At 42.3% G+C, this 72,089-nt stretch overlaps 1 protein-coding gene across 1 annotated transcript; it reads left to right on the forward strand.

Annotated features, from left to right (window-relative positions):
• The first annotated feature begins 4,045 nt into the window (after window positions 1-4,045).
• Window positions 4,046-57,501, forward strand: LOC124798535 (sorting nexin-2). Its single transcript, XM_047261984.1, has 11 exons — window positions 4,046-4,239; window positions 4,403-4,474; window positions 5,206-5,274; window positions 5,346-5,592; window positions 8,849-9,004; window positions 10,705-10,826; window positions 16,428-16,634; window positions 33,628-33,720; window positions 35,806-35,949; window positions 47,677-47,829; window positions 56,626-57,501. Exons 1-11 carry the CDS (start codon window positions 4,144-4,146, stop codon window positions 56,674-56,676), a joined length of 1,410 nt encoding a protein of 469 aa, XP_047117940.1. The 5' UTR covers window positions 4,046-4,143; the 3' UTR covers window positions 56,677-57,501.
• Window positions 57,502-72,089: the final 14,588 nt, after the last annotated feature.

A 72,089-nucleotide genomic window follows, 5' to 3' on the forward strand; every position in this document is an offset into this window, starting at 1 on the left:
GGTTGTAATTATAGTGTATCTACTCACTGAGGTTCAGTGTGACCTGTAATTATAGTATGTCAGCGAAACTTGGTAGATATTCTAATGCATTAATGTGGAACCGATTTACACTGGAAAAAAATTAAAATTTGGGCCACCAGGCTCAAATCTGGCTCTGTGATTGCAAGAAGGAGTGTAGAAATGTTTCCATGAGTGATGGATTAGGAACGGGATGTGGGCAGAAAAGGTAAAACAACTGAGAACAACACAATGTTGATTTTATTATTAGTAGCCACTTACACAGTTTGTCCAATATGAGCACTGTAGACTTTAATGACATGCTGTAAGCGGCATATTTGCATCTGGTGGCCAAAATTGAAACTAATTTTTCCCGTTGTAAATCTGTTCCACATTATCACGTTAGCATATCCACTAAGTGTCATATGACAACTACAGCCCACAACGCATCTCTGCGAGTAGTAGCACTTAAATTAGGACTACTGAGTATTTTTAACAGCTGATTTCGTGTTCGTTGTGCCTCAATGACTAAATGAGTAAGTTTTCATTCATCATTTTTCACCGCTACTGCGTCCTTGATACTGGCACATAAAAGTGCTCACAAAATAACCAGGCCTGTACCTGTACCGATAGTGTAGAGGGGAGGGGACAACAGTGGTGGTAGGGCTTCCACTGTAAGCAGCCACCACATGTGCGGCTCAGCATCTGAAGGTCAGTAATAAGAAGAACTTGTAAGCTACAGCTATTGTGTCTGTAAATGACGGTATTAATGCATTACACCAGTATGGCCAGTAATCTGAGAAGTCAACCTCTTATTATTAAAAACACAATGGATTACAGGATTAAGCTGAAGCTGCAACAGAAGTAGCAATGTATTTTCCTCTGACTTAAAAACCTGCTTTCTTTCTCTTGTTTCTGTGTTAAAATTAGCTTGTTCTGCCAAAATGCAACAGGTTTGTATAATTTAACCTCACCATCATGTTAGTGCAGTTCCAGTTGTGAGAGAATCATGACGAAAATATGTTATCAAACAAGCAATCGAAGACATATCAGATCAATAAGTCAAAACATTAAAGGTGTAAATTTTTCACTTGCGTTGTTGTAGATCAATACCAATTCTCATTTTACCAGCTATCGAGAGCTCTTAAAATACTTACATTATTTCATTGAAAAATCTATAGCTACTCGTATATTGTGGTTGATAAGGAAGTTTCTCATGTTAACCATCTGCCAAAATATTCTCCGCTTTTTGTGCCATCATTTGCCAATAACTCGTTTCGATATCTCGATCTGTTTATGAGCCATGAGGGATGTTATGAATATTTCACTTTCATTCTATTGTTTGTGCATGTGAGTGGGAATGAGTGCACTACAGACAATACATTTTCACGAGATTGGAGATAGATATAGATATCGTCTCAAGTTTAAAGAAAAACTAAATATATTAGTTATATGCATTCAAGGATTACTCACAGCGACTCCTATTTTCCATTGCAAACTATTCGTATCTCTTGCAGTTGATAAATTAATGCCAAACTACCACAGTAATGATAACCATTAACGAAATGATGGGCAGTTCATCATGGAACTGACTAATGAGTCTATGTAACGCAAGAGAATCAAATTTTTTACCGAAGCGTTTCCTTAAAAGCCTTGGAACAAGATCGCAGAGCAGCTGTCATGCATACACCTCGTTCATGCACTATAATGAGTGGGTAAACGGCACATCGAAACTGGCTGAGAATGTTTCATTCACAACGAAGGGGTCCCACAACTTCTTGTGAGTACGTCACTAAGGCCCACAGCTAACTGAGGCTGCCACCCCTTCAGAACAGAGGGGTGGACCCTCCCCCCCCCCCCCCAACCAGCAGCAGTGAGAACGAGGATGAGCTTCTGCATGAGGGCCAAGTTATCTTGTGCAAGGTCTAATGGGATCATGTGTATCACGAATGGCATTTTCAATTCAATTTTTATTATCACATAACATGCCTTATACAATCAAAGATTGTGACATAGGTGACTTGTCTATTTTACACTGTATATAATAATACTAAAAATAGACAACAAACTAATAATATATATGTTATAACATCATCAAAGAGGTATTTTAATTACAATTATTATGCATTGTTGCCATTCATGAAATTTTCTACACTATAGTAACATTTATCTTTCAGATATTTTTCCAGGTCTCTTTTGGTACCTTTCACATTTGGGTCATCCATATCTTTCCAGATTTTATTTACAAATTTCATGCCCATATAGCATGGGGTTTTTTCATATGATTTTAAACGATGGGTAGGTAACATGTAGCTCGTTCTATATCTAGTATCATATCGATGAAAGAAGAAGTTGCCCTCAAAAAGTTGTGGGTTTCTTTTCGTGAATGTGAGAGTTTCATAGATGTATATGCTTGGAATGCTCATTAGATCTAGTTTTACAAATAAAGGTTTACAATGTTGCTTTGGTTTTGCTCCCACCATTGCTCGGATGATTCTTTTTTGTAGTCTAAAGGCTCTACGTAAATTTGTTTTTTCAGACCCCCAGAAAATTATACTATAACTAATGACTGAAACAGAATATGCATTATACACATTTTTTCTTACAGCTGAATCAGTAATACTATACAAGATATTCATAATATATACAAGGCTATTCAGTCGACCCAGTATGTTGTCCACATGGTGACTCCATAACAGGTTTTTATTGACTAATACGCCAAGGAATTTGACACAGTCTACAGTCTCTAATTTTTTGTCCATATACCTTATTTCACTTATAGACTGTGCAGATTGTTTTGTGGTGAAATGAACAATTTCTGTTTTTGTAAAATTTAATGTCAAGTTATTGTTTTTGACCCATGCCTCCGCTTCCCCAAGTGTTTGTTCAATATGACGAATTAGGTCTACCTCATTTTTACAACAGACTACAGCTGTTGAGTCACCTGCATAGAGGATAGTATCAGACTGGACCTGACATGGCATATCATTAATATAACACAGAAAAAGCAGTGGCCCTAATATTGAACGTTGTGGGACACCTAATTGAGTGTGTTTCCAGCCAGAGAGAAATTTCTTGCCATTGATGTTAATAAGTACTCTTTGTTTTCTGTTTGCCGAGTATGATGACATCCAGCTAAGAGATTTGCCTTGAAAACCATAGCGTGCCAATTTTTGGAGAAGCAGGTCATGATTTACTGTGTCGAAGGCTTTGGACAGGTCACAAAAGATGCCTGACACACACATTTTATCATCAAGGCATCTGCTGAGTTTTGTGACTAATTCATTCATGTGGCTCAGAAATAATACGTGCACACAGCCGAAATAACGTAATGTGCATTCGTCTTCTCTTATGGTCCCTATTTCTGTCAAAGTTAACAATTTATTTTCACGTAAGAGAAAAGCAGTCAGAACAGCTACATGTTTTTAATTTATGGGATTAAAATATTCGAAAACATTGAAGAAGTTCTAAGAGTGACACCTGTCTTGTTATTTGAGGTCTGCTTTTAGTAAGGCAGATATAAATTTCTCCTCATAAGTACTTCGAGAAGGCAGAATCATCGTCTAACAACATTCGTTTCTCGATGCCTGCCGAATCTTACGACTTTCTGGATCCCCGTATAGCCACAAACATTTGATGCATTCTACTCCCTCTTACAGCTATTGGTAGTAAGGGCAGAAATTGAATCACCTGTCTTTAACTAGGCAGTTACAGAACAATAGTCCGCCGTCATTGACTCAATATGCAACTCGGGGTAGCGAAAAAGCAGAAAATATCTTAACAATTTTTGAAGTGTTAACGATTTACATGATTATCATTTGGAAATTAATATAGCGTATACTTATGACAGAAATAATCGTGACTTAGGCCTAAGGAAAGTTTGAGCTGAAGTAGTTCTTTGCAGTATTGCGCATGTTAAACGAATTTGGATATTTTTATTAATCATGGCTTAAAAAGCATTGAATTTTATTGATATATAATTACTCCGTAAAGAGGAATTTAATACCACTGGAAAGTCGTCGCTAGTGTCCACACCATAGATAATTATGGCGAGTTACAAGCAGATGACGATGATGTCGCTGTAGTGGCGTTGTCGCAGGAGTTGGGAGATAGCAGTATTCTGTCGGTTACTAGTTATTAGGAAGAATGGCGGAAGAAAGGGAACCACCCCCACTTTTTGATACTGTGGACATAACGAAGAAAGAGGAAGACAATGATGACTTATTCACTTCCGCTATTGAAGTAAACTATAACTTTTATTCCACAACTGGACTTTGACGTGTATTTGTTTGTTTGACATGTATCTTGTCTGTGTTGAAGTGTGTTATGCTAACTGAATCCATTTAGTTTGATTGTTAGTTTTATTGAATTCAATAAAAAAACATCTGTTTTCATTTTATCCCAGGATGTAAGTCTCGAAGATGAGAAGCGAGTGCCTTTTAGGGACGTCGATGCACCAACGTTACAGTTGTCAGAGGTGTGTGTGCTATTAAATTTATCCGATAAGCAAGCGTTCAATGTATGTTATTAGTCATTTATTGGAAATTAGTAATATTATTTGCAATACAAACTAAGCAGAGAATAGTGTTACAGATGTTTCATTTTTCTTCTGATATTGAAATAATTTTTTTTTCTACATGGAAATGTAATTTGGTCTCGTTATTAATGTGGCTTAAACCAAAACATGTCAGCATGTTTCCCAGTTTACATAGCGTTAATTGTCAGGTGTTCATTGTGGGTTCGTATTAAAACATGCGAATTCATGCATTGATTTCATATTGTATTCGTTTATTGACAATAAAACCCATGGGGCAGCAGCGTTATGAGAACGTAATTAGGCTTGCTGTTTTACACGCTCCATGAAGGCTTTAACAGTTTCTGTTACGAGCAAGCCGTAATGCATGTCTGCAGTGCTAATATTTTGTAACACTATGAAAATCTCGTGCAAAATCATTAGCTAGAGACAACATAATTGTCTTTTTAAACCTTTTATGAAAAAATGCGTACTACTCAGCAAAAAGAATCCAAGAAAATGTAAAATTAACATCAGAAATCCTGAAAAAATAAGAGCACAATAAATTTGGGAAGCCATCATTTAGGAGCCTAATTGTGGTAGCAAAAAAAAAAAAAAACAAGAACTAATTAAATTATATTCTGCACTAGCGTAAATTTGTAAAAAAATAATTAAAAAGTTAATTTTGTTTTAAGGATAATCCTACCTATGAGACTCCACCAGTTGAGAGACCATCGGTGCTGAAGTCAAACTCCCTAGAAGAGGTAAGACAGTGGGTATTGTTTGTTGTTCATTTGTCGTTATAAATATAATTGGAACAAATGTTTTGTTACAGGTGGAGAAGGAAAATGATGACCAGTTTCTTGAAGTTTCTGTAACTGATCCACAGAAAGTGGGTGACGGAATGGGAGCATATGTAGCGTACAAAGTTGTAACGAGGACAAATATACGGCTATTCAAGAAGACTCATTTTGATGTAATGAGACGTTTCAGTGATTTCCTGGGCCTGCATGACAAACTAGTAGAAAAATATCTCAGATTAGGCCGCATCATACCACCAGCTCCAGAGAAGAGTGTTATAGGTTTGTTATGGAAGTATTTTACAGTTAGTATAAATTCCTCGGTTGCTGGATTTGTCTTCGTATTTAAATAGCAATTGCTACTTTTGTTGAACAAAAATTTTAATGCAGAATGTTAATATCAGTAGAATGAGTGCTATTAAATACATCAAAATTAGCATGTTTCTAAGACTTCTAAATTGAACAATGTTTGCTAGGCAGTTAGACTCTGACATTTTTATTCCAGTAAATAGTAAATGTGTGGCTCAGTAGTTTACCAGCTGTCAGATTACATATTCAAAAGTCCAGTGTACAGTTTGGACTGCGTTTTTTTTTTTTTTTTTTTTTTTTTTTTTTTTTTTTTTTTTTTTTTTTTTTCCCAATGTAGCTTTCAGAGATAATTATTCATTGATTTGAAATAAGGTGCATGTTAAACCATAGGTTCCATGAAACTGGATAAATGAGTTTAAAAATTGGAAGAAGGCAAGGGCATGCCACCGCAGATTTGGTCATGCTTAGTAAAGCCTTATTGGTGTTCATACTAACCTTTGGGTTGATGATAACTTCACCTTTTATAAATAAGTTGCAAATGTTTGTTTTCTCTAAGCAACTCGGGTCCAGTTGCAGCAGGCTGTTAAAAATATAGGATAACAAATGGGCAATACTATATTCTTACTGGGTTTGCTTTCAGAATACATATTAAAACTGTGTTCCTTCTGTCATATTTGTTCTGGGTGTTTCATAACCAATTATTTTATTTGAAATTGTCACATTTGTCATGTAGTTTGAGTGGCGATTTCAAAGTTTCATTTGTGAGTCAATGAAATTCGTGCAGTCAGGAGTTAAACCATCTGTATTTTCAGTTGCTCCTAAACTCTTGCATTAAATCCAGTTTCTATATGAAGATACTTTTGCTGCAGGATTGTAAATAATATTAAATGTTGATACATGTACATGTACATCATTAGCAAAGTTGCTTTTCTTTCCAAAAGCTGGTAGTGTGCTTGTTGCAAGTACTCTTATATTTATTGTTAATGTTTATGAAAATAGGGCTCTGCCCTTGTGATATTGATTAGTTGTACGTGGAAGTTCACACTATGGTCCTCAGTTACAGACAGGGAAAACAGAAGCATCATATTCCACCTGTCTGCTTTGACCCATGGCGACACCAATGTGGCGGATATGACCATTCACTGCGACTCCAATATGGCGCCTATGTCATTACATAAACATGACAGCAAAGACAAAAATAGATCGAAAGACCAACACATGCGTCTTCCTCCAAAAATATAATCAAACTAACGGGACAAGCATGGAAAATTGGGGGTTTTTGGCTGGGGACAAACTAAATATAAACACACACCACCATACACGACGACACAAAACGACGAAATAAATTGACAACACAAAATTCCCAAATTCCACTACACACAGTATCCTCTGTAATCAGTCACTTCCCTTCACCTATATAGCTCAACCACAATTATTGATACGACATTATAAAACTCCAAAAATTACACCACCGTCACAACTATGGGTACCACAAAACCAACACCTTGACAAACAAAATTGTAATTGAACACTTCCCTTAACCTATATAGCACAACAGCAGTTCACAATACAAAAACACCCATAGCTACAACCACACATTGGAATTGGACACTTCGCCTCACCTCTATAGGTTAACAGCAACTAAAGATACCGATAGCACCAACCAAACAACACAGAAGTACCCCTTCAACCATCAAAACACGCAAAAAATACACTGAAAAGAATGACTACTTACCACAAAAAAGTTCCGGTGCTGCACTTAGGTCAGCCACCACAATCTCTCTCTCTCTCTCTCTCTCTCTCTCTCTCTCTCTCTCTCTCTCTCTCTCTCTCTCTCTCTCTCTCTCTCTCTCCTCCCCCCCCCCCCCCCCCCCCCCCCCCAATAACTGACCCGCAAAATCCCTCTTTTGTATTTGTACATGCCCCAGTCTCATAATTTTTGAATTCCAAACTATGGTTAACTACTAAATGATGATACCCCCTCTCACCCAACCCCCTATAAGATGAAAAAGCATTGGAAACTGTTGTGCTGCCCTCTTCAATAAACTCCTCAATTAATCCCACCAATTCCCTTTTCGTCCGCCCCTACAAAACCCTCAAAACACACTCCAGAAAACCATCCCCAGATACAATGCCCCCCTCCCCCACCCATAAACCAACCAGAGACTTACCCCTCCCATACTACTTCTTCCCAAACTGCAACTCGTCAACCTCCACCACCACGCCAGGCCTTTCCAACTTATCCTGTACACTTCCCTATAAAACAAAAACCAGTCTAGAACAGTCGTCTCACTCACACCAGTCTCATGTGCACAAAAATTGTGAGAGAATCTATAACAAAAATAATACGTCATCAACACAATCTCTTGCATGCGCGACCTAGACCTCTCGAACTAGGTACAATACCTTATGGAGCGCCATAGGTTGTCCTTATGGCACTGCTACATGTAGCCGACCCTGGTCCGAGATGCTGTAACTTTTGCCAACTGCACTTCCTGCCAACACACGCTGCACCTAACCACTTCTGCCAGCAGCCCATACAGTTGCAAAAATTTTATAAGGGACAACACATTGAACCCCATTTCCACACGCAAATGAGTGCTGTTAAATTTATCTGACATATCCATACCTAACAAAAGCAGCCATAAATTAAACAAATTAACACACGACATACAGCAGACAGCACTATAGTGACTTGGACACATCAAAAACTAAATTGTTAACTCACTGAAACCAATTCCTGTGACAGCACAGTCGAAACCAATACCTTGCAGGACAAGCAGCAACACCACAATGAACCCAGTACACCACATATTACGCAAACCATAAACACACCACCTGAGGGCACCACCGACCACAACAAAACGACATCTATAAACACAACACATTCGTAAACTAAACTCCGTGCCATCGTGACATCACACACACCACAATTACATGATGGGTCAAAGCCAACAGGTGGGAGCGGACGCCTCCGTTGACCCCAAATTTATTATTATGTATGAAGTCCCTAAAATTTATTTACATTAATATGCAGTAACTTAATTTCTGAAACATTTGGTGTTTTCAATATGGAGAAATTGTTATAAGTAATGCATTTGATTTGTGTTGCTGTACCATTGTGAGAGTGCCTTAATACCTTTCAGAACTGTCATCTGACAAAAAAAATCTTATGTGTGATATTTCCCCAGCTTGACTTACGCACTGTAACCATCCCATTCTCTTCTAGGTATGACAAAAATAAAGATGTCAAATCAAGCAGAACAGGGCTCTTCTGCTGAGTTCATCGAGAAACGAAGAGCTTCTCTGGAAAGATACTTGAACCGTACAGCAGCTCATCCAGTTCTGTGTGTTGATCCTGACTTCAGAGAATTCTTGGAAGCAGGTATAAACTGTGCAGATAGTGTAATGGCATTTTAAAGTAAGAGTACGATTTTTATAAATTGTGCTTGTACAGGGGAAATGTTGTAAAATAATTCATTGACAATAGTTCTTTGTGCGCAAGTACGCGATAAATTTTAAAAAGCTCAGTGCTGAGTTGTACCCCAATTGCTGCTCATTTGTGAAAGGTGACCACTGAAGATATCTTCGTAACATTGCAGTTGTGCTAAAGTGCCTTGCATGTTTTTCAATGATATGTACCTTTCTTTTGGTTTAGGTGTCTACCCTCTTTCGTATTATTAAATTCTGTTGACCACCTCAGTGACAGGATGTTAAACCCTGAGTTTCCCTCCTTCAGTATTTATCACCAGTGCCCTAAACGTTATGAAGAGTTTGCTTGGAAGTAAAGTTGTGGAGGAGGGTACAATTGAATTATATATTTTTGTGACATACAATATGTATCCTATGTGAGTGAAAATTAAATTGTATCAGAAGGAAAATTCACTTGAAGAAACTTTAAAATTCTGTGACAGAGCTGCTGGCAAGTACTTACAAACACAACCAGCCTTTCAGGCTATTATTTCCTTACTTGCGCAGGAAGGTGTAGGTTGTGGAATGTTAAAGAGAGAGGTTACTCAGACCTTCAGATGAGGGAGCCTCCTAAACTATTTCCTTTTCCTCCCCATACTGCACCACGGAGATGCACCAAGCAATGATAAATTAGCTAAGAAAGTCCTCTGCAATGGACCTGCTGCCAATAAGAATCCCAGAAGCTGACATATAGCTACATCTCAATACAGTATCCCATGGATTTCGGAGAAAGTGGATGACCATCATCAGACCCGGCACTCTGAATAAGTGTGTACCAATATCTAGGAATGTCACTTCTCCCCTCTTGATACAGCAAGATAACCCGCTGCAGAGTGACCCTGACAGACCACGACATCTTTCCTGAAGTACGTCAAGACTCGCGTAACCTAAAACATAGGTTGTCATGATGGATTGTTGCCACAGATTTTAGCTGATGATGCAACAAAAGCAGCTTGCATTTCAACCTTATTACTATTTTCCACATCATGTATCATTACTGTCTGTTAGTCATTTCTTGGGACAGCATCACAGTTCTTAACCCAACTCTACCCCTATTATTAAAAAAAGCTATTCTCTTGGCTCATTGATTATGAAGATAAGGGGACTAACTTTGATACTGTTGAGCCCATCTGAAATACCATACACCCTCTTTCGTCCCCAAGGAATACGCTAATAGTCAAAAAGCTACAGAAGTTTCATGTACATCTGTGTCTATTGGCAGAACTAAAAATTTCATGTACTGAAAGCAAATACTGCCCAGAAATTCTGTCTCATAATCATATAGAAACTCGTAACTATATTGAATGAATGAAGGAATGCTTTCTTTATAGAGACAAGACTCTAGATTATTTTCTGCGTCTTCTAATTAATTTGATGCTTTAGTCAAACTTTTGGAGGACTTTTGTCATTGTCCTTATCTACCAGTTGAATTGTTTGATCTTCAAACAACCTAATTTAGTTTGAACATAAATTTACACATTTGAAATTTTTATGAGAATAGTACCTCTGACTGTAGTAGCTTCAACAATGTAAGTAATAAAATGTAACTGTCAGTGTTGTAAAATGAATACATAGTTAATACCTGTTTTTTTTTTTTTTTTTTTATTATTGCAGATATGGACCTACCAAAAGCTACAAACACTTCAGCACTCAGTGGTGCTGGAGTAATGCGGTTGTTTAACAAAGTTGGTGAAACGGTCAATAAAATCACCTACAAAATGGATGAAAATGACCCTGTAAGAGTTCACTGAATTACCTAAAATTTCATTCTGTTCTATACTTTGTGTTACAATAGAGTAAATGTTGGCTGTATAGATTTTCTGCCCCCCCCCCCCCCCCCCCCATGAACCACGGACTTTGAAGTTGATGGGGAGTCTTGCGTGCCTCAGCGATACAGGTAGCCATACCATAGGTGCAACCACAACAGAGGGGTATTTGTTGAAAGGCCAGACAAATGTGTGGTTCCTGGAAGGGCAGCAGACATTTCAGTAGTTGCAGGGGCAGCAGTCTGGATGATGGACTGACCTGGCCTTGTGACACTAACCAAAATGGCTTTGCTGTGCTGGTACTGCGAACAGCTGAAAGCAAGGCGAAACTACAACCGTAATTTTCCCGATAGCATGCAGTTTTACTGTGTGGTTAAATGATGGGGTCCTCATGGGTAAAATATTGCAGAGTTCAAATAGTCCCCCATTCGGATCTCCGGACGGGGAGTACTCAGGAGGACGTCGTTATCAAGAGAAAGAAAACTTGTGTTCTATGCATCGGAGCGGGGAATGTCAGATCCCTTAATCGGGCAGGTAGGTTAGAAAACTTAAAAAGGGAAATGGATAGGTTAAACTTGGAGATAGTGGGAATTAGTGAAGTTCGATGGCAAGAGGAACAAGACTTCTGGTCAGGTGAATATACAGGGTCATAAATACAAAATCAGATGGGGGTAACACAGGAGCAGGTCTAATAATGAAGGAAAAAACAGGAGTGCGGGTAAGCTACTGCAAACAGCATCATGAACACAGTATTGTGGCCAAGATAGACACGAAGCCAACGCCTACCACAGTAGTACAAGTTTATATGCCACCTAGCTCCACAGATAACGAAGAGATTGATGAAATGTATGATGAGATAAATAAAATTATTCAGATAGTGAAGGGAGATGAAAATTTAATAGTCTTGGGTGACTGGAAGTTGATAGTAGGGAAAGGAAGAGAAGGAATACGAAGTGAATATGGAATGGGGGTAAGGAGTGAAAGAGAAAGCCGCCTAGTAGAATTTTGCACAGAGCATAACTTAATCATAGCTAACACATGGTTCGAGAATCATGAAAAAAGGTTGTATACGTGGAAGAGGCCTGGAGATAATGGAAGGTTTCAGATAGATTATATAATGGTAAGACAGAGATTTAGGAACAAGCTTTTAAATTGTAAGACATTTCCAGGGGCAGATGTTGACTCTGACCACAATCTCTTGGTTATGAACTGTAGATTAAAACTGAAGAAACTGCAAAAAGGTAGGAATTTAAAGACATGGGACCTGGATAAACTGACAGAATCAGAGCTTGTAGAGTGTTCCAGAGAGAGCATTAGGGAACGATTGACAGGTATGGGGGAAAGAAATACAGTAGAAGAAGAATGGGTAGTTTTGAGGGATGAAATGGTGAAGGCAGTAGAGGATGAAGTAGGTAAAAAGAGGGCTAGTAGAAATCCTTGGGTAATAGAAGAGATATTGAATATACTTGGTGACAGGAGAAAATATAAAAATGCAGTAAATGAAGCAGGCAAAAAGGAATACAGACATCTCAAAAATGAGATCGACAGTGCAAAATGGCTAAGCAGGGATGGCTAGAGGACAAATGTCAGGATGTAGAGCCATATCTCTCTAGGGGTAAGATATATACTGGCTACAGGAAAATTAAAGAGACCTTTGGGGAAAAGAGAACCACTTTTATGAATATCAAGAGCTCAGCTGGAAACTGTTATAAGCAAAGAAGGGAAAGCAGAAAGGTGGCAGGAGTATATAGAGGGTCTATACAAGGGCGATGTACTTGAGGACAATATTATGGAAATGGAAGAGGATGTAGATGAAAATGAAATAGGAGATATGATACTGCATGAAGAGTTTGACAGCACTGAAAGACCTAAGTCGAAATAAGGCCCCTGGAGTAGACAACATTCCATTAGAACTTTTGACAGCCTTGGGAGAGCCAGCCCTGTCAAAACTCTACCACCTGGTGACCAAGATGAATGAGACCGGCGAAATACTCAGACTTCAAGAAGAATATTATAATTTCAATCCCAAAGAAAGCAGGTGTTGACGGGTGTGAAAATTACCGAACAATCAGTTTAATAAGCCACGGCTGCAAAATACTAATGCGAATTCTTTACAAACAAATGGAAAAACTGGTAGAAATGCGACCTTGGGGAAGATCAGTTTGGATTCCGTAGAAATACTGGAACACACGAGGGAATACTGACCCTGTGACTTATTTTAGAAGCTAGATTAAGGAAAGGCAAACCTACATTTCTAGCATTTGTAGACTTAGAGAAAGCTTTTGACAATGTTGATTGGAATACTGTCTTCCAAATTCTGAAGGTGGCACGTGTAAAATACATGGAGCAAAAGGCTATTTACAGTTTGTACGGAAACCAGATGGCAGTTACTAGAGTCGAGGGACATGAAAGGGAAGCAGTGGTTGGGAAGGGAGTGAGACAGGGTTGTAGCCTATCCCTGATGTTATTCAATCTGTATGTTGAGCAAGCAGTAAAGGAAACGAAAAATTCGGAGTAGGTATTAAAATCCATGGAGAAGAAATAAAAACTTTGAGGTTCGCCGATAACACTGTAATTCTGTCAGAAACAGCAAAGGACTTGGAAGAGCAGTTGAACGGAATGGACAGTGTCTTGAAAGGAGGGTAAAAGATGAACATCAACAAAAGCAAAACAAGGATAATGGAATGTAGTTTAATTAAATCAGGTGATGCTGAGGGAATTAGGTTAGGAAATGACACACTGAAAGTAGTAGATGAGATTTGCTATTCGGGGAGCAAAATAACTGATGATGGTCGAAGTAGAGAGGATATGAAATGTAGACTGGCAATGGCAAGGAAAGAGTTTGTGAAGAAGAGAAATTTGTTAACATCGAGTATAGATTTAAGTGTCAGTAAGTCTTTTTTCAAAGTATTCATATGGAGTGTAGCCATGTATGGAAGTGAAACACGGACAATGAATAGTTTGGACAAGAGAATAGAAGCTTTCGAAATGTGGTGCTACAGAAGATTAGATAATGAGAAGGTATTGAATAGAAGTGGGAAGAAGAGAATTTTGTGGCACAACTTTACTAGAAGAAGGGATTGATTGGTAAGACATGTTCTGAGACATCAAGAAATCACCAATTTAGTATTGGAGGGCAGTGTGGAGGGTAAAAATCGTAGAGGGAGACAAAGAGATGAATACACTAAGCAGATTCAGAAGGATGTAGGTTGCAGTAGGTACTGGGAGATGAAGCAGCTTGCACAGGATAGAGTGGCATGGAGAGCTGAGTCAAGCCAGTTTCTGGACTGAAGACCATAATGTCGACGACAGATTTTCTGAGTGTCTGTTGTTTAGAAGCCCTAAAACTGCAAAATGAGTTGTTTAAATGGAGTTTTGTGGAGACTGGTTTGCTTGCAGACTAGTTTACCTGGTCCTCTAAACTGTTAGATGGCTGCAGAAGGGGTATATGCAGTTGTTGGTCAGTGTAATGTTAGTTACATCCTGCTCTTTCACTACTAGCAGATGTAAAGTTCCTCTGTTTCCTGAGTTGACTTCATTTTCTGGGAATACAGCACCCCGGTATATTCAACCAGTGTAGCTGAAGTGAGAAAACAGATCTAGCCCACGATGATGATCATCGTATGACGTTGCGGTAAACACACACAACCCTAAGTTGTTGATTCTCATAAACCTGTTTATAGTGTGAACTGTCTTGTTTGTCTAAGACATATCCTACGGATGGAATTTATTTTGTCATTATCAGTTGCCTCCATTAATCAAATGGAAATAGATTCAGGGTGAGTGGAGAAGTACTGATCAGCGGTGAACACTGCTATAGTTCAAAACTCTACAGTGCCTTTGTACAGGGTGATCCACAAAGATACGCAAACATATTAATATATGTTATTCTACAAGTAAAACTAAAAAAAAGGTTGATATAATCATAGGTCCTCAAATGTTCAGTTACGGAGTTACGGCTAATAAAAGATTTTGCCCAAAGTTTAGCAACTTCGCTAATACGAAGCCATCACAAAACTGTAAGAGGTTAAAATACAGCACAATTTCCATTTATTTTGTTATTTATCTGGTGAATATAATAAAACATATTCCAGGCGAGTATCTGCAATAGTTTTCCAGAACATCCAGAGCAGCAAAGAAGCAATTTTTTAAAGTTTTTAATTATTAACTACTTGGTCCAATTTGTTTTTTAAGTTCCAGACAACTGCACAAAGTTTTCAACAGAAGTTGTAGAGAATTTAATTTTGGAAAAATGATGGTAGTAACATTAACTGAAACTGCATGTATTTGTCAGATAATAGCTTTCATTAATACCACAGCATACATGAACTCGTGTTAAAACAGAGAATATGGTTTCAGTTAAATACATTGTTTTGTTTTTTCACTGAACAATGCAGAAAACTTAACTCATTTCAAGCTTAGGAAATGACTGAAACAACTAATGCTTGCCAACAATGACATAAACATTACTACATTCTTAATGGAAAGTAAACAGATTTACTTGTATAATAATCTTTGCTTCTCTGGGTGTTTTGGAAAACTACTGCAGATACACGTCTGGGACATGTTTTATTACATTCACCAGACCAATAACAACGAAATAAATGCAAATAGTGCTTTACTTTAATGTCGCACAGCTGTGCGATGGCTTCATATTATCGACGTTGCTAGATTTCAGGCAAAATCTTTTGTTAGCCATCGCTCGGTAACTAAACATTTGTGGACCTTTGATTATATCAACTTTTTTCTTTAGTTTTACTTGTAGAATAACATATTAAAATATTTGCATATCTTCATGAATCACTCTGTAGACTACAGAAACACTTAAAGGCTAGGCATGCAAAGCTGAAGAACAGCGGCAGACTGTATGTAGAACTCAACTAGCCAGCTGCTCTAAACAATGTGACCTGAAAGCTCAGGTTGTGGCCAGTAGGTTTTTGTCTTGTTGCTGCTTTATTGGTTAGGTTGTCATGAAGACACACTGCTGTTATGTTGTAATGATTGAAAGCTTGAGATCATCTGCACCAAATGGCCTGCCTTTCAATTTATAAATGGTTAGTGTTATAGTACTCACAAAGAAAGTGGGGAACAGGAAGATATTAGAAAATTATTTATGGCTTTGGATGCATTATGATTGTATTTTAAAGGTGGACAGCTTATTTCAATAAGAATTTGCATGAAGGGCATCTGTGCTGTCGAACTGCTAGATTCTGTACATTACTAGGTTGTTGAACAGTTCGTTGATGCCTACACAAATGTAGAGACAGTTGACAAAAGGTTAGTTGTTTCTCTTCCTTGATCTTTACACAATAAGAACTTTTGCAAAATATGCAAGGAACATAAGTAGTTCCATCTGCATTGCATTTCTTATGAAAAACTATAATTGCTGCTGTTATGGACCTTTGTTTATTAAGCAATAGAATATATTGTTAAATTAAAGGTGCAATATCATTATTCCCCTTGTCATGTCCAGTTTGACATTTTTTATGTATACCAGGCCAAAATATTAATTACTTCAGTTTATAATGTAGTAATGGGTATGGATTTCAGAAGCTATTTTATCTATTGCAGTGGTTTGAAGAGAAAACACAGCAAGTGGAGAATCTGGATCTACAGTTACGCAAGCTGCATACAAGTGTAGAGCTGCTCGTCTTGCACCGCAAAGATCTTGCGACCCTCACATCGTCATTTGCAAAGAGTGCAGCTATGCTTGGCAACTGTGAGGAACACACCTCCCTGTCAAGAGCACTTGCACAACTTGCAGATGTTGAAGAAAAGGTATAAAGCTTACCCTATCTTCTTGTGTGGTTGTAATCTTCAATTATAACAAATTTATTGTGGAAATCTAATTGACTTTAGTTCATACAGTGGAAATCCCGGGTTGGAATGTCAACATTGTATGGAAGAGATAGATTGCTACTTACCATAAAGACATCAGGTTGTAGATGTTCACAAGTAAAAGATTAGCTTTCAACCACAGCCTTAGTCAGCAAGACACACACACACACACACACACACACACACACACACACACACACACACACACACACACACACACACATTCAAGCACACACACCTGACTGCCACATCCGTCAGCTTGGGCCGGCCCCACCAGTGGGTCCACAACTCTTTTGTAGATATGTGCGTAGCGAGCATGGGCCCCCAAGCTAATGTGGCCCTCCTTCCTTTCGGAGCTGCATACCTTCCTTTTCTGCATCCTTCCCTATCCCCCGTCTTCGCCCCCCTCCCCTCACCTCTGGCTCTTTCCTTCCCTTTCTCCCCCTCTGGGAGTATGGTTTGTGCCTACGTCTGGAGACGGACGCTCGTAAATGTAACACATTCTTCGCCTCCTCTGCTTGTATGTCTTCATCCTTCCTTTGTCCTTCTCTTCTCTTTTCCTTACCTCTTCTCTTTACCCTTTTCTCCGCTGTGGTATTTGAGACCTCTCTTCTTTCCTTTCCCTTTCTTTGTTTTTCCTTTCCCTTTCTTTGTTTTTCCTTTCCCTTTCTTTGTTTTTCCTTTCCCTTTCTTTGTTTTTCCTTTCCCTTTCTTTGTTTTTCCTTTCCCTTTCTTTGTTTTTCCTTTCCCTTTCTTTGTTTTTCCTTTCCCTTTCTTTGTTTTTCCTTTCCCTTTCTTTGTTTTTCCTTTCCCTTTCTTTGTTTTTCCTTTCCCTTTCTTTGTTTTTCCTTTCCCTTTCTTTGTTTTTCCTTTCCCTTTCTTTGTTTTTCCTTTCCCTTTCTTTGTTTTTCCTTTCCCTTTCTTTGTTTTTCCTTTCCCTTTCTTTGTTTTTCCTTTCCCTTTCTTTGTTTTTCCTTTCCCTTTCTTTGTTTTTCCTTTCCCTTTCTTTGTTCCTCCCTGTGCGTGTCTGAAGGCCGACCCACGCATTTTCATGCATAGCCGGTGACGGGGTGACGCGTAATTCCCCGACCCGGGTAGACAGGTAGGACACGTACGTACCCCCTGGTAACGGCCAGGCCCAGGGAAGGGTGATTACCCGAACTGATACCTTCTGAAAGTGCAGATTGGTCCCTCCGTCCATTTGTCGGAAGGTGTGACCTGAGGTGTGAACAATCACCTAAGGCGGGAGTGCCCTCAGAGAGGGCCCCCACAAGGGAGGAGCGCGCCATCGGAGACGCCGGTAATCGTGGGGATTCTTCCGCAATGGTTTCCTCACCTTCCACTATGTCTGCTCACAAGCGTCAGTTCACTGAGTCTCAGCCACAGACAGTTCTTCCATCGTTGCCACAGTTCCTTGTTGTTTCTCGGTCTGACGAAGGTCATGACTTCTCCACGGTCAATCCTTTCATTATTCAGAAAGGTGTCGACGCAATTGCAGGTCCTGTAAAGTCTTGTTCCAGATTACTGAATGGCACCTTGTTGTTAGACACAGTCAGTGCCCTCCAGGCACAAAAATTGCTGCGTACTTCACTTCTCCCCACCTTCTCTGTCCGGGTGGAACCGCACCGTACTTTAAATTCCTCGCGTGGAGTCGTTTGTACACGGTCACTCGATGGATTGTCTGACGATGAAATTCAGCACTGCCTGTCTGACCAGGGCGTAACTGCTGTTCATAGAGTTATGAAAAGGGTTGATACGAACATCATTCCAACCCGCACTGTCTTCTTGACATTTGACAAAGTTCAACCCCCATCGAAAATGAAAGCAGGCTGTGAGAATTTCCGTTCGCCCTTACGTCCCAAACCCTACGCGTTGCTATCGGTGTCAGTGGTTCAATCACACCAGCCAGTCCTGTTCCAAGCCGGCCAAATGTGTTGTGTGGCAAGGATGCCCATGAGGGTGCTTGTCCACCTCCATCCCCACGCTGCATCAACTGTATGGGTGACCACGCTGCTTCCTCTCGAGATTGCCCCCTTTTTAAAGATGAAAAGCTCATTCAGGAAATCAGAGTGAAGGAAAAGGTGTCGACCTTTGCTGCTCGAAAATTATTCGCCAGTCGACAGCCCACCGTGCCTCAGACAGGAAAATACAGCACTGTCCTTGCTTCTCCTCGGCCAACAAAGGAGGCGGCCACGCAGACTTGCGACCTCACCTTCAGTGCCACGGTCGTCAGATCGGCCAGCGCAAAGATCGCCCATTCAACCTCACCACTTTTGCCTGCCCACTCTATGGCTCACCCTTCATCGGGTTCTGCTAAATCTCGAGCCCAAAAATCAGACACCAAGACTTCGAAAAAAGAGCATACTCGTGAAGATTTTTTACGTACCCCAACTTCACAACCATCGGTTCCTCCTCTATCTAAACATCATATTTCCAAGAAGGCTACTAAGAAACCCAGTTCATCTCCTTCTCCGCCAAGGCGTGTCCCATCTACAGCACCAACTGGCGGATTTCGCCCTCGACCGTCTTCTGTGTCGCCGAGGCGCACTGCTGGCGGCCGATCAACCAGCCGATCGCTAGTGGCAGGAGTTGCTCCTGAACAACAATGGATCAGGATCTTCTGCCTTCGGCTGAATGCCATTCCATGCTGTCAGTCGCAAGCTCTGAGCAGTCGTTGATGGCAACCTTGGTCACATTCCTCCATTTTCTGTTCACCCTACGTCCATTATCCACTGGAATATCCGCGGCATTTGAGCCAATCGGGATGAATTGTCGATCCTCTTACGATCCTACTCGCCGGTCATCTTCTGTCTTCAGGAAACAAAGCTGCGTCCCCATGACCGCTTTGTTCTCCCCCATTTTCAGGCCGTCCAATTTGATCTCCCCTCTGTTGAAGGCACTCCAGCCCATTGAGGACTCATGATTCTTCTCCATGATACTCTCCATTATCACCCAATCCACTTAAGCACTTCCTTCCAAGCTGTCGCTGTCTGTCTTTCCCTTTCTGGATTTACCTTTTCTCTTTGTACTGTATACATTCAATCGTCCACACCAATGGCACGAGCTGATCTCCTTCATCTTCTTGGTCAGCTTCCACCCCCCCTATTTGCTGGTTGGGGACTTCAATGCCCACCACCCGCTTTGGGGATCTCCACATCCTTGTCCACGTGGCTCACTATTGCTAGACGTCTTCCACCAAGCGGATCTAGTTTGCCTCAACATTGGAGTCCCTACATTTTTGTCTGCCTTCACGACAAATTTCTCTCATTTGGACGTTTCGGTTGGTACTGTTCTGCTAGCTCGGCGCTCGAATGGTTCGCCCTTGATACACACTAGAGTGATCACTTTCCATGTGTCATTAGACTGCAGCCTCAACTGCCATATATGTGCCCGCGATGCTGGAAGTTTGCCCAAGCCGATTGGACACTTTTTTCGTCTCCAGCGACATTCGATAACCGTCACTTTCCCAGCGTCGACGATGAGGTCACACATATTACTGACGTTATTCTTACAGCTGCGGAACGTTCAATACCACGCACCTCCGAATTGCCCCGGCGCCCCCCAGTTCCTTGGTGGAACGAGGCGTGCCGTGACGCAATACATGAGCGGCGACGTGCTCTTCGCATTTTCCGCCACCATCCTACTTTGGCCAACTGTATCCGCTATAAGCAGTTCCGTGCGCGATGCTGTCATGTCATCCGCGATAGCAAGAAGGTAAGCTGGAAATTCTTTATTAGCTTATTTAACACCTTCACTCCCTCCTCGGAAGTTTGGAGTCGGATTCGACGGTTATCAGGTGCGCCTAGTTTCTCCCCGGTCTCTGGGCTCACTGTCACGCATGATACATTAGTGGACCCTGTCGCAGTTTCTAACTCATTGGGTCAGCACTTTGCTGAGATTTCGAGCTCTTCAAATTACCCGCCAGCGTTTCTCCTGAAGAAACGTGCAGCGGAAGTGCAACCTCTTGCTTTCTTCTCTCAAAATCGCGAAAGCTATAATACTGTTTTCTCCGTGCGGGAACTCCGACATGCACTCTCTTCTTCTCGCTCCTCCGCCCCAGGACCGGATGGTATCCACGTCCAAATGTTGCTGCATTTATCAACCCACAGTCTGCGTTACCTCCTTCGCATTTGTAATCGAATTTGGACCGACAGTACTTTTCCCAGACGATGGCGGGAAGCTATCGTCGTTCCTGTTCCGAAACCTGGAAAGGACAAACATCTCCCCTCTAGCTATCGCCCTATTTCTCTCACGAGTATTGTATGTAAGGTTTTGGAGCGTATGGTGAATTGCCGTTTAGCTTGGTGGCTGGAGTCCCGCAGTCTTTGAACACCTGCCCGATGCAGATTCCGAAAGCATCATTCTGCAGTTGACCATCTTGTTGCTCTCTCCACTTATATCATGAACAATTTTCTCCGGAAACGCCAAACAGTAGCAATATTTTTTGATCTGGAGAGAGCATACGATACCTGTGGGAGGACAGGCATCCTCCGCACACTGTTCTCTTGGGGCTTTCGAGGTCGGCTGCCTCTTTTTCTTTGCGAATTTATGGCACAGCGCACATTTAGAATGCGGGTGAACACTACTCTCTCCCGTACTTTCTCCCAAGAAAACAGGGTACCCCAGGGCTCTGTGCTGAGTGTTGTACTGTTTGCCATTGCCATAAATCCAATTATGGATTGTCTCCTTCCTGATGTCTCGGGCTCCCTCTTTGTGGACGATTTTGCGATCTACTACAGCTCTCAATGGACCAGCCTTCTTGAACGTCGTCTTAAAGGATGTCTCGATCGCCTCCACTCTTGGAGCATCGAATCCGGCTTCCGTTTTTCTCCCAGTAAGACCGTTTGTGTTAATTTTTGGCGACGTAAGGAGTTTCTTCCACCCTCCTTACATCTAGGACCTGTCAACCTTCCGTTTTCAGACGTCGCTAAATTCTTGGGTCTTATGTTTGACAAAAAACTGTGCTGGTCCTCCCACGTTTCCTATCTTTCGGCTCAACACCCTCCGTGTCCTGAATGGTACCTCCTGGGGAGCGGACCGAGTGGTCCTTCTCCGCCTCTATCGCGCCTTAGTGAGCTCGAAATTGGACTATGGAAGCATAGTCTACTCCTCTGCTCGGCCGTCTATTCTTCGGCGTCTCAACTCTATCCAACACCGTGGATTACATTTAGTGTCTGGAGCTTTTTACACCAGCCCTGTGGAAAGCCTTTCTGCTGAGACTGCTGAACCTTTGCTGTCCAATCGGCGAGCAGTCCTTCTGAGACATTATGCTAGCCATCTGTCTTCTATGCCTGCTAATCCAGCCCATGACATTTTTTTCGATGCCTCCTTTGATGTAGGGTATGCAGGCCACCCCTCCTCCCTACTACCACTGGGAGTCCGCTTCCATCAACTGCTCCATTCTCTTTCCTTCTGCTTTCCTAAAACCTTCCTGACAACTTGGGGTACAGCACCACCTTGGCTCCGTCCCCGGATCTGCCTGCTCCGTGACCTTTGTCAATTTCCCAAGGATGGTACCCCTTCATTTGTTTATCGTCAGGCATTTGCTGCTCTATGTGCACAGATGAAGGAAGCCACATTTATTTACACTGATGGCTCGAAAACATCGTTAGGTGTAGGGAGTGCCTATATTGTTGGCGACACCCCAAATCAATTTCGGCTTCCTGACCAGTGTTCGGTTTATACTGCGGAGCTTTACGCTGTTCTCCAGGCTGTCCACTACATCCGCCGCCATCAGCAGATACAGTATGTTATCTGCTCAGATTCTCTCAGCTCTCTCCTCAGTCTCCAAGCTCTTTACCCTGTGCACCCTCTGGTCCACCGGATTCAGGACTGTCTGCGCTTGCTCCACCTGGGGGGCATCTCGGTGGCGTTCCTCTGGCTCCCGGGACACGTTGGTATCTGTGGAAATGAGGCGGCTGATATTGCGGCCAAGGCTGCAGTATCTCTTCTTCGGCCAGCTATTCAATCGATTCCCTTCGCCGATCTACGGAGCGTTTTATGTCGTCGTGTCGTTCTTTCATGGCACGCACATTGGTCGACACTTCCCCATAATAAATTGCGGGACGTGAAAGCTCTTCCTTGTGCTTAGACCTCTTCCTCCTGAACGCGTCGTCGGGAGGAGGTAATTTTAACTAGACTCCGGATAGGGCACTGTCTTTTTAGCCATCGACATCTTTTAAGCGGCGATCGTCCCCCACTCTGCCCTCACTGCTCTCGGCTGTGGACGGTAAGACACCTTTTAATTGAGTGCCCCTATTTTACTCTGTTACGCGCTCGTCTACAGCTGTCGCCTGATATATCGTCAATTTTAGCAGATGACACGCGCTCGGCCGATCGCGTTCTCGAGTTTATTAGTGCCAGGGAAATGACATCAGTTATTTGAAGCTTTTTTTTTTTGGGACAACCACCCCCATTCTGTAGTGGATTTTTAAGCCTTCCTTCTGCTTTTAGTTTCTCCAATTTTGAGTTTCGTTCCCATTGCTGCTGGTTTCCATTTTCAGTTTTTACTGTTTCCTAAGTCACTGACCGGGCGCTAATGACCATAGCAGTTTTGCACAAAAAAAAAAAAAAAAACTTGGCCCAGAATTCAACTATTGGGTAGAATGAAAGCAGCAGTCTGGAGGGGATTGGGGAAAATGAAGGGATAATAGTATATGGTTAAGTGTGGTGTTGGGGGGGGGGGGGGGGGTGCTGCCTGGTAGAGTGGGCAGGGGCTGGACTGCCACCAACAGGTGCAGTGTTGGGAGGCTCACCAGACTGCAGGATTTTACAGCGAGAAAGGAAAGTCGTGGAATACAAGACCCTGGACCGACTGACCTACACGGAGGCAAAGAGGAAATTTGAGCACCTACAGCCTGTGGCTATGACCTACTCTTATGCCACCATTATGAGAACAGTTGTAGCCCCATCAGTTCCGTGACTTCCAGTCGGCTCACAGAGCTGGAAGGCTACACCCTCCTTATTGCTCCCACACCACCTGCCTCTGGAGTACTGTCTCCCCAACCATTGGGAACACCAGTCCCCACTTCTCAGCTAGAGATGTGTAAGTCTTACTCGGCTCCTCTCATTAGGAAGGGGTCCCTTGGGTCACTCCCTTCCCAGGTTTCTGCTAGTGGGGAAGATGACAGCCGCCAGTGGCGGAAGTGCCCAAAAGCAGCTGGTCGTAGGGCTTCACGATCATCCTCAGTCCCGGATACTGAATCAGAGAAGCCCTCCCAGCCAGAGAAACCCAAGGATCAGTGAGAGAAATCCAGAAAGAAGACTCCCAAGACCAAGCGAATTGCAGTGACACCCTCACCACTGTTGCCTACAAGCTCTGTGTCTGAGGATGAGGTGAAGATTCTGGCGTCTGCTGAGGACCTAGATCTCGCCAGACCCTCAGACACAATGCATATAGCCTGTTCAGGAAATAAGTCGGTGGCAGCAGGTGACCCGGAGGCGTAGACTACCTTATTGAGTGTTCCATGCCTTCCCAGTCTCACGATCACATCATCCTCCAGCGAAACTGCGGTGATTTTTTTTTTTTTTTTTTTTTTTTCCCCACCACTTGGCTGAACTATGGCAAATGTTAAGCTTTACAACTGCTTTCTGCATTGCCCTCCAGGAAACCTGGTTTCCAGTAATGCGGACCCCTGCCCTTCACGGCTACAGGGATATTACAAGAACCGTAGCAAATATAAGTGTCAGGTTGAGTTTGCGTTTGCCCTGAACTCAGTATGTAGTGGACCTGTGCCCGTTCAAACTCCTCTTGAAGCTGTGGCTGTCAGGATACGGATGACACAGGAAATAACTGTCTGCAACGTGTATCTCCCTCCAGCTGGTGCGGTACCCCTGAATGTATTGGCTGCATTGATTGATCGACTCCCCAAACCTTGCTTACTTTTCGGAGATTTTAATGCCCGTAACCCCTTGTGGGGTAGCACCATGCTTACTGGCCATGCCAGAGATGTCGAAAGTTTGCTGCCCCAACTCGACCGCTTCCTCTTAAATACTAGGGTCGCCACACATTTCAATGTGGTTCATGGTAGTTACTCTGCCATTGATTTATCAATTTGCAGCCTAGGACGACTCCCATTTATCCACTGGATAGCACATGATGACCTGTGTGGTACTGACCACTTCCCCATCTTCCTGTCACTCCCCCAGTGTCATGCCCACGGACACCTACGGGCTTTAAACAAGGCAGACTGGGCAGCCTTCACCTCTCCTGTCACCAATGAATCTCCCCCATGTGTTGTCATCGATGTTGTGATTGAGCAGGTCACTACGATGATAATTTTTGCAACGGAAAATGCGATCCCTCGTTCTCTAGGGTGTGCCCGGTGAAAGACAGTCCAGTGGTAGTTGCCGGAAGTCGCTGAGGCAATTAAAGTGTGTCGGCGAGCTCTACAGTGACATAAGGGGCTCCCTTCCCTAGAGCACCTAATAGCCTTTAAGCCGCTTCGTGCCTGCATTTGCCTGCTTGTAAAACAGTGCAAACAGGAGTGTTGGGAGAGGTACATGTTGACCATTGGGTGCCATACGTTACCTTCCCAAGCCTGGATGAAGATCAGACGTCTTTTTGGGTACCAGACCGCAACAGGTGTACTTGGCATTAACATCAATGGCATGCTCTCTACTGACACAAACGCGATTGCCGAGCGCACTCTGCCCAAGCGCATGCATCGGAGAAATACCCCCCAGCTTTTTGCACCTTCAAACAGCGGATGGAAAGGAAAGTCCTCTCGTTCACTACATGCCCCAGTGAACCCTATAATGCCCCATTTACAGAGTGGGAGCTCCTTAGCGCCCTTGCACATTGCCCCAATGCAGCTCCTGGGCCGGATCGGATCCACAGTCAAATGATTAACCATCTCTCGTCTGACTACAAGCGATATCTCTTTGTCATCTTCAACCGGATCTGGTGCGATGGTATCTTTCCATATCAATGGTGGGAGAGCACCTTCATTCCGGTGCTAAAATCCGGTAAATATCCGCTTGATGTGGATAGCTATCAGCCCATCAGCCTCACCAACATTCTCTGTAAGTTGCTGGAATGTATGGTGTGTCAGCAGTTCGGTTGAGTCCTGGAGTCACGTGGCCTACTGGCTCCATGTAAGGGCAGCTTCCGCCAAGGTCACTCTACCACTGATAACCTTGTGTCCCTTGAGTGTGTCATCCGAACAGCCTTTCCCAGATGCAAACAGCTGGTTGCCGTCTTTTTTTTATTTACATAAAGCTTACGACATGACCTGGTGACATCGCATCCTTGCCACATTGTATGAGTGGGGTCTCTGGGTTCCACTACCGATTTTTATCCTAAACTTCCTGACGCTCTGTACTTTCAGTGTCCAAGTTGGTGCCTCCTATAGTTCCCCCCGTATTTAGGAGAATGGTGTTCTGCAGGGTTCTGTATTGAGTGTATCTGTATTTTTGGTGGCCATCAACAGCCTAGCAGCAGCTGTAGGGGCGTTGGTCTCCCCTTCTCTGTATGCAGATGACTTTGGCATTTCGTATTGCTCCTTCAGTACTGGCATTGCTGAGCAGCACCTACGGGGAGTCTTGGGCTCTAGCCCAGGGCTTCCAGTTTTCAGTCGCAAAGTCGTGTGTCATGCACTTCTGTCAGTGTTGTACTGTTCATCCGGAACCTGAATTTTATGTTAATGACAATACACTCACTGTAGTGGAGGCGTATAGATTCTTAGGACTGGTTTTCGATGCCCGATTGACTTGGCTAACTCACCTTCGTCAGCTTAAGCGGGAGTGCTGGCAACACCTCAGTGCTCTCCACTGCCTGAGCAACACCAACAGTGGTGCAGATCACTCTATGCTGCTGCAGCTCTACAGAGCCCTTGTTCAATCCCACCTTGACTATGGAAGTCTGGTTTACAGTTGGGTGGCACCCTCAGCGTTGGGTTTCCTCGGCCCAGAGCACCACAGTGGCATTCGCCTAGTGATGGGAGCTTTTAGAATGAGTCCAATGACCAGTGTCCCATTGGAGGCCGGAGTCCCTCCGTTGCAGATTCGGCGTGCACAACTGCTCACCAGTTATGTTACACACATTCGTAGTTCTCCTGAGCATCCGAATTACTGTCTCCTTTTCCCACCCATGGCAGTTCATCTCCTGCATCGGTGGCCCAGGTCAGGGCTCACAATTGTGGTTCGCGTGCGATCCCTTCTCTCTGAACTGGAGTCCTTCCCTTTACCACTTCTACTTGAGGTTCATTCACGTACACCACCATGGTGTACACCTTGGCCAAAGCTTCGTCTGGACCTTTTGCATGGTACTAAGGACTCTGTTAACCCGCTGCTCTCCACTGTCACTTCCTCTTGATTCTTGACGTGTTATGTTGCTCTGAACTTGTTTACAATGATGGCTCAGTGGCTGATGGTAGTGTCGGCTTCACCTATGTCCACAGAGGCCATATTGAACAGCGCTCCTTGGCCACTAGTTGCAGTGTATTCACTGCAGAGTTTGTGGCCATATCTCGTGCACTTCAGTACATCTGTTCCTGTTCTGGTGAGTCGTTTCTTCTCTGTTCTGACTCCCAGAGCAGCTTACAAGCTTTAGACCAGTGCTACCCTCGCCATCCTTTGGTAGCGAACATCGAGGAGTCCATCTCTGCCCTGGAATGGTCCAGTCGTTCAGTGGTGTTTGTGTGGACACCAGGACACGTCGGAATCCCAGGCAACAAACTTGCTGACATGCTGGCTAAATGGGCTACACTGAAACCGCTCCTTGAGATGGGCATCTCTGAAACTGACCTGCATTCTGTCTCACACCACAAGGTTTTTCGGCTTTGGGAGACAGAGTGGCATAACAGTATGCACAACAAACTGCGTGTCATTAAGGAGACTGCGAAGGTGTGGAAGTCTTCCCTGCGGGCTTTTCGTAGGAAATCGATTGTCCTTTGTTGACTCCGCATTGGCCACAAGTGGCTCACAACTGATTACCTTCTTCGTCGCGAGGACCCACCTCAGTGTTGCTGTGGCTCCCAAATGACAGTTGTTCACCTCTTTGCTGGACTGCCCACTTTTAGCTGCTCTGCGGCGGACTTTCAATATCCCCAACACCCTACCTTCAGTGATGAGTGTCAATGCCTCAACAGCAGCTTTAGTTTCACATTTTATTCGTGAGGATGGGTTTTATCATTTGATCTGAGTTTTAGCACATGTCCTTTGTCCCTCTGTGTCCTCCACCCTAGGGCTTTTAGGATGGAGGTTTTAATGTGTTGCAGAATGGCTGGCTTTTATTCTTATGGTCAGCCAGCCATGGTATTCTGCTTTCTTGTTTTCAATCTCCTCTCCCTGTTTCTTGCGTGTGTCTGTGGGTTTCTTGTCCTGTTTTGTTTATTGTAGTGTTTGTTGTCCTTCTTCTTCTTCTTCTTCTTCTTCATTTCTCCTGTTATTGTGCCGTACGTCGTCTTTATTTTCTTCTTTCCTGTGGGTAATTATTCTACTGGGAACATGAGACTGATGACCTCGCAGTTTGGTCCCTTTCCCCCCTTTTAAACCAACCATCCAACCACCCCCTCCATCCACTCTCTCAATGGTCTGATTTGTCGACCTGGCTCTCTGCATGGTTCCATGTGTCCCTTCAGTTTTGTTCCTCTTACCTATTCTTAAATTTTTTTTCTCCTCTTGGATCTTGATCTCCCCTTCTAAATTCTCTGTCTTTAGCATGAGAAGTTTGGGGAAGAACTCTCTCCCTAGCATCTACAGCAGGGATTCCTCTTCCCCCTTCCTCCCCTGCTGTAGACCCCCCCTCCATCCTGCTAAGTCACCAACATGGATAGCCAGTCTGTGTGATGGGGCTCTTAAGTACCCATCTGACTGAATCTCCTGACAATAAAGGGATCATACTACTGATAGCCATGTAAGCCAAGGAGTGGTTTCTCGTCATCCTGGTGCATCAGAACTCCCAGCAACAGCTGCTGTGCCAAGCAGCTGTTGCTGTAGTTAGGTGGCACCCATGGGGAGAGCCCGATTGGAGTGGATGGGCACACATGGGGAAAGCCCGATTGGAGTGGATGGTATCAGGGTGGATGTTTGGTGCATGAAGGGTATCAAGCTGCAAAAAAATTTGCCAGTTTCAAATGTCCGCCTTGAGTGATGGATTATTGAATGCTGTTTCGTATGACCCTGCAGCCTTGCCTCCCTTGGCTACACCCTGGGAAGAGGGCCAGGCTCGTTTTCTTGGAATGAAACAATTACCCCTCTACCTGGTCTGTACTAGGATGGACAGGGGCACAATCGCCACCACAAAGCCTTTGGTTTTTGTGGACAATATAGCAGAAAGTTTGGCGAAGTGGAGTCTCTCAGTAAAATGCAGTTGGGCTCCCTGTTGATAAAAGCTTCTTCTGCAGCCCTTCATGCTTGTTTCGACTGCCTTGGTGACATCTCGGTGTCTGTTACCTCTCACTAGTCTCTTAATATGGTCCAGGGAGTGATTTTTCCCAGAGACCACCTCCTGCAAACTGAAGAAGAAATCCAGGCTAATCTGGAGTGACGCGGCATTAATTTTGTTTGATGTGTGCAGAAGGTTAGGAAATAAAACTGCACCGATACAGATGCCTTTATTCCGGATTTCAAGGAGATGGTCAAGGTTGTGTTATCAATGCCATGTGAAGCCTTATGTCCCACCACCCATCAGGTGCTTTTGGAGCTTGTGTTTTGGGCATATGTCTTCACACTGTATGATGGGCCCTCTGTGTGGTGACTGTGGCCCCACCCACTGCACGAGGAAAGTACCTGCGTTTTGCCACCTGCATCACCTGATCTTTTGGTTCCAGATCTTGCGGAAGGAGGTCATCTCAGGACAAGCCACCCTGGTGCCCCCAGAGGTGCTATTCTCCCCTTTTGCAACCTGAGTCTGACATCTTATTTTGTCACCGCATCCTCATTGGTGATGACCACTGACCCTGTGACATGACCTTCCCTTTGCTTCTTTATATCTAACCTGGAGTCTCCCCACACGATAATCCAGTGGAGTTTCAACGGATGTTACCATCACCTTCTAGATGTACAACAACTTGTTTCTGCTTACTGTGCATTGTGTGTTGCTCTCCAAGAAACTCACTTTCATGATGACCAGTATCTAATCTTATGTGTTTATCAGGTAGTCTGTCAGGACTGGGCCCGCCCTGGGAAAGTGTCTGGAGGGGCCTGTACTTCAGTTTGCAGTGACTGGATTTCCCTCTGTACCAATCTAGAGGCAGTAGCAGTAAGAGTGCGAATGACCACAGGAATCACCATATGCAGTGTCTATCTCTCTCCAGGTAGACCACTTCCTTTTGTTGACCTGCCTATCTTAATACAGTGACTACCACCCCCTTAGCTCATCCTTAGTGCATGCCACCCACTGTGGGAGAGTGCCACATCAACAAGTAGTGCTCTTCTAATTGACCAACTAACTGCAGACTTCGATTTGTCTCCTCAAAGACAGTTTCCATACCCATTTCAGTGCCACTAATGGCACATTTTCTGCTATTCCTCTCATGATCTCCTCCCTTGCTACCTCAGGAAGATCGTCGTGACAGTGACCACTTCCCAATGATTCTATCATTCTCCTGCTGTTGCCAGGCAGACACGCCCCCACATTGTGCATTCCGCAGAGCCAGTTGGCCTTTATATGCATTTGCTGCGTACTTAAACACCTGTCTCTCTGACTGCATTGATGCGCTTATGCAAGACGTCTCTGCCACCGTTCAAGCTGCTGGCACTGCTCTCCCCCTATCCAAAGGTCCCCCTCGTCAACCGGTCCCATGGTGGACCAAGGATGTAACAGTCACTATCCAGGACTGCTGACAGGCACTGCAGCGATTAAAGGACATCCTTCCCAGACCAACCTTATCAGTTTTAAGCATTTCCATGCTATGGCTCACTACCTTATGAAGCAGAGTAAAAAGGAATGCTGAGTGACATTTTCCTCCCTGAGGATGTTTGCCTCTTCAGTGCACGTTTGGTACAAGCTCCATAGCCTTCTGGGCCACCAGCGGCAGTAAATTGTCCAGGGTCTTATCCTACAGGGTGCTCTCTTTAGTGCTCCATCAGTCCTTGCAGGCCACTTTGTGACACACTTTGCAACAGCATCAGCAAACTCTTCCTATCTTGCTACCTTTCTCTGGCAGAAACGTCAAGTTGAGCCTTCCTCTGTTTAAACCCCCATCAAGCTGAATCCTTCACTGAATGGGAATTCTTGCAGGATCCTATCTTTTCACATGACATGACCCCAGGTCCGCATTCCTAATCCAGAGGCAACATCTACTCAGGGTCTTCAACCACATTTGGTTCACAAGTGCATTCCCCTCGCAGTGGTGAGACAGCATAGTTATCCCCGTCCTTAAGCCTGGAAAGAACCAAACAGATGAGGAGGAGGAGATTAGTGTTTAACGTCCCGTCGACAACGAGGTCATTAGAGACGGAGCGTAAGCTCGAGTGAGGGAAGGATGGGGAAGGAAATCAGCCGTGCCCTTTCAAAGAAACCATCCCGGCATTTTCCTGAAGCGTTTTAGGGAAATCACGGAAAACCTAAATCAGGATGGCCGGAGACGGGATTGAACCGTCGTCCTCCCGAATGAGTCCAGTGTGCTAACCACTGCACCACCTCGCTCGGTTAGAACTTCTTATTCTGGCAGCTCTCGACAGCTATCGCCCGATTAGCCTGAACAACATACTTTGTAAATTGCTCAAGGGGATGGTTAACTTCAGATTATAGTGGGGTACTAGATTCTCGAGGCATTTTGTCACCATATCATGGATTCCGATAAGTACGATCTCCATCTGACCATTTACTCCGATTGGAAACAGCAACCCTTTCACTAACTGCCGGCGCCATTACGTGTTCTTCTTTGACCTACATAAGGCATTTAACTCGGGTTAGTGCTGTCACATTTAGCTTTCACAGCCTCCCTTCAGGTTTTTATCCCAAAGTTTTTATCCCACTGGTTCTTCCGGGTTTGAGCTGTTACTTCTAATCACTTCTCAGATTCAGAAGAATGGTATCCCACAGGGTTCTGTGTTGAGTGTCCACCTCTTGTCCATCGCCATCAGTGGGGTTGTAACCTCTGTTGGGCCTCCGGTTACCCCAGCATTGCATGTTCACAATTTTTTAATCTGGTGCAGCTCCCACTCGGTAGCACCTGCTTTAAAGCAGCTCAAAGACACCATCTGACGAGCCTCTTCACGTGCTGTCTCCCAAGGCTTCCAGTCTTCTCTCTCCAAAACACAGGTTATGCATTTTTGTCGTCAACCCACAATATACCCCAATCCAGAACTTCATTTAGGTGACTAATGCCTAGATGTTGTAGCACAGTTCCATTTCTTGAGCCTTATCTTTTAATAAAAAGCTGACTTCGCTGCCCCATATTCGCCACCTGAAGACTACCTGTATGCGGAAGCTTAATGCTTTGCACCTCCTGCCCCACATAGTCTTGGGGTGCTGCTCTTCATCTTCACCTCACTCTGTTTTTGTCCAGACTAGATAATGGTGGTCAGATTTATGGCTCGGTAGCTCCTTCCACATCTTTGCTCAATATGTTTTATGTGTTCGATATTTACCCTGGTATTATTGATTTTGATTTGCCCTTTCCACATTAAATTTACATATTATGGGGTGTGACTGAAATCACTGCCTTTCACACTAGCTGTGTTGACAGTCTCTTCAGACATGGGGATTCCCGTGTTTTCTTACCCAATTGCTGTTTGACGATTCCCTGACCATCCCATGCAGCCTGTCCTCTTTGCGAAAGAGGAATGTCTCTCCTCTGATATCTGCCATTGGGTGGGATTGCCGGTTGGAATGTATCTGTTTTCCTTTTACACTGATGGTTCTAAAATAGTAGGTATGTATCAACTCAATGAGCAGCTTGGAGGCTATTGACTCGTGCTACTCTAGTCACCATTTGGTCACTGCTGTCCATGACCTTCTCTGTGCCCTTGACCGTTCCGCCTGCTCTGTTGATTTTCTGTGGGCCCCAAGCCATGTAGGCCTCCCAGGGAATGAACTGGCTGTCTGTCTGGCTAGAGGAGCAGATACATGCCCACCATTCTCTTTCATGATTCCAGGTGGAGATATGCGGATCCGCATCAAATCTCTTTGGCCCAAACTGGATATAAGGACCAGAAAAATAGGCCCCCAGAAGTAACTTTCAATGCTTGTGCGGGCCACCTCACACCTCACCTTACCGTATACAGGACAATTTGTCAGTGCAGTGTCTTAATTAGGTTGTATTACAAAATGTTGTTAGTGAGGTTAAGATTGTGATAACATTTCTGCCTGTCATAAAGATAGTGGTACTAATTTTAATGAATCTGTTGTATGGCATCCTACTCCAGTCAGTGTTAACTGGTTGTAGTGCTTGTTTCAAATAATTTCTGTATTTGGTGTTTTTAATTGATTATATTTTACACCGTTATAGGACAGAAAAAATGTATTGTCTGCCCTCATTTTAGCTTATGATGTTACGGTGACTGTTATGCTTAATTTTATGTAATTGATGCTTTGTTAGGGTGGCTAAATCATGAGTTGTCAGTAATTGGCTGTCCAGAGTGTACTGAAGTGTTGTTTTAACAGTTGTTTTCTGTAAAATACTGAGATTATTTTGTGTTAAGAATAATTTTCTAGTTACTGGATTACATAATTTTGAATTCCTCAGTCATTGTGATCAGTATCTCGGTCTTTAGTTTAGCCTATTTTCATGGTATCTTTGCTCAATATGTTTTGTGTGTTCGATATTTACCCTGGTATTATTGATTTTGATTTGCCCTTTCCACATTAAATTTACACATTATACTCAAACAAGATTTGTTTCTTCAAATTTTTTCCTATTGCTATTCCTCCCAGAAAGTTCTATTTCATTTCAATTCTTGCTGGGTGATACTGTGTTTCTGAATTTCATTTGTTATTGGTCATATATCTTAGAACTACATAGACTGTCACTCTGTGTTGCAGGTGGAAGCCCTCTACAACGAACAAGCTAATTCTGACTTCTCTATATTTTGTGAGCTTTTGAAGGACTATGTCGCATTGTTTGGCGCAATAAAGGTAAATTGCTCAGTCTCATGTTTGTTGGCACTTACCTAATGGAAGAAAAATATGCTGTAGTCTGACAAGTTGTAAAGGTAATGAGTGGCTAACTTGTGTATGCATGCTCCTAACACTCGAAATAAATCTCCTATAATTGTCACTGCATTACCAAAAAGATCTCACTTTTAAATATATGGTTTTGTGTAGTGTTATTAATGAAATGGGTGTTCCATGGTAAGATTTTTCAAGCTGTTATGCACAGTACCCCCGTAAAATAGTGCTCGACAGCTGCAATAGATTTCTTGAAAGACCTATTATATGGTTACACCAACAGCTGCTGTCAAAATCTTAAGTGTATATTATGAATTGTTTGGCCAGTGTCAGAAAATATAGACTGAAACTGGTAGGCACTTAATAAAGTTTTTGACAGCAGCTGATGGTATATGTCTTTCATGAAATATAAAGTCTTTGTTAGGGGGCAGACTTTTCACTTAAATGTTTGATGTTTTAATTGCCAGTTTCAGAACAATTCTAGAAAAGTCAGTGTCTCCTTACTTGGTCCTTAATAAAGAATTAGCTGAAGCAAAGTGTAGGCACTACATGAAAGTTTATAAATACTTCAGGAAATGGGACAAACAGTAATTTTAATTCTTCATATTTCTGGAGACTAAATACTATTGAATGTGTAGATTTGGGTGAAATATTGATTTAACCATAGCTTTTAAAATACAATATACAATACAATAAGTATTGTTCACTCTGTGGAAATGGTTGCACCATACACTCCCAGTTCAGGAGATTTGGTGATTCAGATTATTCACTTCTAATTTTCATTATTTTATTTGCTGCTCTACAGAATTACATTTAACACTTTTACTTATACTGGTTATCACTGTACCTGTAAATTTCTAGAATCTCTTTCTTTGGTAACTTACCTATATCTAACTTCCTAGTGTGTTTATCTTCCTTCTTTCTCTCTGTTATTAAATACCTGAGTTCAAAGCAGGATCTAAGGACATGTCAGTCAATTGATTCCTGAATCATCTGTAACCATGTTTGTGGCTGCTTTTGTTTAGTGTCTCTTGTGCTTCCCCAATTACTTATTTGTTTTGGAAGAGGGTGTGAACTAAACCCAGTTTAAATCCATCTCAGAACTCTCTTCAATGATACAATATTAAAAATTCTGTTTCCTTGCATTTTAGGAATTTTGAATCTTCTGTGTTCTGTTATCTCATTACCTGGTGACATGATCATACCAATACTGTAGATTGTAAATGGATAAATAAGAAATCTCCTCACAAAGTGGCAGCAGTGGAAAACACACACACACACACACACACACACACACACACACACACACACTAGATTCCTTGTCTTTAATGTTAGCAGATGATTCACAGGTGATTAAACTGGTTCTTAGTTTCCTACGTAAAAGTGATTTTTATTTTCAGACATAAGGTTTTGTTTTACTCCTGGAGCAACCTTTCAGAGCCAGTGGCCCCTTCTTCTGGAGGGAAAGGAAGAGGGGTGAAGGAAAAGGACTGGATAGGTTTAGGGAAAGGGATACAGTTCAGAAAAGTCACAAAGAATGCTGGGTCAGGGGGGAGAATTGCCGGATGGGATGAGAACCTAACCTCTCCAGTCCTTTTCGTACAGCCCTCTTTCTTCCCCTTCAACTTTTCTGCCAGAAGAAGGAACCACTGGCTCCAAAAGCGCATACAGCATGTTCTTATTTTTCCCTTTTTATTATTTTTCCAATGCTGTTGGCAACATAGAGGCTCCTCACACTGTAAACCTTCAGTCAGCATTTTAGTCTAATGCTAGCTTTTAGGCTTTGATACACAATTAATGGATATTTATTTGATCTAGTGAAGCAATGTTTTACGGCAGCAGTTGGTTTGCATAAAAACAAAAATTACCGTGTAGTACAAGGTGCTGTGTTCATCATGCACTGATTGGTTCAAAGACGGATTTCCCATTGTAAATGTCAGTTTTTTGCAGATTTTTCTGTTAATGTGCATGTAATTAATCAGCATCATTACAGAAACTTATTACATTAACATTATACCAAAATATGTGCGTGACAGGTGTATAATTTTTCAGGAAGTGTTCCATGAGAGGGTCAAGGTGTATCAAAATTGGCAGCACTCGCAGCAGATGTTAAATAAAAAGAGAGAACAGAAAGCAAAATTGGAGCTGTCAGGGAAGTCAGATAAAGGAGTGCAAGCTGGGATGGAAGTTGTGGAAGTAAGGAGTAATATTTTCTATATCTAATAGTGTCTTGTTTCTGTTCACACTTTTTGCAGTATCCAACAAAATTTTATTTAAATTCAGTAGCTTTTGCTGTACAAGGAAACGTAAATTTTGAACTTTTAAAGAAATTTCCGCAAATAGGTAAGCTGTGACTGTTGCAGGATAGTTGTTGTTGTTACAAATCCTTAAAATATTCAATGTGAATGTGCTAATGGTAATGCAAGACAGTGTTGAACTGCTCTCCACCAGTATTTCGAACACCAGTGGCACATAAAGTACAGAAATCTAGAAACCTTAGTGTGGTAGACACAATGTTGAGAGTAAGCATACATGTACTCCAGCCTATGTTTCAAATTACTTGGTTAGTTGTTACAGACTTCATGGAAATAAAAATGCATGTTTGTAACGGGCTCCAAACACAGCAGTGCAGAGAAGTGAGCACTGAATACTGAGAGAGTACAGAGCAGTATGTTCTGTAATACATTTTATGGGAAAATGATGCTCAGGGTAATGGAGCATTGATAAAGTTGATAAGCACTTCCCTCATCAGTGCGTTATTGTATTGAAAGGAAAAGCCATTGCCAAAATGTATTGTGTAGGGCCGGACAATAGGTTAGTGGAGCTTGTCCTGATGGCTTTGATACTAGTGAGAGGTGTCAGACATCGGTACATGGTGTTGTTCCAAACTGTCGAATCTGCTTCCATGATAAACCCATGGAATTGCATTGAATTGTCAAACAGCTGCATACAGTTTGGTCAACATTGTACTCCTGGTTGCCTCCAAAAGGGCAGTGCACATTTGCATTGCCTCCTCCTCGGGATACTTACAAACAATAATTTGTAGTCACCAGCTGGCATTGGCAGTGAGCAGCAATCTCGAAGGGAAGGGGAAGGGATAATAGTGTGCAGACAGAGATGAATGCAGTCTGGTGGAGAGTGCAGGGACTAGACTGCGAACAAGCGCAGTGTCATGAGGTTGTGGAGCAGGGAGGTGCAGAAAAAGGAGAAAAAATGGAGAGAAGTGGGGAAGGTGAGTGGATGCGTTGGCAGAGGGCTGCAAATAAACAGGGTGGGAGATGAGAATGGGGAGCAGACGGTAGGACGGAGGGGGTGAAACTGTTGGACGGAAGTTGTGGGAACAGTATGTTACCATAGATTCTGGCTGGGATAATTAAGAGTGGAGAATGTGTTATAAGGATAACTCCTATCTGCACAGTTCAGGAAAGCTGATGACAGAGGAAAGGAGCCAGGTGGTGCAGGTAGTGAAATAGCCTTTGAAATAAAATGTTGTTGTGTTTAGGTGTATAGTGTGCCACAGGATAGCCTATTTTGCCCTTGGCCACATTTTGGCAGTGGCCGTTCATCCTGGTGGACAGCTGGTCGGTAGTTATACCAGTGTAAAAGGCTATGCAATGATTGCAACAGAGCTGGTAAATTACATGGCTGCTTTCAGAGGTGGCCTGGCCCAAGATGGGTTAGGATAAACCTGTGACAGGACTGAAATAGGAAGTGTGGGGTGGGTAGGTTGGGCAAGTTTTGAACCTGAGCCTTCCACAAGGGTATGATCTTTGTTGCAAAGGATTGGGAGTGGTATAGGGTTGGACTAGGATGTTGTGGAGGTTGGGTGGGCAACAGATCACCACTTCAAGAGGGGTGGGAAGTACGTCGGGTAGGATGTCCCTTATTTCAGGGCACTGACACGTAATGAAAGCCCTGGTGAAGAATGTGGTTAATTTGTTCCAGTCTGGGGAGGAACTAGACAGTGAGAAACATTCTCCTTTGTGGCTGCTTCTTAGCGGTAGTGGGAGGATTGGGAGTGTGAGGGGAAATGGCACAGATCTGTTTGTGGACTAGATCTGGGGTATAGTGCCTGTCTGTGAAGGCCTTGGTGAGGCCCTCAGAATACCTAGCAAGGGAGTTTTTGTCACTGCAAATAGACTATCCTCAGGTAGCCAGGTTATATGGGAGAAATGTTTTTGGTTTGAAAGGGATGACAGCTGTCTAAAAGCAGGTACTGTTGATAGATTTAATGTGACAGAGGTGCAGACGGAGCTACCAGAGAGGTGGTGATGAACATAGAGGCACTCTGGGTTGAGGAGGATAATATGAAGTGGATGGGAGAGAAAGTGTTGAGGTTGTCAAGGAACAAAGATAGGATGTTTTGGCCCCGAGTCCAAATCGTGGAGATACCTTCAGTGAACATGAACCAGATTAGGGGTTTGGTGTTTTGGGAGGCTATGAGGGTCTCTTCTAGATGGCTCAACAAAAAAAAGGTTGGTGTAAGAGGTTGCCATGCAGGGGCCCATAGCTGTGCCACAGATTTTTTTATGTACCTTCTCTTCAAGTGAAAGTTCTGGGTTGGGATAAAGTTAGTAATGTGTTTGAGGTAATGGTTTTGGAGTCTGAGAGATGTCAGTAAAGCTAGCTTTCAAAAGCAGTAAGACCATGGGTTTTAGGGATGTTTGTGTGTAGGGAAGTGGTGTCAACAGTGATGAGTAGAGGTCCAGGAGTTAAAAGGGTGGGTATGGTAGAATGTGAGTGAGGGAAGTGGTTAGTATCTTTGACATGGGAGGCTAGATTATGGGCAATTGGTTGGAGGGGTTGGTCAATGAGGGTTGAAGAGGGCTGAAATTCTTCCAGTGGGGGCTCAATAACCAATCACAATGGGGCATCCAGTATTGTTGGGTTTGTGGATTTCGGGAACATGTGGAATGTGAAGGGGTGTGTGTGTGTGTGTGTGTGTGTGTGTGTGTGTGTGTGTGTGTGTGAGATGTAGTAGGGGTGGCGAGGGAAATTGACTCAGATGAGATGTTCTGGGAAGGGCCTAGAGCTTTAAGCAGGGATTAAAGTTTGTGTGGGACTTGTGGGATGGGATCAGTCTGGCAGTCTCCAGGCGGAGTAGTCAGATAATCAGCAGAGGCCTTCTGCCAGTAGCCACTGCGATTCATAACACTGGTGGAACCTGTATCTGCAAGTAGTGTGATTAGGTCAGGATTTGTTTTGAGGTTGTGTATGGCTGTTCTTTCTTCTATTGAAGGGTTGGTGTTCTGAGGGAGGGACCTGGGGAAGGACAGTGAGGCTAAGTTGAAGGTAAGGAATGCCTGGAAGGTGACCAGTGGGTGGTTTGGTGAGAGGGAGGGATGGCCACAGTTGGATGGTGGTATAAACTTGAAGAGGCAGGGTTCAATGTTGGAATTAGGGTAGTTTTGGTTTGAGCGATTGGTGGCAAAGAAGTGCCTCTATTGCAGAGATCAGGAGAAAGAGAGTTGACAAGTCAATGACCTATTCTTCTTCTCCTGGTCCCTGCAATGGAAGCACTAGTTTGCCACCAATCCCTCCAACCAAAACCACACTAATTCCAACATTGAACCCTGCCTCTTCCAGTTTATACCACCATCCAACTGTGCCCTCTCCCCCCCCCCCCCCCCCCCCCCCTCACCTGACCACCTTCTGGTCACCTTCCAGGAATTGTTTACTATCAACTTAGCCCTCACCATCCTTCCCCAGGTCCTTTCCTCAGAACACCAACCTTTCAGCAGAAGAAAGAACAGCTATACACAACCTCAGAACAAATCCTAACCTAATTGTCCTAGTTGCAGGCAAAGGCTCCACCAATGTTGTTACGAATCACATTGACTACCTGCCAGAAGGCCTCAGTCAATTATCTGACTACTCCACCCATAAACTCTGCCAGACTGATCCCACCCCACAAGTCCAACACAAACTCCAATCCCTGCTTAAACTCTTAGGCCCTTCCCAGGACATCTTCCCTGAATCTTTCTCTCCACTACGGCACCCTGCACGCTCATCTCCTACGTGCTCCCCAAAGTCCACAAGCCCAACAGTCCTGGATTCGCCACTGTGGCTGGTTATTGTGGCTCCACTGGAAGAATTTCGGCTCCCATTGGCCAACACCTCCAACCAATTTTTCGTAATCTAGCCTCCCACATCAAAGGCACCAACCACGCCCTTCAGACTCTCCACCATCCCCCACCCCCTTTGCCTCCTGGATCCCCACCTGTCACTGTTGACGCCATTTCCCTATATGCACAAATCCCTCATGCCCCTGGTCTTACTGCTATTGACCACCACCTTTCCCAACATCCTTCAGACTCCAAACCCACTACCTCATTCCTCATACACCTTACTAACTTTATCTTAACCCATAACTACTTTTCATTTGAAGGGAAGGTATACAAACAAATCTGTGGCACAGCTATGGGCACCTGCAAGGTACCCTCCTAAGACAACCTTTCAATAGGCCATCTAAAGGAGAACTTCCTAGTTTCCAAGAACATCAAACCCCTAGTCAGGTTCAGGTTCATTTACGATACCTTCCTGATCTGGACTTAGGGCCAAGACACCTTATCTTCGTTCATTCACAACCTCAACATCTCTCCCATACACTTCACATGGTCCTCCTCAACCCAGTATGCCATCCTCCTAGATGATGACCACTTTCTCTCTCATGGCTCCACCTGCACTTCTGTCCACAGTAAACCAACCAACCACTAACAGTGCCTGCATTTAGACAGCTGTCATTACTTTCATACCAAAAACCCTTTCCCAAATATCCTGGCTGCCCGGGGATGGTGTATCTGTAGTGACAAGAACTCCCTCGGTCAGTATGCTGAGATCCTCACCATGGTCTTTACAGACTGGCACTATCCCCCAGATCTAGCCTGCAAACAGATCTCGTGCCATTTCCCCTCACACTCCCAATCCTCCCACCACCCTTGAGAACTAGCCACAAAGGAGTGTCTTTTTCATTATCTAGTGCCACCTCAGACTGGAACAACTGAACCACATTCTTTGCCAGGACTTTCATTATGTGTCATCGTGCCCTGAAGTAAGGAACATCATACCTGATATACTTCCCACCCCTCCTAAAGTGGTGATCCATCGCGCACTCAACCTCCAGAACATCCTAGTCCATCCCTACACCACTCCCAATCTCAAGCTCTTGCCACAAACATCATATCCCTGTGGAACATGGAGGTGCAAAACCTGCCCAAACCACCCACCCGGTGCTTCCTATTCCAGTCCTGTCACTGGTTTATCCTACCCCATCAGGGGCCAGGTCGCTTGTGAAAACAGCCATGTTGTTTACCAGCTCTGCTGCAATCTTTGTGTTTTACATTGGTATGACTACCAACTGGCTGTCGACATGCAGCTGAATGTAACAAACTTGATTTCAATGGCTGCTTCACTACCTGAGCCATCTGGATCCTTTACTTCACCATCAGCTTTTCTGAATGGCTCATTCTCTGCTCCTGTAATTATCCCGGCCACAACCTATGGTAACGTACTGTGTCCACACTCTCCACCTGACAATTTCACCCCCTCTGTCCTATCGTCTGCTCCCCATTCTCTTCTTCCACCCTGTTTATTTGCAATCCTCTGCCAATGCATCCACACACCTTCCCCACTCTTCTCTATTTCTGCTCCTTTTTTCTGAACCTCCCTGCTCTGCAACCTCATGACGCTGCACTTCTTGGCAGTCTAGTCCTTGCACTTTTCACCAGACAGCATTCATCTCTCCCCATCTGTACACTACCATCCCTTACCCAACCCCTCCAGATAGCTGCTTGCATCCCACATGATGTTAGATTCCGGCCAGAGATGCGGAAGTTGGCAGTCATGTGTGTATAAGGTAGAGGGCTGTTGCCGAAAGCTATATGTGAGTGTCTTTTTTATTGTGCTTGTCTACGAGTTGACATGTCTTCTTTATGGTAAGTAGCAATCTCTTCCTATATTGTTGATATTCCTACCTGGGTTTTCCATTGCTTGAAATGATTTCTTGAGGCATGTTGACTGACTGAAAAGTGTGCACAGGTCACACTGTCCTGTTCACAATTGGAAACTTGGCTCTTCACTGAATTGCACACATTATGCAAATTACATTTAGCTTCATTACACTGGGGCATGTACATAGATTGCTTGTGGTCAGTGGTATTGAAAAAAACGGGAGTTCTGATTTAGAAAAGTAAAATTACAAAAAGTACTCTGTAGAATCTTGTCACATCATAAAAGTTGTACAAAACTTTTTGGACATTTTAATTTTCCTATTTTGTTTCTTAATGAGTAAAACTGGGACTATTCACTTGCATTTGTTAGGTGGTTTCTTCATAATTTTGGGTGCCTTGAAAAGCAAAGAAATTTTTCCTCTTTTGTTTTTCTTGCTTCTTCTTATAGGGTAAAATGCCTTCTGGAACTAAAGCGATTGTCTTTGTTTAGAAACTTCACATTATTTTAGTGTATTTATTTGATTGTATTTTGACCCTGTATGGTTCACCCTTCCTCACCATTTTGAATGGGCTTGAGATTTTTTATTTTTAGCAAATCCTGAAGAAAAACAAGGAACAGAAAGAAATGGTTTACATGCAGTTTTTGCTCACATCTGTTTTGCCAATTAAGGCAATAGCTGTGATACTGCTATTTTTTTTTATTCATTACAAATGCAGATATGATAGTTTGTACACCAACTGCCATTTCTTTCTTCCTGACGCTCCCATATCATGTTACCTCAAGATCCATACATGGCATTAGATACACACCACTTTTTCAATCCTTTGGTTATGGTTTCACTTGAGATTCACCTGCAGGTAGTAATGATCCATTCACCAAGCTTGGGTATTGAGGGCTTTTTTGACTTCCCCCTGGAGTGAAAGTATGGTGTCCTTTTGGGAGGAACTCACTATAAAGCTGTTTCAGGTGAGCTCTGATATATCTGTTCACAGTAACATCCATCATTTGAAGGCCTAATATATGTTGTCAGGAATTATTGTTAGAACTGCTTTGTTCTTAATTATCAGCTCTTTTAGTGTAGTGAAGTGTCTTGTGAAAGAATTCAGCACCAACATTCTCCTCCTCCTCCCCCCCCCCCCCCCCCTCCTAAGAAAATGGCTGAGCATTTTGTTCCAAATGCTTTTCAACCAACAAGCCTGCATTTTTCTTGACATGTTAAGTCCTACAATCACACTCTTTTGGTGAATTTGCTGTGCAGCTTATGGGGCACCTTCCTGCTGTGAGCTAGGAAACTCAGCAGAACTGTTAGTTTGGCCTTTCCATTGTAAGGACTTCTTCTAATATTACTTCTAATGCCCTGGAGTCTTAACATTTGACAACATATCAAAATAAATGGGATTAGCAAATAGCCATGCTTCCTTAGAATGATTATGTTCTGCTGATAAGCAATGTTTCTCATAATGACAATCTTGCTATCAGGTAAGTAAGGAAATTGCTTATACTTGACATATCTTCAAATGTATGGACATTACGACCACATATTTGGAGTGCATTTACTCACTTATGAAGCTTCTTCCAGCAGGCACAATTTGAAAACAGTAATCCCCATAAATATAAGGAGGAAAAAAAAACCTTGCAAAAATCATTGGCCACGTACCCATTGATGTGAATATTCTGATAGACAATATAATTAACTTCAAATGCAACCTGACATAATGCCTGATTGAGCACTCCTACTGTGTTGAAAGATTCACTGGACCATAAATTCAAAGATTCGTTTGATGCCACTCTTATGTCCTATAGTATAGTCGGTGACAGATGATCCCTGCAAAGCACAAAGGCTGCAGATGGAAAAATTAGTCATCTATAAAGCTGTGATAACAGTGGGTGTTCCCATAGAAACTTTGATTTTTGAGCTTGACAGGTGAAGCAGCTGCACCAAGCCCACTGTAACTGTCATGGATCATAACTCACAGACTGCTAGGGGCTGTCATTTGCAAGCCTTCTCATCTGTATGTATCTTCTGAAAGCCGCTTACTGTAGCTAAGCTGTGATCACCATCTAAAATTTTTCCCCCTTCAATTATCCCAGTTACCAAACTGGTACTCCTCGATGCCTCAGGATGCTGATTCTGTCAACCTAATCTAACCACAACAGAGGGGTATCTGTTGAGAGACCAGATATGTTGTTCCTGAAGAGGGCAGCAGCCTTTTTCAGTAGTTGCAGGGGCAACAGTCTGGATGATTGACTGATCTGGCCTTGTAACACTAACCAAAACAGCCTTGCCATGCTGGTACTGTGAACAGCTGAAAGCAAGGGGAAACTACAGCTGTAATTTTTCCTGAGGGCATGCACCTTTACTGTATGGTTAAATAATGATGGTGTCCTCGTGGGTAAAATATTCCGGAGGTAAGGTAGTCCCCCATACAGATCTCCGGGCAGGGACTACTCAGGACGGCGTTGTTACCAGGCGAAAGAAAACTGGCATTCTAAGGATCGGAGTGTGGAATGTCAGAACTCTTAATCGAGCAGCTAGGTTAGAAAACTTAAAAATGGAAATGGATAGGTTTAAGTTGGAGATAGTGGGAATTAGTGAAGTTCGGTGGCAGGAGGAACAAGACTTCTGGTCAGGTGAATACAAGGTTATAAATACAAAATCAAATAGGGCTAATGCGGGAGGTGGTTTACTAATGAATAAAATAAAAGGATCAGCTATTACGAACAGCATAGTGAATGCATAAGTAGTTTATATGCCAACTAGCTCCGGAGATGATGAAGTGATTGAAGAAATGTATGATGAGGTAAAAGAAATTATTCAGATAATGAAAATTTAATAGGTATGGGGGACTTGAATTTGATAGTAGGAAAAGGAAGAGAAGGAAAAGTAAGTGAATATAGAATGGGGGTAAGGAGTGAAAGAGGAAGCTGCATGGTAGAATTTTGCACAGAGTATACCTTAATCATAGCTAACGCTTGGTTTAAGAATCGTGAAAGAAGGTTGTATACGTGGAAGAGGCCTGGAGGCACTGGAAGGTTTCAGGTAGATTATATAATGGTAAGACAGAGATTTCGGGATCAGGTTTTAAATTGTAAGACATTTCCAGGTGCAGATATGGACTCTGACCACAATCTCTTTGTTATGAACTGTAGATTAAAACTGAAGAAACTGCAAAAAGGTAGGAGTTTAAGGAGATTGTACCTGGATAAACTGAAAGAACAGAGATTGTAGTGTGTTTCAGGGAGAGCATTAGGGAATGAGTGACAGGAACAGGGAAAAGAAATACAGCAGAAGAAGAATGGGTAACTTCGAGAGATGAAATAGTGAAGGTAGCAGAGGATCAAGTAGATAAAGATGAGGGCTAGTAGAACTCCTTGGGTAACAGAAGAAATATTGAATTTACTTGATGAAAGGAGAAAATATAAAAATGCAGTAAATGAAGCAGGCAAAAAGGAATAAAAATGTCTCAAAAATGAGATCAACAGGAAGTGCAAAATGGCTAAGCAGGGATGACTAGAGAACAAATGTAAGGATGTAGAGCCATATATCACTAGGGGTAAGATATAGTGCCTACAGGAAAATTAGAGAGATCTTTGGAGAAAAGAGAACCACTTGTATGAATATCAAGAGCTCAGATCGAAAACCAGCTCAAAGCAAAGAAGGGAAAGCAGGAAGGCAGGAGTATATAGAGGGTCTATACTATAACGATGTATTTGAGGGCAATAGCAAGGAAATGGAAGAGGATGTAGATGAAGATGAAATGGTAGGTAAGATATTGTGTGAAGGGTTTGACACAGCACTGAAAGAACTTAGCCGGAACAAGGCACCGGGAGTAGACAACATTCCATTAGAACTACTAATAGCCTAAAACTCTACCATCTGGTGAACAAGATGTATGAGACAGACAAAATACCCTCAGACTTAAAGAACAATATAATAATTCCAATCCCAGAGAAAGCAGGTGTTGACAGATATCAAAATTGCCGAACTATTAGTTTAATAAGCCACGGCTGCAAAATACTAACGCAAATTCTTTACAGATGAATGGAAAAACTGGTAGAAGCTGACCTTGAAGATCAGTTCGGATTCCGTAGAATAGTTGAAACACATGAGACAATACTGACCCTACGACTTATCTTATAAAATAGATTAAGGAAAGGCAAACCTACATTTCTGGCATTTGTAGACTTATAAAAGTCTCGTGACAATGTTGCCTGGAATATCTCTTTAAAATTCTGAAGGAGGCAGGTGTCAAATACGGGGAGCGAAAGGCTATTTTCAATTTGTACAGAAACCAGATGGCAGTTATAGGAGTCAAGGGGGCATGAAAGGGAAGCAGTGGTTGGGAAGGGAGTGAGACAGGGTTTTAGCCTATCCCTGATGATGTTATTCAATCTGTATGTTGAGCAAGCGGTGAAGGAAACAAGAAAAATTCGGAGTAGGAGTTAAAATCCATGGAGAAGAAATAAAAAATTTGTGGTTTGCCGATGACATCGTAATTCTGTCAGAAGCAGCAAAGGACCTGGTAGAGCAGTTGAATGGAACGGACAGTGTCTTGAGAGGAGGATATAAGATAAACATCAACAAAAACAAAACGAGGATAATGGAATGTAGTCTAATTAAATCAGATGAAACTGAGGGAATTAGATTAGTAAATAAGACACTGAAAGTAGAAGAGTTTTACTATTTGGGGAGCAAAATAGCTGAGAAGATATAAAATGTAGACTGGCAGTGGCAAGAAAAGCATATCTGAAGAAGAGAAACTTGTTAACATTGATTATAGATTTCAGTGTCAGGAAGTCTTTTGTAAAAGTATGTGTATGGAATGTAGCCATGTATGGATGTGGATCATGGATGATTAATAGTTTAGACAAGAGGAGAATAGAAGCTTTTGAAATATGGTGCTACAGAAAAATGCTGAAGATCAGATGGGTAGATCACTTAACTAATGAGGAGGTACTGAATAGAATTGGTGAGAAGAGGAATTTGTGGTACAACTTGACCACAAGAAGGGATCGGTTGTTAGGACATCTTCTGAGGTGTCAAGGGATCATCAATTTAGTATTGGAGGGCAGTGTGAAGGGTAAAAATCATAGAGGGAGACCAAGAGATGAATACACTAAGCTGATTCAGAAGGATATAGGTTGCAGTTTGTACTGGGAGGTGAAGCTTGCACGGGATAGAGTAGCATGGAGAGCTGCATCAAGCCACTCTCTGGACTGAAGACCACAACAACAACCAGTCAAGTTTTGCGATAAATTTCATTTTTTATGCAATTGTATTTAGTGTTTCCTCATTTGTTAGCTAATCTGCACATCCATCTTCTGCAGTATATTGCATCACCACTTTTCAAAATCTTCTATTCTCTTCTTGTTTGAACTATTTATATTCATTTTTCGATTCTGCACAGGACTACACTCCAAATACCTTTGGAAAAGACTTTTATTCTATGTTAGGAAATTGCTCTTCCGTTGGCTTGTATATGCAAAAACTATTTGGCCAGTAGTATAAGTATGTAATATATTTCCCTGTGTATGAAAGCAACTGTTACTAATATGGATGAATAGTAATCTTATTTCAATGTAATGCCTGATTTCCAGTGTACGATAAGCCAACTCTACTCATCTAGACAGTCAAGATGAACTTGATGGTTCCTCCCCCCCCCTGCCCCTCCCCCTCCACCCCCCCCCCCCCCCAGCTGTACTTTGACTTATTAAGAATCAACTAAGTAATAGGCAATGATAGTAAGAGTTTGGAGGATACTTCTTGGAGATTCTACCTTATCTGTGACAGATTAAAGACAAATATGGTACAGAAAGACATTAGTCTTAATTTCACTGTAAAACAGTACGTACAGTGACTTACTACTCAGACCTGACCATGTTCTGTGTGGTGCAAACTTCTAGTTTTTATGGTGCAAAATTCTAGTTTTTACTAGTTCCTGAATCATAATTTGAACTCCTGTTTACTTTCAGTGGGAGTCCAAAGTTGAACGTGGTCAAGAAGAATTTGATAATATTTCAAAGATGATTAAAAAAGAATTGGAAAGATTTGAGATCAATCGTGTGAAAGATTTCAAGGCAATCATCGTTCAGTATCTGGAAAACCTGATGAACAATCAACTACAGGTATCTAATTAGTGCTAATCATTAAAAATTTTGCCGTTAAGCTTTACAGTGTGCTTGAATGATGGACCTGCTAAACTTAATAATCAGTCTAGATATTTGAATATTATGATCTTGGCAGAGATAAGAATGAAAGTCTTCGGTCGAATGTAAATAATAGAAGAAGAAAATGCGACATCATGCTGTAGAGTTCAGATGTTGAGTGCTTAATAGGCACCTATGTTTCCTATACCTACCTCTGAAGACAATCGTAAGAAAGCTTAACAATGTTTCCAGTCATACTCGTGTGCCTCTTTCTTACTCATGTGCCTTCTTAACACCTCAGCTGAGAAGAGCCTTCCCTCCTTCGTTTATTTTTAGTCCATGTAAGTAACAGATATCTGCTACTGCCACCAGTGTTGTATTTCCATGTCTACCATAGCCATTTTAGGCCAATTAATACCAACCTCCATACACTATTAACTGACCAAAAACATGCCTTAATGAAGTATTTTAGATGAGTATCATAAATGTAACTGATTTCTTGTTCGATTCTTGATAGGACCAAGGAGAAGGCAGTGCAAGCGCACAATCATTGTTTAATGAAGATTATGTAGTGATAATGTGCAAATGTGCTGTACTGAATTTGAAATTACAAAATCAGTGAGAATACATAGGACTTCATTTAATATTTGGTCATAGATTATAGACACAACCACTCCCCCCACCCTCCCAGTGGGCTCGCCACTCTTTGGTGGGTTCATGCTTGGCTACCATGGGGCCTCAGCCTTCGCAGCACCTTTTCCCTTCCATGTTGCATGTCTATCCTCTCGCTATTCTTTTTACTCTCCCTTGGGGAACATGTCGGGATGTTCGTGGGAATGTGTTCTGCATTTTCAGTAGCCTGACATCAGAACAGTCTCTCCACTGCTTTTTGCTTATCTTTTCTTTCTTTGTTCCCCTTCTCCTGTCCTTCATCTGCTTCGGTGTTAAAGGTTCCTCTTCTTCTTCCTCCTGGTGCACTCCTGAATGTCAGGCCACACATCTGATAAGTAATAGGTGGCTGGGTAAGGCGTAATTCCCAGCCATGGCTTTATAGGTAGGGCTTGCACGTACCCTCTGGTACAGGTCAGACCCAGGGAGGGGTGATCGCCTGATCTGTTACAGTCTCAAATTGCCAATTGGTCCCTCTGTTAGGTGTTGGGATGTAACCTCAGGTGTGAACTACCATCTAAGGCGGGTGGGACCCCCATGAGGGTCAGAGGCAGGGGGGGGGGGGGGGGGCTGGACGGAGCACACCATTGGACACGCTGGCAGTTGTGGGGATTTTCTCACAGTGAGTCACTCATCTCCTTCAGTCTACATCTACTAAACAGAAACAAAATGAGGCTAACGATTCAAAGACCCTCCCAGCAGCACTAGGGTTCCTCGTGGTTTCACGTACTGAAGACGGTCAGTACTTTGCAATGGTAAATGCGTTCATTATCCAGAAATGTGTCGGAGTTGCCAGCCCTGTGAAATCCTGCTCTCATGTAAGCAATGGCATTTTGCTTTTTAGAGACTACTGCTGATTCTGAAGCCCAGCAACTGCTTGCAGCTTTGCTCCTCCATGGCTATCCTGTTCGTGTCAAGGCGCATTGCACGCTGAATTGTTTGTGTGGTGTTATTTACACTAGGCTGCTCAATGGTCTTATTAAGGCAGAAATCCAAACATACCTCTGTGATCAGGGCATCATTGCAGGCCATTGGGTGATGATAAAGGTAGAGGCATTCTCAGTGCTCACACGCATTCTTTTTCTGATGTAGATATAGTAGTGCTTCCCTCAGACATCAAAGCAGACTGAGTTATCACAGTCTGACCGTATATCCCAAACCCAATGTGCTGCTAACTGTGTCGTCATTACAACCACACTCGCATGTCCTGTCAATGCTCAGCTAAATGTGTAACCCGTGGTAAGAATGCTAACGAAGGCAATTGTCTGCCTATTACCCGCTGCATCAATTGCAATGGCGATCATGCAGGCTCATCCCAAGATTGTCCCGTGTATCTTGATGAGCAGACCATCCAGGAGATCTGGGTGAAGGAAACGGTGACTTAACCTGTTGCTCCCAAGTTGCTAGTTAGTCAGAAACACTGTGTTTTACTTTTCAGCTCACATTATGTTCTTGCTACATCTCGCTCTATGAAGGACATGGTCACACAGACCTGCGACCTCAAATTCAGCACTGCAGTTGAAAAATCACCGTGTCATGGTAGCATCCCTGTCTCCTCCTCCAGCTGCACAACAAGCCATAAGAAATCTGCCTCATGGGGCAGCCACCTGCTACACAACCGGCAGGCTGGAAAGGGCAGAAGGAATACTTTCATGAAGACTTCTTATGCCCTCAAGCCAACAAACATCTGTATCTTCTTCTGCCACCCACAAAGGCTCCAAGCAATCAGAGGCAAATGGTCTTCTTCACCAACTTGCAGATCCTCTTGAATGGTGTCACCACATAACATCCTTATCTAGCTGACTGCCATGTTGCCAGTGCGTACTGCTAACCATTTTTCTACCCTGGACCCGACAAACAGACAAGAATGCTGATGTCTCTCCAGATCTCTTCGAGCAGGATCCTACGACCTTCCATCTCGCATGGGGGGAGTCATACTGCTCATCCGGTGTCACCAGGGCTGACTTCCTCCAGCTTATTGGGCAACTCCCTCACCCCTTTCTGCTGCTCAGTGACTTTAATGGACACCATCTTGTTTGTGGTTCTCCCAAACCTTCTCAACCAACTTACCCTCATGTGTCTTATCATGGGAGCACCCAAGTTCCTTTCAGACTCAGTGCATACCTATTCCCATTTGGACGTCTCCTTCTGCACTGCCAGCTTGTCCATCGTCTAGAGTGGTCCATTCTCTGACACACACTCAAGCAACCATTTCTCATGTGCTAACATGTTGCTGACTTCTACCCCCACCTATGTGCACACCTAAATGGTAGCTTTCTAAGGCTGACTAGAGGCGTTACTCCTCCCTGGTGAACTTCAATGAACAACATTTCCCCAGTTGTGATGACCAAGTTGAATACCTTACCAACATTATCCTTATCGCTGCATAACTTTCCATTCCTCGCACTTCATCTTTACCATGCCATGTCCTTGGCGGAATGAGGTGTGCCACAGCACAATTTGCGTGCTGAGATGTGCTCTCTGCATTTTTACACTGGCAAACTGCATTCATTGTAAACAGTTGCGTGTGCAGTGTCATCACGTTCTTTGGGATAGCAAAAAGAAACCTAGCTGAATTTCATGTACTAGTTCTTCCAACAGTTCCACTCCCTCTTCCATCGTGTGGGCTGAGCTCTGACCTCTGGGACCAAGGTCCTTTTCCCAATTTCTGGCCTGACCATAGCAGAGGATGTCATAGTGAACCCTATTGCTATCTTAAACACCTTAGGCCACTATTTTCCAGAGATTTAGAGCTCCACCCACTATCACCCTTTCTTCCTCCATTGAAAACGAGTGAGGGATGCTTGGGCAATATCCTTCTTATCTCAGAATTGAGTGCTACAATACCGACTCTACTATGAGGAAGCTAGGTGATGCTCTCAATTCATCCTGATCCTCTGCCCCAGGGCCAGATGATGTTTACATTCAGATGTTGCAGACCGTTTCTCTTGCAGACAAGCACTTTCTCCTTCATACGTACAATCACATCTGGGCAGAGGGCACATTTCCCAGATGCTGCCATGAAGCCACTGTCATACAGATACCCAAGCTCAGTAAGGACAAACACTTCTCTTCTAGCTACCAACCCATTTCTCTCATCAGCTGTGTTTACAATGTGATGGAATGTATGATTCATGCCAGGTTGGTATGATGGCTCAAGTCTCGCAATTTGGCTTTAGAGTGCATTGTTCTGCAGGTGACCACCTTGTCACTTTGTCAACCCATGTCAAGAATGGTTTCCTGTGAAGATACTGGAATGTTGCAATGTTCTTTGATTTGGAGAAAGCCTATGATACCTGCTGGACTATTGGTGTCCTCCAAATTATGTATATGTGGGGCTTCCGAGGCTGCATGCCTAGTTTCCTTCAGGAATTTTTAAGATTGAGTTTCCAAGGTATGTGTAGGTTCTGCCTTGTTGAACACCTATATCCAGGAAAATAGTGTGCCTCAGGGTTCCGTCCTGAGCATTGTCCTCTTGGCTATCACCATTAACAATTACCGTATTTACTCGAATCTAAGCCGCACTTTTTTTCTGTTTTTTGCAATCCAAAATACCGCCTGCGGTTTAGAATCGAGTGCAAAGTAAGCGGAAGTTCTGAAAAATGTTGGTAGGTGCCACCACAACTAACTTCTGCCGTCGAATATATGTAGCGCTACACAGGTATGCTTCGCAGTCACAGAGATAAATACTAGCGCCAAAATCTCTGCGTCAGTAAATAAATTTTAAAAACAGGTGGAAGACGAGCTTTTTTTCTCCGCCCCGAGTTTCGACCACTGCATTTTCATACATTATCCAACGAAGTAAATACAAATTCCGTATTGTTCATCTTCGAATGTAGCAGCATTTCAATGTACTACGAAAATCCGACTGGCAAAACTGTTTGGGATGTTTGTCAATATGGCTCTACATTCTGAATTTTTTCCTATCTGTGAGAAGACGCGGTTGTTAATAGGAACTTTTATGAATTGTGAATCACATGCAGTATCCTCTTCACCATAAGGATAATATGAATATAAACATTTTGCCATGTATTCTTTCGTGTTTGCTGCTATCTCATATAAATCCTGTCTGCCTAATAATCTACAAAACTAGAGTGAGACAATAGCAAACGCGGAACAATATACGTATCATGTCATGTTTATATTCGTATTATTCTTATGCCTAATAGTGATACAGTCAGAAATGAAGCACGGCAATTGACTAGATTTTTAAATCTAAGATGACTCTAATTTCTGTGCAGAATGTAATGTACTAAAGAGGCGTCTGCAAAGATTTTCAAACGGAGAAAAATTTTCACCAAACTCTCGTTCAGAACATCTTCTATCATACACAGTCTATTATTTGGTTCTTGTTGATCATTATCAAAGAAAACGGCAGTGTAAGTAACAACAAATAGCAGTCCCTTGCCATTGTTTCACTAATGAGACGATTCCTTTTTTTTTTTTAATTGTAAGCGCAGTAGTGCGCACAAAAGCAAGCCATGCTGCGAGCGGCAACAGGTCGTAAACGCTCATTATTAGAATGCGACAAACAATGCACGACACAGTGCAATAATGCATTTTCAGCTTAGAGGAAGTAAACACCTATAACAAAGAGAACGTCAGATCAAAGAAAAATAAGCAGTCAATTCAAACCAGACGAAGCACGTGAAAAAGGAAGGGTACCCGTATAAATACGGACGGAGCGCCTGAAGCATAGCAATGGCTACCTGGTAAAGCTTAACTGCTAAGCTCACAACTCTCGTCAATCATTCGGCCTAAATTGTGTCTCATATTACAATGGACCAACTTTGTTTCAATTTGGAGGTGCGGCCTAAAACTTTTATCTCCCCTTGAATTTAGAGTCTCAAATTTCAGGTGCGGCTTAGATTCGGGAAAAAATTTTTTCCTTGATTTAGTCTCATTTTTCAGGTGCGGCTTAGATTCGAGTAAATACGGTATGGCCTGTCTCCTGCCAGGCATCTCTGGCTCCCTTTTCATTGATTATTTTTGCCATCTATTGCAGTTCTCCCCGGACTTCTCTCCTTGAGCGATGTCTTCAGCATTGTCTTGATCATCTTTACTCATGGAGCATCGGCAGTAGCTTTCACTTTTCCACTGACAAAACTGTTTCTTTTGGCACAATTGGTTTCTTCCACTGTCTTTATGTCTTGAGCCTGTTGCTCTTTTTGTTGAAACTACGAAATTTATGGGGCACATGCTCAAAGGAAACTTTCTTGGTCGTGCCATGTGTCTTACCTGGTCAGTCGCTGTACATGGTTCCTGTGTGTCCTCAGTGGTACTTCCTGGTGAGCAGATCGAACCACTCTCCTCTGTGTGTACCAGTCGCGTTTCCGTTCAAAACTAGACTATGGGTGTTTCATTTATGCAGCTGCACATCCTTTCATCGTACACTGTCTCAATACACTCCGCCATCATGGCATCCATTTGGCCTCTGGCACCTTTTACACTAGCCCAGATGAGTCGGTATGCAGAAGCTGCTGAACTACTGCTGTCATACCACCATGATATTCTCCTCAGCAGATGTGTATGCTGTTCGTATGCCATACCCGGCCACCCATCCTTTCCTGCTTCCTTTGATGACTCCTATCTCCAGCATGGGGTGCATCCCTCTTCTCTACTACCTCGTGGAGTTAGCTTTCAGCTATTACTTCAGTAGCTTAACTCCACATTATTTGCCATTTTCCCAGTGGATGTAAACCCTTCACCACCTTGGCTTCGTGTGACAGCCCATGTTCACCTTGGACTTCATTCCCTTCCTAAGGTCACTTCTCCAGCCTCACTCTATTGCTGTAAGTTTCTTGACCTCCGCATGGAACTTCGCGATAGTACCTTTGTGTTCACTGATGGCTCTAGGACTGACTGTGGTGTCGAGTGTGCCTTCATCATTGGTACCAACAATGTTTTGATATCACCTTCCTGAAAACTACTCTGTATTTACAGCAGAGCTCTTCACCCTGTATCAGGCCATGCAGTACATCCGGCGACATAGGCTTTTTAATTGTCATCTACTCCGACTCTGTGCCCTTCAGAGCCTGTGTGTGCTGTACACTGTCCACCCCTTAGTGCAACAGGTCCAGGAAAGCTCTCTCTTGCTCAGTCTTGATGGAGCCACTGTGATGTTCATGTGGGTCCCTGGTCATGTTGGTCTGATGGAAAATGCAGCCACTGATGTGGCTGCCAAGACTGCAGTCCTCGTACCTCAGCCTGCTAGTTCTTCTGTTTCCTTTGATGATTTTTGTGTTGCTGTCTGTTGGCAGGTGGTGACACTTTGGCATCTTCACTGGTCTTCCCTTTATGGGAACAAGCTCCTTGAAATTAAATGTTTCCCAGCAGCTTGGACGATCTCCTTTCGGCCCTCTCGCCATGAGATCATTTTAGCCAGTTGTGTATTGGGAATTTTCCTTTTAGCCATCGTCATTTAAGTGGTGATCCCTCATCACTTTGTGCTCATTGCCGTCAACCTTTGACAGTTGGCCATATGTTCTCATTTATGTGTGCTGTCTATCAGCCGTTTTAGCGAATGGCTCCCAGGCTGTCAAGTGCGTTTTACTTTTTACCTGTCATAGCAATATGGCGAAAGACATTTAATGTTTAGTTCAGGATCTCCATTGTGTCTGACATATTTTATGGACCTTTCTCCAAGTTCCTGTTTTTTTAGCTGTCTTTCCTTCAATTGGGCTTAATGTGTTGCAGTTTTCAGCTCCACTTTTTGTCTTCGTGTTCTATGGGACTGAAGTGAAGTTGTTTTTGCACATTAAAAACAAAACAAAAATGGACTTGGCAATGTAATTGAATGTGATTACAGAATCAGGTAACCTCAGAAATAATTTTCATGCATCACAAAGTAGTTTCACGCTGTTAAAGATTTGTGACTGAGTTGTCATCTATTGAAGCCGATTGTTGCTTAGCAGAAATCGGTATTAGTGTAAAACATATTTTGATAGTCTGTGAATAAATATTAGTGAAAACACATCAGTCATGATGATGTGTATTGATACTGTTCCAGTTTATTGCTTCTGATCTCGCTGAGACTTTGCCACAGATTGAGCATTACAGGGGCTACATTTAGCCGCAATGAATTGTGGTATGTATTTTGGAGAGTTTGGATAGATTCCTGGGAATCTTCTTAAACATGAGTTTACTTCAAAAAAGCACCAGAAATATTTCCTGGCGGACCTTAATATTACTGCTGGCAGTGTTCAGATGTGTTCAGTGGAAAACTGTTATTATGCAGCCCAAGGAAGACAACGTTAGTTACAATTTTTCAAAGAAGGCTTTGATTTTACCTGTGATATTTTGCTGCTGTGACATGGCGTTTGGAGTGATTTAAAGGGTATTACTTTGGCCTCCGCAACGTGCTGGTGTAGCTGCTGTCAGATTGCAGTCATAACAGTAGTATATAACTCTTGTGGGGCTATCACTGACAGATTGAAATGATTACTGTTCAGGAACACTACACTTTCGACTAAGCATATCAGTGTCAGAGGTTCGCATACCACTTGTAGCTGGCAGGTGTGTAGCATATTATGTCATCTTCAATGCAGACAGAAGCTTTCTTTGTGTGAGCTGAAATGTCATAGTATGACAAATTAATTTTCCAGAGATAAATAATTTGCCCTGTTCATTATTACCCATCTGATACAGCACTCCTTGTCCAGACCAAATGACAACTGCGATCTTGTTTCCTCATTTTGGAAGGCTCTTCACCAACTGATCGCATAATAACATTAATCATCCTTGTAACACAAAAACAGGAAATACATGTGCAGCTTGTGCATATCTGTGCAATCTCAATACCTTTTGCTGGTAACCTTTTCTATACATCCCCAGACCTTAGATCTGTGTGGACAATTCTTTCTGAATGTTGCAGTTTAATTACAAGTAGTGTTGGAAAAGCTAACCATGTGTAGCAATAATGTCTTGGTATAAATCCTTTCGAACAGTAGACAAATGTAAAGTAGTTAGTGACTGCATTTTTTGACTTAGTTGTGAAAGGAAGTTTGGTTGTGAAAATCCAGTGATGTTTGATCAGAAAAATTTTAAAATTTATTAGCAGACGGATATTTAAAAAACTGCTAATGTCCTGTCATTTTACATTTTCAGCTGATTAAATATTGGGAAGCATTTATGCCTGAAGCTAAGGCCATAGCATGAATAAATTGGATCAGTGTTCAACCAAAAAACATTCCATATTTCCATTCCTACTGTTTTTTTGCATGCTATGTATGCTGCATAGCAGTAAAAATGTATCAAGTGAAGATGAAACCAAACTGTTTGTGTAAAGTCTGTGACAGTAAATTGGCAAAGGAAATCAAACCAATATTTGTGTTGAATGTTTGCTGGATGGCAGTTTTGTACAGCATTGCTACAGGGGCATACTCCTGTAGTGGGCTGACTCCAGCACTAATTGTTAAAATTGCCTCTGTTCCTTGAGGCTGGCAAATATTTACTCATGGAACTGGAATAATAGTTGTTAATTATATGTACTTCAAAAGTTTATGTTAAAGAAAACTTATTTTTGTTTCAGAAATGTGAAACAGTCTGTAACCTCTTTGACAAATGAAATGCAAAGTATATGTATAGGATGTCTTACATGGTTAGTTTCAACTGTTAATTTGTTTAATTGCATTGCTGTATATTTATATAGTTCCTATTGTTTAACTCTGTGTAATCTCATGCTTTTACTTGGATTGTATTTTTGTTGAATAGTGAACCCATGTGATGAAACTGAAAATATTTCTTAAGTCTCAAATGTATTTCTCTAGTCCTTAGGGGCACTGCTTCAGAGGTCTATTCTCCATGTGCTGTGAATGTTGGAAAATATCTTAGTGTCATGTGTAAGAATATTATTTTTGTTCATAAATTATGTGTAACAGCATTACAAGAATGCTTTGAAGTACTTTGAAAATGAATCTCTTTTTTGAAATGGAATGTTAAGATTCAGAGAACTGCAAATAAATTTTTCAACGTTTTTTCAAACGTCTGAGTTATGAATGACCGAATATGAAAAACAACCTTAATATTGAAAGAGCATAATTATGTTGTTAAATGTGCATACAAAATTCTCAGAGAAGTACGTAAAGGATAACAACAAAAGACAAACTGGCTATTAACGCAATTCTAAATACACTGATCATTGTATTGCACCCAGAAGGCTCCAGTCAACCCACTGCAGACTGGATGGATATGTTGCACTCAGTAAGCTATGCTGATGATTACTTTTTCATGGTCAGCTGCACACACAGTGAGTGTGGGAGAGACCATGAAGTAATGCCTATCGGTTCATATAAAGAGGTCATAAGAGGCCACATTAGCCAGTACAGCAGGTGTAATGTCACTACGTAATGTTACGAATGTGCACAATGCCAAGGCGACTGTTAGACAGCAGATTGCCCATCTAGATGAGACCACTGCTCATTGTCAGTGGCAGTGAGTCCAAGAAGGCATGCCTGAGTGACATGCAGGATGTAGACATCACACACTACAAGGAGGGAGGACCAATGGATTGTCCACCGAGCACTGACAGATGTAATGACAATGTTGGAACAGGTCAGTGGGCTGACCTGTCTTCTCTGCAACATCCGGTAAGTGCAGGTATCATTATCAGGTGGTTGAATGATGCAGGGGTAGGTGCATATGGACCAATATGAAGTGATGAGTCCTGTTTCTGCATTGGAGGTGTTGACCACAAGTTGGAGGGCATGAAGAGCCGTTGTGTGGTCTTCCATACCACGTCCCATCAGTTTGGTATGGATAGTGGTATATTATGGTACTCAATCACTAGTGTCCCTAATGGGCTCTGTGACAGCCATGTGGTACATGAAAGAAGTCCTGCAACAAATGCCACTGCCATTCGTAAATGACCACACCTATGCCCTATTTCAACAGGACAATGCTTGTCCTCGTACTGCTATCATTTCCTGAGCATGCCAGAAGCTGTGGATACTCTATGGCCAGCTACATCGCCTGATCTCTCCGTGATTGGGAATTAGAGGTGTACCATGGAGTGTGTTGTCAGGATTTCTACTACTTCACCCACCTATCTGTGGTTACTGTGCACTCAGGTGCAAGCAGCATGGGATGAAGTGTCACAGGACTTACATTCAAGACCTGTACAATTACTTGATGTGGCAAATGGATGCTTGCATTTACAACCATGGAGGTGTGATGACATAGTAACATGTATGTTTTGTGGGTGTGTAGTGCAACAAATTTTGATTCTTCAAAGTTAAGTGTTCTCATTTTTCATGTGTGGTACCATCTAACTGCCTGCCAGCAATGACCGCAGTCTGCCTTGTCCGTCTAGGTGCAGCTGTTTGTATGGCAAACAGTGTGTAGCCATTCTCATCTGGCGACAGTAGAATCACACTGATCCATGTGGCATTCTTGTCATTTCGAGAAGACTAGTGTTAGTTTTAAGGAAATGGGTCATTTTTTTATGGTTTAATGTTTGCTAAAACGTTGACTAATACGTTCCAATAAATAAAAAGTTTTATTGGAATCTTCTTATTGAAAGACACACAATATTTTGGTTTCTGTATTAAACAAATCACTTGGATCACTTTGATACAAACAAGTAATGAAATTACTGTTATATCACATCGAAATAATGAAGATCAGAGGAGGTAATCTAAGTTGATCATTTTCACATCTGGAGGGTAACACATTTTCATCATCCTAGGCCTCATCATCTCATGAGCAGATGTGGAAGTGATTGGTAGAACAGATGATGAAATGGTGGAACAAATTTATGAATTTCTTTGTCTTGCATCTTTTTGTGTGGTATTGGCTTTGCTGTCCTAGTCTGTGCAGGTAAGTAATTTGAGAGGCTTAGCAGAAATGCCTGCAAGTCTGTTTGACTAGGTTTGAAGTCAATCTCTCTATACTTTTCTCTATAGCCATAATTGTAATGCATAAGGTTTGAGCCCTTGAAGACTTATTTTTCACATTTGAGATATATTTGCACCCTCTCTGAAAACAGTTGGTAGTCTGTGTGGTAATCTGATAGGCTTTCAAAACCCAGAAACTTGGCAGTCATGTCACGCATTATTGAAGGGTTTATGCTTCAGGCAGCCACACAGGAAGTGCAGCCACTCCTGAGGTGTGAAGATGTCTATCTTTTTCCTTTTGCTCTTGACTTAAAAAAGAAAAATCCATGTAATTTGGTAAGTATGTATGGCTGCTCGCAAGGTAGTGCATAACAATGTTTTTGAGGTGGGACTATTTGTTGACCAGACACACTATGAAATGCAACATGATACAATTTGTATTCTCTCCAGAGCAGCACTCACTTAAAAGGCACAGGGCTTTGATAGTATTGGGTGTAGAATCTTCCGTGTAGTGCTGGAGTGAGGTCATCACTTCCTGAGAACCCCTTCAGGCCACATGTTCATAACTATATTTTCTCCATGTTTTAGGTAGGAATGTATTCCAAAATTTAAGATTTGAAATTGCCTTAGACAATCAGGGTGTATACGACCCGGGACAACTGGGAGATCCGGGAAAAACCCGGGAATTTTTTCATCCGGGAGAAAACTGGGAAAAACCCAGGAATTTTTTAGAATTCCGGGAATTTTTCATTGTTTTAGTTTTCAGTTAAATTTTTGTAACTTTGACTGATAAGAACCAATACTCTAACAGACTACTACTGTATCTCGCTACTATAGAATAATACTGCAGCAATAAAAAACGAACAAGAGAAAAAAAGAAAATAAAACTTAAGTTGCAAAGGAAATGCGCCATATACAACAAAAAAAACGCAATGCTCATATAAGTGTCTGCCAACAGCACGAAAGACTATGCAATGTTTCACAACAACAAATTGCCTCCGATGAGTGTGATATCACAACCTTTTGCATTAGATTCCTTTGAGTGGTTGCGAGCGAGCTTATGCGTATGTGCAGTTGTCACGTATGAGTAGCACCTTCTCCCACTTCTGGCTACAGAAGTGTGGCAGTTAGCTATATAAGTGATAGCAGCAAGCAGCCAGATGATATCAGGAAAAATTTTACTGGTGCGCCTAAGTTGCCAGATTCACGTATGCGCAACAGGCCTGGAACCAGGGGGCAGGAGCAAACCGGGGTACTGCCCTGGGTGGCAGTTTCGGTTGGGGGCGGGGAGGGAGGGGGAAGGACGCCAAATTCGTATTATTGAGGAAAAAGACCTAGTTTCACAAAGCGCTTAGCGTCCAGTGCACATTGGTCTATCGATTACTCATATGATTTTGAACACATCCCTGCTGGTTTTTGAACATTTTAGAACAAATTCTAAGTTGATTTCTGAATGAATCATTTGTTGATTTTTGAATGTGTGCATAGTGTATGTGATGTCTCCGCAGCGGAATCCCCATCACATCTAGAAATAAACTTTCCTGCGGAAAAAAGGGGACGGGTCTATACGAGCTGAGCTGAATAAAGCCGAACGGGTGAATGCCAATTGCTGTTTATGTGGTTGACTGGGTTTGCAAATGGTCAGTATTGTCATAACTACAAGCGAATTCCATAGATTCAGACTACCAGAGTTGAAATAAACAACTAACAGGAATAACAGGCAGCAAAGATTGCGTATTGTCTCCTCCGTGTATCCGAGAAAATGAAATTTGGATGGAAAATTTTTGACCAGACAGCTACACCACTAAGGGCCAGTTATACAGTCCCCGACAAACAGCCATTAAAGTTCTATTCTGGGAGTAGCGCGGAAACCACGTTGTACGAACACGTAATAATGCCTAACCGGAGAATAAATGCGGAATAACTAAAGTGGCAGGGTTATTGAAGTGAACCAAAGAATAAGTTTTGACACTGGCAGGAACAGTTCCAAGATTAGTGATGATAAGATTGTCTGTTAGAGCGAGGAAGGGGAAGAAACGGGGACACTCACAAATTACAGAAGAATATGAAGATTCCAAAAGTATATAAAAATTTCGTACTGCGACTTTTCGATCTCGTGCTTCAGAAGCGAGAGAGTATGAATGTAATGTGAAACTATTTCCTAACATACTACTTTTTCTTGTAGTAGGCCTAATAGGCATTTGATATTCGTACTTCGTGAATTATATTCTGTGGTGTTATAAAAATGACCCTTTGTGCTAAAACAGTCTCGTTTATTTGCTGTGTGTAACAATTGCTGCAATATTAGACAGGCCTGTTTCGTTTTACCTAGCAGTGACAAAATACACGTAATGAGATCGAGAAACCGCACCAGTCTTGGGTACAATTTGTATTAACAGCTTTTCTAATATTAGACGACGACATTTCATTTCTTCATGTAGCAAAACGTTGACTAAATTTGGTGAGGTAATATTTCCTTTCCCAGAAAGGAAATTACGCTATATAAAGCAGTGGCAATATTACAGAGAAGAAAAGGCAGAGCTTAAGGATTTAAGAAATGCGTACTGTCTTGCTTGTCTCTTGTCTTTAGTAGTTTTATGTATCCTCTATTTAATTTTATATCACACAAAACAGCAATTTATTAGCTAATAGGCAGTAAAGACTGCAAATTTTCTGGAGAGTTCTTTTCTGCCAGTTACAAATAACCCCATCCAGTATTAATTGTGAGATTTTAATTTTCACTGGCGTGAATATAGTTTTATGGCACCCATTACAAAATATTACGTTTCTGAATTCCACGGAGCGAAATCAGAGACATGCGATGGAAGAATGTTGCATGAAGAGGCGTGGCACTGCACTTTGGCACACTTAAGGCCAAATAACATGTTATGTTTCCTCGAACATATATGTTTTATGTATCAGACTCTTCAGAAAGATTTGCGCTACAAAATGAAGATATTTTTGAAATGTCGGTTTTTTTTTAATTTTTGGCGTCCTACCACAAACGCTTGAGGGAGGGGGAGCATCACTATCTAATATTGCCCCAGTACAGAAATATCGTAGATCCGGATCTGATGCACAGAGCAGTCCGAGTTGTAGTGGGGAGGTGATAGTCTCCACGTGACCCAGTTTACGTTAAGTGATTTTGCTGTTTCCTCTTCGTTTATTGCTCTCACGTCAAATGAAAACAAAACGGATTTCTGTGGCTGGGAGCTATCAAGTGAATAAAAATACATTCACATAATTATGGAAGGCCAAAATATGTAATCAGTTTCAGATTTTATTTCCACCTTTCTGATAGTCAAGTGTTAATCGCCTTGCAGAACATCAAAGTTATTTTTGTCGGTTTGTTAAAGAAATTTGACTTTCATTAATCTTTTCTGCTGAGGCAGTCAATTTATTGGAAACGAAGTGTTTAGTTCCACACTATTGGCTAGTTCCAACTGTGCGCTGCATTTCAAGTTCACGTTTACATCTTCTAGCACGTATGGCATTATGCCTTGATAAAGAACCAAACATGACATAATACAGTACTGGTACTCCAAGAAAATTTACGTATGAATCTGGACACATGAATGTGCACTTTAAGCCGAATGATGCATTTTGCCGGCCGGGGTTGCCGAGCGCTTCTAGGTGCCACAGTCTGGAATCGCGTGACCGCTGCGGTCGCAGGTTCGAATCCTGCCTCGGGCATGGATGTGTGTGATGTCCTTAGGTTAGTTAGGTTTAAGTAGTTCTAAGTTCTAGGGGACTGATGACCTTAGAAGTTAAGTCCCATAGCGCTCAGAGCCATTTGAACCATTTTGATGCATATTAGTATAGTTCACAAAATTCCCATGCGCTTGGAGTATCCTCTAATGTTTTGTTTCTTTTATGACATAATGTAAGATCTTTTAATGTTTTACACATATGAACGTACATGTTTCTTGCGTCATTGTAGCTGCGCAATTGCGGCGACGCCTGTTATCTGGCACTGTCTGGCAACTGCTGAAACGAATCTTTTTCTAACAAGTCGCAGGAAAATAGCCCGAATGGTTGTTTGGAAAGCGTTACTTTAAAAGTAAATTCCTTTTACCCTAGATGAACTCTGTGTGCAAATGTCCAATGAATTTCTTCAATCACAGAGCGTTTGACTCTCGTTCAAAAATCAAGTCTTTGAGGACGACCATTTAGATTATTTTGGAGCCCAGAAGATCAGACATTTATGTTGATGTTAAAAATTTTACTGGCACATTTGTGAGATTCATCTTAAAGTGTAACAAGTGCAAAAAAGATCAACATTGTGTATGAAAGCTTAGCTTCTCTTGCAGCTTATTAATCTGAGAGACCAATATTATACGTAAAAGCGTTTTTCTTGTAGCAACAATATATAATAGAGAGAAACATTCCACATGGGAAAAATATATCTAAAAACAAACATGATGTGACTTACCAAACGAAAGTGCTGGCAGGTTGATAGACACACAAACATACAAAATTCAAGCTTTCACAACCAACGGTTGCTTCATCAGGAAAGAGGGAAGGAGAGGGAAAGACGAAAGGATGTGGGTTTTAAGGGAGAGGATAAGGAGTCATTCCAATCCCGCGAGTGGAAAGACTTACCTTGGGGGGGGGGGGGGGGGGGGGGGAAAGACAGGTATACACTCGCGCACACGCACACATCCATCCGCACATACACACACACAAGCACACATCCATCCGCACATACACACACACAAGCACACATCCATCCGCACATACACACACACAAGCAGACACATATATTAATTTAAACCATTACCTTTTCCTGTTTGTGTGTTCGCGCTACTTAACAGTGATGTTATTGGCTGACTACATCACATGTCCTAAGCTCTGAATACCCACTGTCGTTGGCTGGCGAGATCGCTTGACATGAGCTATGACTGGCCTAAAGAAGCGCATCGCAATCTTGATTTCAATCCTCCGGAAAGTAACATGCGGTGTTTGGTGGAATTCGAATTTATACTTTCGTAATACGAAATTATACAGTGTACATGTTGCTGCACTTCAGACATCTTTCCAAAATGTGTTTTTTCCCTTGAGTTTCATTTTCTAAAGTGCCGGGAAATTCTACACCGGAGGATAAAACCACAACCATTGAAAGGATTGATAAATTTTACAGTTGAGGAAAAGTATACTGTTACTTAACACAGAAAAAGTGTATTTTTAACCGGGAAAATCCGGGAATTTTTTTCCCTCGTCCACGTATACACCCTGATAATAGACCCCCTCGTATTTAAGTACTGAAAGGGGTGTGAGTGCTCAAAGTTAAAGGTTGTAGCTGTTAAAGATTTATCATCTTTAACTTATGCATTATTTGTTCAAAATAGCTTGCACTTTCGTTGCCAGTTTGATATGATCATCTTTCTAGGTTCTTAAAACTAAGCACATTTCTAGGTCTTCCTCTGCTTTTAGTGTTACTTGAGACTTACCGCAAGTTTTGCATGTATTTGTTTTAGGCACATGAAAGTACAAATTGGATGTTGTGAATACTTTTTGTTGATGTGCGTTTTTAGAATGGGCTTTTTCTGACTCGCATTATCTTTGAGTAGTTCATACATATTATTGGACCACTCTGGAGTACTGAATGGTAGAAGAGTATTGACATGAAGACTTCCTTTCCCCACAGTTGTGCCTGTATTTAGGAAGGCTCTCCGATCCCTGTCAATTTCTCCTTGGAGAACTTGTTTGAAGGTGGTTTCCATCCACTTTTGTCATTTTCAGGAATTCCAGAGACTACTACTACTACTACTACTACTACTACTACTACTACTACTTCTTCTTCTTCTTTTTTTAAAATTCATAGTGCATAATCAGTGTTATAGATTACTTGGATCACACCCACACACAAATCTTTACAAACTTTTGTCTCATATGAACTGTCCCGTCACACTTTTGTGGCTAGGTGCCTGATTAGAATGTTTCTTCTTACGTTGTTTGGGCCCTGCAGTTTTTACATTATTACATAACCAAGTCATTTGTGCATCCCATGAAAATAACATTCAACGGTCACGAATACATTTGCTGGCGCAGTGTTGGTGTATTCCTGACAGGCTGTTCTTTAGCGTTTTCATACATTCCTTTTCCACGAATCCGTATTTATTAGCTGTTTCCTTCCTCTAGTATGTTAATCAATGTCCACATCTCCTAAATTACCTGTTACATAAAAGGAACAGTGGCCAATCTCTTAAAGTATGCAGATGTAATAAAATCTCTGATAAAAGCCAAACCAGAGACCTCCAGTGCTTAAAGTTAAAATGCAAGCTAGTCAGTCAGTCAGATCTTGAGCAGAGTTCTTCTAGACAAGATATCATTCAGAATTCCATTATCTGATGATTCTTCATATACGCTTACCTCCATATGTTTCCTGAGAGATTCATGTGCCTCGTCGGGGTGTGGTAGGATGAATGAACACTGGAAACTTCCGTATTACTTTCAGTGTCACTCAGTGGACTTCATAATGCTAATGTATTTTGTGCTCTAGAGTGTCTGTCTGTTGTGTATTTTGTGGACAGGCTGTTCAAACACAGGAAATACACACAAAGAACGATGGTGTTACACTTGTGAGCAGCAAAGAGAATACAGTGCACTGGAAGAACTGTCAAAACCAAAGAATATAGACACTGCTGAAACTGGAAAAATAACGGACATAAGATGGTTGAATTTCAAATAAACAATTTCTTTTGTTACCAGTTGAAAAATTACGCTGTAGTCAGTTGTATGAAGTATGTATACGATCATTGTTATACATAAAAAAAGCACCTGTTTTGACTTCAATCTACCAAGTTACATGAACTCCAAACTGTCACAAGCATAAGAATATTTTGCATTTGAATCACTTCAACTTTATTAGAGCCTTAACTTTGAGCCGTAATGATATAAGTAGGGTTTCTCACTTGGATCAGTATGTCAGGCTGTATTTTATAAAACGTCAGTTCTAAAGTGGGAGATTGAGACATTCTTACAGAAGATGGTGATTTGTGCACTTGGATCAATGTGGCATTAAAATTCATATTTTCTCCCACGCGAAAGTTTCTAATAAAGAAAAAGAAATGTCGTGTGAATAAGTATGGGTTTAATGTCCCCAACTTGTCACTGAAACCATCTAGCTGCTACATTAACACTTTCGCTGCGGCTGATGCTTATAAACGTCACAACACGCCATGAGCCAGTGCGGCCGACGCTGATAAGCGTCCGCTCTCACTGTCGGATTACTCACTCTAGTTGCAGCGTCTAAACTAGCATCAAAGTGTGTAAACTTTTGTTTTGTGTGCTCGGTTATCGAACGTTTATTGTTTGTGATGGCGGCTAATGAACTGCGACCTGGACCTTCCAATGTGAAAAGGAACAGGAAAAAAGTGTTAAACTGACAGAGGAACAGTTACTTAGTGTACTTGATGACAGTGACTTTCTGTGTAGTGAGGATGAGGCATACCACGGAGATTGTCATTTAGAGGCTGCAGAAGAAATGTAGAGTGATAACAGCGTGGAAGCACAGCTTTCGAATCTGTTTCGTGACAGTTCCGGATCTGATGATACCGATCGCGACGATTGTGTGGAAATCGATGACGAAAAAGAGCCCGACCTGTCACACGGAGATAATCCAGGTAAGTCCTGGCATAAAGAACCACAAAATATGCAGTATCACCCATTTACGAAGGAAGAAGTTTTGCAAATTCATCCTGCTGGCAATTCTCCTATGGATTTCTTCAGATTATTGATAACAGATGAATTGTTGCAACTTGTAGTTGACGAAATGAACGATAATGCAGTCAACATATTGCTGAGAAAAAATACGAAAGAGGGTCTATAAATGGAAACCTCTAAGTATAGGCAAATTACTAGTTTTCCTGAGTGTTCCGTTACATATGGGTAACGTTAAATATCTGCGATTACAAGACTACTGGAAGAAAGAACCGCTGTTTGAGAATAGAGGAATAGCGATGAATATAAGAAGAGACTGGTATTTGATCATATTACGCTCTCTGCATTTTGCAAAAAAATCCACTTCCAGAAAACCCGAAACCAGACGATCGTTTATATAAGGTAAGACAAACCAAATCACAATTATCCCATGCTCTGCCAAGAAATTAAGAAAATAATGACCTCTCTCAAAAGCAAAAAACTTCGTTGTGATTAATATCTTAATTACTAAAGTCCTGTTCTTCACATCTATCTGATGTATCTTATGACAAGTGAAATACATCACGGCGTATGAACAATACAAGGAAAAGGATAGATTGGTGCTTTCCATACAAATAACATGTAGACTTGCAGACAGCCACAATGAAAAGATGGTTACTCATTTAGCTTTCTGCGAAAGCCGTCTTCAGGAAAGGAAAATATCTCTCTCTCTCTCTCTCTCTCTCTCTCTCTCTCTCTCTCTCTCTCTCGGAAAGGGAAGGGATAGCAGGGTATGGGTGGGGTGCAAGAAAACTGCAGGGACTAGGCATGACAAGACTCCCACCAGGTATAGCATCAGAAGGCTGTGAGCAGTGTGTCAGGGGTGAGGGAGAGGGAATGGGAATGGAGAAGGAGAGGAGCAGGGAATGGGAAAGGTGGGCAGGTGCATTGGCAGAGAGCAGCAGACAATGCAAGTGAGGAAACGGGAAACGTGCATAAGCAGGAGGGGGCAGGAACTGTGGGGTGGAGGGTGTGGGGGACAGTAGGTTACCGTAGGTTGATGCTGGATAATTTCAGGAGCAGAGACTGTGTTGTAAGGCTAACTACCATCTGCACAGTTCAGAAAAGCTGACGATGGAAGGTAGGATTCAGATGGCCCACGTTGTGAAGGAACCATTGAATTCACACACATTACATTCAGCTGTATGTTGTATCACAGGATGATCTACTATGCTGTTGGCCACAGCTTGGCAGTGGCCTTTTGACCCTGATGGACAGCTGGTTTGTGGTCATACCAATATAAAAAGCTGTGCGATGATTGCAGCAGGGCTGATGTGACATAGCTGCTTTCAAAGGCTGCCCAGCCTCTGATGGGATAATAAAAGTCTGTGACAGGGCTGGAATAGGAAGTGCAGGGTGGATGGATTGGACAGATCTTGCACCTGGGTCTTCCACAGGGATATGATTGGTGTGGCAGGGGGGTTGCGATTGGGAATGGCATAGGGATGGACTGCGATGATGTGGAGATTGGTTAGGCAACGGAACACCAATTTAGGAGAGGTGGGAAGGATTTTTGGTAGGATGTCCCTCATTTCAGGGCAGGATGATAGATAATCAAAGCCCTGTCGAAGGATGTGGTTCAGTTGTTAATCGTTGGTGATATTGGGTGACGAAGGGAGCACTCCTTTTGTAGCTGGTACTTGGGGGTGGTGGGAGGATTGGGAGTTTGAGGGGAAATGCCACTGACTACTGTAAATGATGTAGCTGATAGCTGCGCAACTGTGTTTCACAGTTCTTTACTTTCCTGTTCACAACCCCCGCCACCCCCCCCCCCTTTCCCCCCCCCCCCCCCCCCCCCCCCCCCCACACACACACACACACACACACACACACACACACACACACACACACACACACACACACACACACTCTCTCTCTCTCTCTCTCTCTCTCTCTCTCTCTCACTCTATTACACAATTATATGACCTGTTTCCTATTGGTAAATGGTGATAAGCCTCATTAATAGGTTGCAGCCAACATCAACATACTGCTACAATAGTTTGCTGTTGAACATCTATGAGCAGTATAAACCTAACCACACAGTTCTTGCAGAATAATACAGTACATGCGACACTATTTTTCAACTAAATTAAACAGACATTGTCATTAATTGTTTTAACACACGGCCTATTTGTGTTACACTTCTTCCACTGTTAAGTTGATGCATTTTTGTTAATCTAACCAATACGTGTTTCATGTCTGGAAATGGGCCGTGGACTGTATGTTTCAGGACCAAAAATCGGGCCTTTATATATCCTCACAATAATAGCCACTGAAACTGTACATTGTTTGATGTTTAAGGTACAGAAATAAAAAGTAAAACGTTACTCGTTCAGTTAACCGAATACATTGAAAAATTCCTTCTTTTTAACACAGGTTAGGCTGAATTATTTGTTTAAATAATGAAATTAGCAGATATAGTTATACGAACAATACTTTTGACAAACCTGGTAATTATTTTGGAATTAATTAAGGACTGGCTTTGCAAATATGTTTTCGAATAGAGCCAAATAAATACTTCAAGAATCCTAGTAGTTTTTTTCTTCCAAATGTTTATAATTAGTACAGAATTTATATTTGTTTATAAGCAAAAAAAAAAAAAAAAATTTCTCGAAACAATTACTGATTTCACCCTGTAATGATCTGTAGCAAAAGATATTAACTAGGAATGGTTAAAATAAATTAGGAAATTAATACATACACAAAATTAGACCTGGTGCTATATTTCTTAAGACTGAGGGCCAACCTTTTTCTTTTATGGAAATGCAGATTATACTCGTGCATGTTAATGGTAATTAGGTAAAAATGAAAATAAAATGAATATAAGGAGGCAGATGGCAAAACAAAAGAGGAAGTATAAAGAGATCCCAGCTTGCTTTGTCACAATTTGTGTGATAGATCTGTGAACGTGACACATGCAGAAAAAGACCAATATTACAAGTGAAGGCTTAGCTTTTCTCATAGCTTATTAATCTTTGAGACCAATATTATATGAGGAAGTCTAGCTTTTCTTGTACCTGCATCATGTATATTAATTTAAACTATTAACTTTCCCTGTGTGCGTGTTCGTGCTATTTAACGGTGATGTTGCTATTGGCTGACTACATCACATGCCCTATGCTCAGAATATATGCTGTCATCGGCTGGAGAGATCACGTGACATGAGTTATGGATTGGCTTACAAGAGGGCATCACAATTTTGATTTCAATGTTTCGGAAACTAAATTGCTGTTTTTGTTGGAATTCGAATTTACACTTTCATAATACAAAAATATGCAGCATACCTGTTGTTGCACATCAAAGATCTTTCAAAAACATGTTTTTTTTTTCTTTTTATAAAGTGTTGGAAAGTTCTACATCAGTGTATAAAACCTTAACCATTCAAAGGGTTGAAAGAATGTCACTTAGCATGGAAGAAGTGTATTTTCATCTGGGGGAAAAAACAACTTTTAACCAGGAAAAATCTGGGAATTTTTTTTTCCTTGTTCGTGTATATACCCTGAGGCGGTAAATGTCCAGGTTGTGGACTAAGTGAAGTGGATGGGACAGAAGGTGTTAGTTTGTGGGGGAATGAGGATAGAGCGTCTTAGCCCTGAGTCCAGATCAGGAAGATATCATCAATTAACCTGAGTCGGACTTGGCGTATGGCATTTTGGGAGGAGATTAGGAAGGTCTCCTTAGATGGACCATAACAGGTTGGCATAGGAGGATACCATGCAGTTGTCCATGGCTGTGCTGCAGATAGGTTTGTATACCCTCCTTTCAAAGGAGAAATACTTATGTTTTAGAGTAAAGTTGGTAAGGTGCATGAGGAATGAGGTAGTGGATTTGGAGTCTGAAGGAGATTGGGGAAGAGGTAAACCACAGGCCTGAGGGATGTTAGTCTGTAGGGAAGTGGCATCAACAGTGATTGAGATGGCTCCAGGAGGTAAAGAGGTGGGGTGGTGTAGAGTCAGTGAAGGAAGTGTTTCGTATTTTTTACTTTGGAGGCTATATTGTAGGCAGTTGGTTGGGGGAGTTGCTCAATGAGGAAGAAGTTCTTTCTGTGGGGGCACAATAACCAGGATTGTTGGATTTTTGGTTTTGGGGAGTGTGTGGAAGCTGGACGTGTGGGGAGTCACAGGGGTAAGGAGGGAAATGGATTCAGGGGTAAGGTTCTCGGAAGAGCTTAAGACTTAAAGCAGATATTGGAGGTTACATTGGACTTGGTGGTGTAGAGTCAGTGAAGGAAGTGTTTTGTATTTTTTACTTTGGAAGCTATATTGTAGGCAGTTGGTTGGGGGAGTTGCTCAATGAGGAAGAAATTCTTTCTGTGGGGGCACAATATCCAGGATTGTTGGGTTTTTGGTTTTGGGGAGTGTGTGGAGTCACAGGGGAGAGGAGGGAAATGGATTCAGGGGTAAGGTTCTCGGAAGAGCTTAAGACATAAAGCAGATATTGGAGGTTACATTGGACTTTTGGATGGGATCACTCTGGCAGTGTTTATAGATGGAGGAGTCAGATAATTGGCAGAGGCCTTCAACCTTTGTCTGCAGGTAGAATGATTAGGTCAGGATTTGTCGTGTATTCTTGCGCTGCTTCTGCTGAAAGGTTGGTTTTCTGAGGAACAGACCTAAGGAAAAGCTGGCTGGTGGTATGAATTGGGAGAGGCAAGGCCCAATGTTAGGATTCAGTAGGATTTGGTTGGAGAGATTGGTGACAAAGAAGTGTTTCCACTGCTGGTATCAGGAGGAGGAGAGTATGTCCTCAACAAGTCCAAAATGGTTAAATTTTGGTGGAAAGGTTAACAACAGTGTTCCAGAAATGCTTCAGCTCAGGATTTAGTGGAGTGTTGTTAGGGAGTTTTGTGGGATTGTGGCAAGTTGAAAAGGTCAGCCAGGTTGGGTTTGGGTCCTGTGAGAGGCTGACAAAGAGGAACACTCTGGGTAGGGGTTGGATAGTGGTGCACCAAGGCAGCAGTAGGATGTCAGCAGGTTGGATAATTTATGAAATTGGTGCCTGGAATGCTCCTCCACATGCTGGAGAGCAAGGGCTTCA

Source organism: Schistocerca piceifrons, chromosome 5 (genome assembly GCF_021461385.2).
Source record: "Schistocerca piceifrons isolate TAMUIC-IGC-003096 chromosome 5, iqSchPice1.1, whole genome shotgun sequence".
Taxonomy (NCBI): domain Eukaryota; kingdom Metazoa; phylum Arthropoda; class Insecta; order Orthoptera; family Acrididae; genus Schistocerca; species Schistocerca piceifrons.

Coding starts and splice junctions, on each gene's coding strand:
- LOC124798535 (XM_047261984.1), top strand. CDS start 4,144: ATGGCGGAAGAAAGGGAACCACCCCCACTTTTTGATACTGTGGACATA. Junction 4,240..4,402: donor TATTCACTTCCGCTATTGAA/GTAAACTATAAC, acceptor ATTTTATCCCAG/GATGTAAGTCTCGAAGATGA. Junction 16,635..33,627: donor TTGCAGATGTTGAAGAAAAG/GTATAAAGCTTA, acceptor TCTGTGTTGCAG/GTGGAAGCCCTCTACAACGA.